Raw genomic sequence first — 70,860 nt, forward strand, 5'->3', positions numbered from 1 at the left:
TAAGTATTCCTTGTGAGTCTGGCACAATACACCTGTAAACTTATCTGGTCCTGGATTGGGCGGGGGGGGGGGGGGGGGGGAAGGGATGTCCTTGCATACCATTTCAATTTCATTAATACTTAATGGTCTATTCAAGTTCTTTACTTCTTCCTATTCCATTTTTGTCATTTTATATTTTTCTAGGAATAAAGTTTTACCTAGATTTTCCAATTATTTCTATCTAGTTCCTAATAGGTTTCTGGCTTGACTACCTAGTACCTTCATGGACAGGGGAGCACTGAAGGAGCATCATGTCTGCCATTTGGGACCAGAGGGAGATTGGCTACCTTTGCACTTCCAGCAAAGCAATGGCTATGTGTAATTTTTTGTTGCTTTGGATATTTGTGATTGTATATGAATGTGTGCACTTTTATAAATGTGTGTGTTTATACATGATGTTCTAATGTGTTTCTATTTATATGAAAATAAACTAAAAGAGAACAATTTTTCAAAGGGAAATTAGCTGGATGATCCTCTGTGTAGCTATTTTTCTGTCTATATGTGTCCCTGAGCTGTAAGAGGGTAATTCCCTGGGTCTCTCAGTGTCTCTGTGTATGTCTGCCTCTCCACCAGTGTTGATTCATTCTGTGTGTTTTTCCATGTCTCGGAGTATCTGCAACTATAAGGGTTCATGATTCTGTGTGTATCTTTATGTCTCTGCACCCGTCTGTGTTTCTAAGGGTGGGGAGAATTCTGTATGCATCTCTGTGTTTCACTGTAGAAATATATGCATGGAGTGCACATGCTACGTGGCAAGTTCAGACTCTCCAAGTCTGGAAGAAACATTACAACAGGAAATGCTCTGGATTCCAGCTTCCGGATGGAATTTCACTCAGAAAAATACCCCTTCCTGGTCCTCCCAATAACGGCAGCATTCTTTGTCTTTTTTCAAGAGGCTGAGTTGAAGGGGTTTATGCTAACCTTGACCTCAGAGGCCTTGTCTTTCAGGAGGACTTGGCAGAGCCATGAAATTCCACACCCTGCCACTTGCCTCCTGCCAGACCTACTTCTTCCTCCTAAACCCTTTTATAGCTCCACATTATCTACCAGACCAATTCTGATCCAAATTGTCCAGAGAGGCCCGGGGAAGACACAGGGAGATGAGGACAAAGAAACAGAATAAGATTTTTAAAAGTAAATAGATAAATAAAGATTAGATTTTGGAAGAGATGAACAGATACAGAAATGATAACAGGAGATAAAGACAAAGAGACAGAGACAAAGAAACAGGGCCTGAAAGCTGGGAGCAAATACTCAGAAATGGGGATAAATAAATGATGATGGGGACAGACAGATATACAGAGAGATGGAGTGGGAAGGGTGGAGAAAGAGGGACTGACAGGAATGAGGCATGAATGTAGGGAGAGAGAGAGAGAGAGACATGAGGTCAGAGAGGCAGCTATATAAAAGAGGAGGACAGATGGGGTGCCTGGGTGGCTCAGTCGGTTGAGCGTCTGACTTCAGCTCAGGTCATGATCTCACAGCTTGTGAGTTCAAGTCCCCCGTCGGGCTCTGTGCTGACCACTCAGAGCCTGGAGCCTGCTTTGGATTCTGTGTCTCCCTCTCTCTCTGCCCCTAAGCCACTTGCATTCTGTCTCTGTCTTTCTCAAAAATAAATAAACATTAAAAAAAATTGTTTTAAGATGAGGACAGAGAGGGACACAGAGATGATAACAGCCAGGTATATAGGAAGAGGGTGACTGGATGAGATAAACGAAGATAGAAACAGATAGTGTTAAAGATGAGGAGACAGGCTGATGATGTAGAAGCTGAAATTTTTGATCATTTGTTATGTCTGAAGCATGGCCCTTTGAACTGTACATGTGTTAGTTCATTTAATGCTCACAGTAATGCTGTGCATGTACTGTTATCAACCCTATTTTGCAGATGAGGACACTGAGGCACAGCAAGTCAGCAGTACAACTAAGATTTGAATTCAAACAATCTAGCACCAGTGACTGTACTCTTGGCTACTCTATCAGTGACAAAGAGAGACAGAGGAACGGGGAGCTGGGGACAAGATAGCAAACAGAGGAAACCCATGTAGGGACTGAGAGATGAAGATGAGAGACAGGCACATGAGGAGAGTAACCCAATAAGAGAGATGCTAAGAGAGAGAAAAGGAAAAGATTAGGAGAGAATAAAATAGGGAAACAAGGGCAAAAAGACCAACAAAGAGAGATAGAAACAAAGGGTATAAATGTTGCAGGGAAAAAATGGAACGGAAAAGTGAGAATAGAGAAAGATAGGTTGGGAAGAGAGACAGATGAGTGCAGCAATATAAACAGAATGATGAGGACTGGGAAACATCCAGAGAGAAGTAGGGACAGAGCAGTGGAGACAGAAAGGCAGACAGTAAAGAGGCCAAGGAGCCAAAGGAAACTGAAAGAGAAATAGAAAAGACAGACATTCTGGAACACACAGAAATTCAGAAACAGATGATGTATGGCAATGTGGTAGTATATGTATGAGGACAGAGACTCAGACCAAGATGAATTAGATAGGAACAGGATGGAAACAAGGCAACCCCCAACATACACAATATAGAGAGAGTGGAGCAAGGAGAGGAGAGAGATGGAGTGAGACTAGGTGAGACAGGAAAAAGAAACCACCAGAGAGATGTAACCAGAAAAACAAGAGAAAGCAAAATGTAGACAGAGATGGGGGTGGGGGTGTCTGAGAGGTGGTTAACAGTGATGGTGAACTTGAGGAGGGGGAGACAGTAAAAAATAAGAAAGACAAAGACAAAATAAACTCATCTTGATCCAACAACTTGCAAGTCTCTTGGATATATCAGGGCTGGCACTGGGCTGTGTGGTGCTAACTAGACTATGAGCTTAAGAAGGCAAGGCCTTGGCCTTCATTATTCACTACTGTATCCTTTATCTACAATATATTCCCAATCATGTGGAGGACTACTCTTTGTTAAATATTAGGTCCTGGGAACTGTGTATGCATTGCATGGATTTTGCCATTGAATCTTTACAACTCTGATGTGGTAGGTATTATTATCATCATTCCCAGTTTACAGATGGAGAAACTGAGACTCAGAGTGATGAGTAACTTGCCCAAGGTCACACAGAGGAACTAGGAGTGAAGCCCCAGCCTGTACCAATGGCAAAAGTATTTCTTGAACCAAGGATTAAGGTGAATCTTTTCCTGACCATGAACTTGAGGTGCAAACAAATTCTAGTCTGTCTGGCTCCAAGGTCTACACATTTGACCACTATGCCACACTGCTTCAGTGAAGACTTACTGACACTGATGGAAGCCTGCTGAGCCAAGGTTAGCATGTCCGACTCCTTACCCTCTCGAGCTCCCTCCATCCGGTGAAAAAGGTTGGCCTGGCTAGCTCAGAGAGACTGGAAAAAAGTCCTATGAGTGGCACTAATAAACTGTGGCAGGCCCCAGTCTGAGATAATCAGAGAATGCTTCCTGGAGGATGGGGGTAGTTCAAAGAGGCCAGAGGCAGATTTATACAGAAGTCAGTAAAGGTTCAGGATCCCTTATTTGCACAGGTCCCTTCTAAGGCTCTGTTTAACCATGAGTGAAAAATCAAAGAGTAATGAGGATTTGTTACTTTGCAAGAAAATTGAAATGCCCTAACATCTTACAGCTTATATATGAAAGAAACTAAACAGAAGGTTTCCCAAACTTGACAAGTCCTAAAAATGTACATTATTGTGAAGCTGAAACTTTTCTAAAACACAAATTTCTATCAACCATGCTATTAAGAAAGCCTAATATTTTTATTATTTCTGTAAGAAATGACCCTACCTCATGCTTCAGTGACAAAATAGAAGCCATCACACATCAGGAATGGTTACTGGGCCCTCATCTTCTCACCACCGAATCTCTAAACCTCCCATTAACTGTGTTCAGCTCTGTCTCATTCCTACCAGTTATAATGAGGGGCCTGAAGACCCTCCTCTTCTTGGAGGCTCAGTGCCCCAGATCCCAATTCCTCCTTTCTCTTTCTTTTCTGCATCTTTGTCCTCTCCCCCTCTACTGGATCATTCCCAGCAACAAAAGAGCACAGTCTAGTATCTCCCATCTTTAAAAAAATCATGCTTTCAGGGCGCCGGGGGGGCCCGGTTGTTTAAGCATCCAACTCTGGATTAAGCTCAGGTCATGATCTCATGGCTCATGGGTTCGAGCCCCACATCAGGCTCTGCTTGGGTTTCTCTCTCTCCCTCTCTCTCTGCCCTTCCCCTGCTTGTGTGCTCTCTCTCTCTCTCTGTCTGTCTTTCTCTCTCTCTCTTTCAAAATAAACTGATAAACTTAAAAAAATAATTCTTTAACCCTCTTTCTACCATCATCTTATCTCTCTGGTCTCTATTCCCCTTCACAGCCAAGCTTCTCAGTGGAATTGCCTACACACCCAGGTCCACTTCAATAGGGGTGAGAAAGGTGTTCTGTTCCCTCAGATTTCATGGAGGGTCCTGTAATAATTTACACTCTCAACAGCACTCTACACAATTATTCCTGTTTGTTAAATGAATTTTATTTATTTTTCATGATACACTTTATATACTTTAGAATATACATATATGAACTGTTTGAATAAATAATAAATATCTGTGTACCCATTACCTAGCTTCAAAACCAGATCATTTACAAATGACAAAAACCCCTGGGTAACACTCCCCAGTCACATCTCTTTCCCCTCCCTGAGGTAACCACTGTGCTGAATTTTCATTTTTCATTCTTTGTTTTTCTGTGTAGTTTTATAACATATGACTGTATCCAAATACTGTGTAACTTTTCATGTTTTTCCACTTTATATAAACATATTCTCCTATAACTTTTTTGAATCAGCATTAGGTTTTCTGAGTTTCATCATGTTGATACATGTAGCTAGAGTTCATTCATTTTTTCTTTATACTATTACATCATATAAATATGTCTGAATTTATTCACCCATACTCTTGTTTACATTTCTTGCTGTTAGAAACAGTCTTCAGTGGGGCACCTGGGTGGCTCAGTCGGTTGAGCGTCCGACTTCGGCTCAAGTCATGATCTCGTGGTCTGTGAGTTTGAACACTGTGTCGGGCCCTGTGCAGACAGCTTGGAGCCTGGAGCCTGCTTCGGATTCTGTGTCTCCCTCTCTCTCTGACTCTCCCCTGATCATGCTCTGTCTCTCTCACTCTCAAAAATGAATAAATGTTAAAAAAATTTTTTTAAAAAAGAAACGGTCTTCGGTGAATATTCTTGTAGTGTCTCCCAGTACACATGTACAAGGATTTCTCTAGGGGAGCAATCCTCAAACTTCTTTTTTTAACTTAGAACTTCCTTTATATTCTTAAAAATCACTGTAAGACCCCCAAAGAGTTTTCATAAATGTGGGTTATATCAATTGATACTTGTTGCATTAGAAATTAAAACTGCAAAAGCTTAAGTACTTACTTTTAAAATAACAATAATTACATCATATTTAAATAAATATTTTATGAAAAATAAGTGTTTTCCAAAACAAAGAATAATTCAGTGAGAAGAGTGGCATTGTTTTAAATTTTTGTAAATCTCTTTACTGTATTGCTTAATAGAAGGCAGCTGGATTCTCATATCTGCTTCTGTGTTCAATCTGTTTGATATCTAGAAAACTCCATTCTACATTCTTGAGAGAATGGGGATAAAAGAAGCAAATAACACCTTACTAGTATTATTGTTTTGGCTCCCTGCCCCCCACTTCTGCCCCCAGGATAATCCAGACCACACTGTGAGAACCACTGCTCTAGGATATGTACCTTAAAAGGCTGGATCATAGAATATGTGCATCATTCAGCTTTACTAGAAAATGTCCAACTTTTTCTAGAGTAGTTGTATCAATTTACACTCCTACCAATGGTGTATCCATTCCCTCTTCATTCATTCTGGTGTTCACCCCTACCACTGCACCAAAACTACTATCAAGGTCACTACCAGTATCCATGTTGCCATATCCAATGGGCCCTTTTCAATCCTTATCTCAGTTGACTTCTCAGTACTCTTTTTAAAAATCTCCAACACAACCTTAGTTATGTCCCTATCTCTTTTACCTCTTTCTCAGTATCTTTGCCACCTCCTGCTCCTTCACCCAATTTGTATCATTGGAGTTCCTTGGAGCTCAGTCAAGGATCCTCTTCCTTTCTCTTTGCTCTGTTTCAGACTGACCTCTTCTTTCATGACTTTTAATGCCATCTCTATACTCACAACCCTCATTTACATCTGAAACCCAGACCTCTTCCCTGGGATGTATATACCATTACCTGCTTTAACTTCTCCACTTGATTCTCTTAAGGAAGTATAGAACTGAACCCTTGATCTTCCCTCTGAAAACCTGTTCTTTCTGTCTTCTTCATCACAGTGAATGACCTAGCCCACGTCAGATACCTAGGATGCATCTTTGATGCCTCCCTCTCCCTCCCATCCCAAGCCACCACACCAACCCCTTTCAGTTCTAAATATCTCTCAAATCTGTCTACATCTCTCCATCTCCACAGCCACCACTTTAGTCTACTTACCATTATCTCTGACTGCAGTACGCTTCTAATCTTGCCCTCTTGCAATCCAATCCACAGAAGCCAAAGCACTTTTTTAAAAATTATACCATGTCAATCCCAAATTAAAAACCTTTCAATGTAGTGTATTTCAGCATTTGGGAGATGTGAATTATCTACAAAAGAGATACTATTTTATCATGATCCATTTAATATGACACAAACTGAAACAAAAATTTCATGAAACAAACTTACCCTCCTACACAATTCTATCATACATTGATATTTTCTATTCTTTTCTCAAATTGATTTCAGTACCTTCTGCAATTTGACATACATTTAAAAGTACTGCTTCAATGCCTTTCCACTGCTCATAGAATAAGATCCTTTCTCCTTCCCATGTCCTATAAAGCCCTACATAATTTGGCTCCTGCCTACTTCTTTGACTACATATCCCACGCCTCTTACTCTCAGCTCACTATGCTCCAGCCACACTGGCCTTCCTGCAATTCCTAAGTATACTATTTCCCCTTCTGCCTAGGGCCTTCCCACTTGCTCTGTCCTCTGTGTGAAACACTTTTGCCTCCACTCATCATCTGCTAACTCCCACCCCTTCACAGCTCAGCTTAAATATCAGGTCTTGCCTGACCCCTCAGACTAAATTGTCCCCACCCATTTTTCTCCTTCCTATCACCCTGTTCTATTTCTTTATATAAGCTTATCACAATTTGTAATTATGTGTGTGTTTATGTGTTATAATTATGTGTTTGTTTACCTCCTGTCCTTTCCAGCACCAGACCATAAACTCATGGCCTTGTTCATGTCTGTCTCATTCACTACTGCATAACTAGTGCCTCACAAGGTGCCTGGCCCATGGTGTATGCTCCAAAAGATATTCATCAAATAAGCAGAGATCTGAAGAACAAATGAAGTGGAATTGGGGAAATGTGGAGAGTTTCACACAGAGGCAACAGCATATGCAAAGACTCAGAGGCTAGAGACACTAAGGAATGGTCTAAGACTTTTAAACTTAGACCCAAGAATGAAGTCTGAGAGGCTGGCAGTGGCCAAACAAATCAAGGGCCCAGCTTAATCTTCCCTGTTGAAGAAGGTAGGTTTCCTTTTGAGCCACTGGGGACTCATCAAAGGGTTCTAAGCATGAGAGTGATATGAGTTGATTTACTTTTTCAAGAGATCATACTGCCTACAGTGTAGAGAAGGGATTCCAGGGAACAAAACTGAAACAGGGAGACTGTGACAGTATTTCAGGTTAGATGTGGTGCTGGCTGACACTAGGTCGTATCAGGAGAAGTGAAGAGACTACATAAATAAATTTGGGAGACATTCGGGAGGTAAAAATGACAAGATCTGGTGATTGCATGGGGGTGGAGGAGAGAGAAGAGTCAGGGGTGTAACTCAGACTTCTGCTTTGACTGGGGTCATTCACAAAAGTGATGTACAAAGAAGGACAAACAGGTTGGGAGGAGGATGACTTGGTGATGAAAAGGTTTTAGGTATTTCTGGAGTAGTCAGGTAGAGCTGTCTAATAACCAGTTGAATGCATGGGTCAGGAGAACTCTCTGGACCTCAAGAGGTGTCACTTTGGGAGTCATCAGCAAAGAGATGATAATTGAAGCCATGGGGAGTGAATGTAATAATTGAAGAAAATAACACAGATAGAGAAGACAAGACAGCTCAGGCCAAATCCCTAAGGAACACCAACATTTAAGGTTGGACAAAGAGGAGCCTGGAAAATAAAGGAATTTAACCAAGGCAGTAGGAGAAAAATGAGAGTGTGGTATCATGGAAGTGGCTTAAGGAGGAGGGAGTGATCACAAGTGCCAAATACTAAGAAGAAGTCAAGTAGGATAGCCTTTGAAAAAATTCTATTAGATTTTGTGACATGGGCTGTGGCAGACTTTGATGAGAGCAGTATTAGGCAAGTAGTGGAGGCAGATTGGAGTGGGTTGAAAGATAAGTGGGAAGTGGGAAAGCTGAGACAGTTAAGTGTAGGCAACTCTTCTGAGAAGTTTATAGAGAGGAGAAGAGAGGGTGGTGGTTGGAGAGGGAGAACTTTCAGTAATTGTTTACTTGTTTACTTGTTTTCAGATGGAAGAGACCTGATGATGAAGATGATGAAGATGATGAAGGGAAGGAGCACGGACTCTGTAGGTTTGGTAGCAAGAAGTCAAGAACTTCCTTTCAGTGATCTCTGTTTATTCTGTAAAGTAGGAGGTGGAGGTCATCTGCTAAGGCTTAGGAGCAGATAGAGAAGTTGGTGGTTTGAGGAGAAGAGAGGTTTGAAAGGGCTGCTGTGGAGGTGGAAGAGAGAGTAGCCTCGGAACACAGTAGGGTTGTGGGTCAGTACTGAGGGCGTGGTAGAAGCTGAAGACCATGAATTTATAGTGGCACAAATCTGTGAGCCTGAATACTTTTCTCCAGTAGTGTTTAGCGGCCTTTGCACAGGCATGGAAAAGGCGGACAGTTGGGCTGATCCAAGGTTGGGATGTTGCCAAGAGGATGCAATAATCCTGAGAACTGAAGCTATTGGCGGGAGAGTGGTGAAGTAAAGGACCATAAGGTCTAGTCTGAGCGGAGAGAAGTGTATCAAAGACAAGTCCTCTATGAGCCAAGCACTAGGGAGACTCTGGAACCTGTGGAAAGGTTTCTGGAAAAGAGATTGAAGGATGAGCAGAGAGAGGATGACCTGAGAGAGGGACAGAAAGGCAGATTTGGGGCTTGAGCTCAGAGACTTGCCTGTGTGGGACTGAAGGTTGGGGTACAGGGAATGAAGGCTGAGGGAAATTTTTAAGGGGGAGGAGGGCCTTTGAGGGCGGTCACCGAGAGAAGTGAGGCGGGTCGGAGTGAGGGGGCGTGCCCAAGCGCAAATCCCGGGCGAGGGGGCGGGGCCCGGGTAACTGGGTCCCAGCGCCACTGTGGCTGCGGCTGCCTCAGCCACGGCTCCCGCCTCCCCACCCCCCTTCTCCGGCTCCTTCCTGCCGACCGCCGCGGAGACCTAGGCCGAAGCTGTTACCCTGCCCCCGCGGCTGAAGCTTCGTCCGGAGGGATTGGCTGAGGGCGAGCCCCGCAGCCTAAGCGCGCGACGCACACGCGCGCCCCCCGCCACCGCTGTCCTCTCCTCCCTCCCTCCCCTGTCCTGCCCTCCCTTCCCTTCCCCTCCGCCCCCCAGCCTCCGCTGCGGCGGGAGGAAGAACCCTTTCCGACCAGTCAGAAGAGCCCAGATCGATTCCCATTCGGGGAGAAAGAGACCCCGCACTCTAAACAGACTGACCGCTCGCCCCGGGGCCACGGAAGTGGTTCGCCTCTTACAAGAGAGCCCGCGCCGAGCGCAGCCCACCGACCCTCACCCAGCCGCAGCCGCATAGACAAGCGCTCCTCAGCGGGCCCCCGGCCTCGCCGAGCCCAATCCCCGCGCGGGGCCCGGGCCGGAGATGCCTGGCACGGCAGCAGCGGTGGCTGCTGCTGCTGCTGGTACTGCCACTGCTGCCAAGGCTGCTGGCCCGGGCCGGGGCCGGGGGCTTAAGTCTCCGCAGTGGGGCTGAGCCCGCAGCCCCGCCCCCCGAGCCTGAGGCCGCCGCTTCGCCGGGCGCCCGGCCTCCTCCGCCTGCGCCTCCGCCCCAGGAGCTGGAGCCAAGCGGGGAGCCCGGGCCCCGCGCCCAGGCCCGGACCATGCATGGCCACCGAGCCCTGGGGGGTGCCGGGCCTTCGGAGCCCGAACATCCAACCACGAACCTCCCCGGCGCCGCTCCTCTGGTCACTGCCGACACGGACCCTGGAGCCTCTGAGCCCGGACTGCCCGTGCTTAGGGGCTCAGGCTCGGCTCTCGGCGGCCCCCTGGATCCCCAGTTTGCCGGACCATCGGACGCCAGCCTGGGCGCTGTTCCAGGCCCCCGGGTCTTACCCTGCGGCCCCAGTCCACAGCACCACAGGGCCCTACGCTTCTCCTACCACCTGGAGGGTTCACAGCCCCGGCCTGGTGAGTGATCGAGAGAGCATGGGAGCCCGGGCCACGGGCCTGGTACTGGAAGAGGGTTCTTGTTCTCGGGCCCTCTAAGCCCCACCTCGGGGCTGACCCGCTCACCCTGGCCCTTCGAGTCTTCTCAACCCCCACCCCCTTCCCTCGCTCCTCTTCCGTCCAGTCCTTTCAACCTCTGCCCGCGGTCTTCTCTCTCTGTCCCCTTGCCCCCTCAACCCTTCCCACCCCCTTATCTTCTATCCGCTGAGACTAATGGGAGAGGGAGCACTCCCAAGAAAAACGGGCAGGATTGCAAGGGAGTAAGGGGAATTTGGTTGGGGGGAACAGTGTTTGGGGGAATAGGAGAGGAGTCTCCCATTTGCCAAGCGCTTATATTGTGCCAAGCACTGGGCTGGGTGCTTTACATGGATTCTCATTTCATCTTCAGGAGCCTCCTGTGAAGTAGGTATCATTTTGTAGGGTAGGAAACTGAAGCCCAGAGAAGTTGAGTAACTTGCCCAAGGTCCCACAGCTAGTATGGAGCCAGGATTCAAAACCAGATATATTTGAGTACAAAGTCTGTGGTCTTTCTCTTTCCCCAAACTGAGGTTGGAGACCATGAAAGTAAATGCCAAGCCTTCTGCTTATGTGATTTTCTTCTGTACTGTTCAGCAGCTCAGCAGCTCTGGAGTATGAGTGGAAAAAAAAAAGAGGGATGGTGGATTGATCCAAGGTTGGGGTTTTGCCAAGGTGTGTGTGGCGGGAGGACAAGGGAAGGAGGGAGTAGAAGGTGCTGATGAGAGAGATAGGTGAAAGAGGTGGGCCTTGGGGGTCAACCTGGAGGGGAGGGCTGGAAGGGCTGCTAGGTAAGGAGACAGCAGAAGGGGTGGGAGCAGAAGCCAGTTGTAGCAGAGCTGTAGAGCTGCAGGGCTTCAAGGATGGTTGTGAAGAGAAACCAGGATGCTTGAACTTGGATTTGCAGAGGTGGAGCAGCTCTAGGTGAGGCTGGGGCCATAGGCTGTTGCCTGGAGAGGCCTCTGAACTGCACAGACCTGAGTGTCCAAGGAGTCCAGCATGGCTTCCCCCATCTGGGGACATCCCCATGTGGACCTGAGCCCAGGAGCCACAGAGAAAGAGCAGTGTTATTTCTAGTCTGCCTTCCACTGGGCAACACTGACAGAGCTGCTGAGCCTCTGGGACCCCCCAGGGCTCATATCCCAGGCTCCATAGGTCTCTGGGACTATGGCCCAGCACAGTTAGCAGTAGTGAAGCATAAAGCACTGGAAAGACATGCCCCTTACTGTGTTGTGACCTTGGGCTAGTTATGGAACCTCTGAGAGTTTCCAGGGGCTTCCTCTTCGTGGGCTGGAGATATCCAACTGATAAGAGGCCTTTAACACCCTGCCCTGCATGTTGCTCCTGCTGGCTTTCCAAATACCCCTTGACAGATGCTGTATGGAGCAGGCTACTCACCCACTTTACTGTAGCACCTCCTTTCAGATCTCGAAACATGCCAGAAGGACTCCCACCTCAGGGTCTTTGCATCTTCTTTTCCCTCTGCCTGGCAGCTCTTCCCCCTGCTCTCCATCTGGCTTGTTCCTCATCTTTCAGGTCTCAGCTCAGATGTCACCTCCTCCGAGAGACTTTCCCTGACCACTTTGTGTGTGTGTGGGGGGGGGAACACTTGTGAGTCTCCATCACAGTTGCCTGTGTGCTTCCATCCTTGCACTTAGTACAGTCTGAAATTATCTTATTGTGTCTACTTGTTTATTGCCCATCTTCCTCCACTAGAATGTGAGTTCTGTGAGGGCAAGGGGATTGTATCTGTTTTGTTCACTGTTGTATCCCCAGTGACTAGTGCAGTGCCTAACACACAGTAGGTGCTTAATAAATCCTTGTTGAACAAATGCCTGAACAGACATGAAGGGAGCGTATAATAAGCCCTCAGTAACTATAGGCTTAGAGAAGGACAACTGAATTCCTGCCCTCTAGATGCTCTTGGTCTGGGAGTAAGTAGCTGGGCAGTGTCTAGACCCTTGGTCAATAACCTCTGATTGATACATGGTGGTGATTCTGAGTTGCCTTCCCACTCCACCAATCCTTACTAATTACCAATCACAATACCCATCCTGAACTATTCCCCTCCTGCCCAAAAGAGCAAAAAAGTTTCCAGGATCCTTTTTCCCAATGAACTCCCTGCCTGTGTAGGTGTCTTTTTATATACTACATGATAAAAAGTGTCAGGGAAAGACCTGACTTCCCATCCAACCATTCCTAGCTGACTCACTGTGTGACACTGAGTGAGTTCCCTTATCTGAGCCTCAATTTCCTCATCTAGAGAATGCCATGGGGAGTCTATGAGATACTGATGAGAAGCTTGCAGAATAAAATAAAATTTAAAAAAAGAGAGAAAAACCTTCTGAAGAGGAGGCGGAGGAATTACTCAGGCCCTGGCAAAGCAGGCGCTGGGTCATGTGATTCACAGCAGCATGGGGTGTGAGAGGCCCGCCTCCCCCACTGCCCAGCCTGCCCAGGGGTAGGCACAAGTGACTTGCTTCTCTCTCTACAGGACTCGCCTATAATTGGCCCAAGAAGCGCAGGGTTGGTGGTTGCAGTGTGTGTGTGTGTGTGTGTGTGTGTGTGTGTGTGTGTGAGAGAGAGAGAGAGAGAGAGAGAGAGAGAGAGAGAGAGAAAGGAAGGAAAGAAAGAAAGAAAGAAAGAAAGAAAGAAAGAAAAAGAAAGAAAGAGAGTCCTCTCAATTAAAGGGTTGAAACATTTTAGACATGTTAAGATTTCTGTGTGCCTGCTGACTTCCTCCCTCAGACTGCTGAGGCCTTTATTGAATCACTATCCTTAGGGGCCAGTGGACCATCGGGGGAGGGTGGTGCTTTTTAAAATAATACAACTGACTCTTGAACAATGTGGGGGTTAGGGGCACCAAGCCCCATACCCCTACTTGCACAGCCAAACATCTATGTATAACTTTTGACTCCCCAAAAACATAACTATTAATAGCCTACTTTTGACCAGAATCCTTACCAATAACATAAACAGTCAATTCCCACATCTTTTTGTATATGTATTACTGTATGCTTAAAGTAAGCTAGAGGAAATAAAATGTTATTAAAATCATAAAGAAGAGGAAATACATTTATGGGACTGTATTGTATTTATAAAAAAAAAATCCATATGTAAGTGAACCTGTGCAGTTCATACCGTGCTGTTCAAGGGTCAACTATAGTCACATCTTATCCATGTGAAAAACCTTCAATTACTTCAAAGTGCTTTCTCTTTTAGTTACCCTGATTCTTGGTAGGGAAAGGGGCGATCGTTTTTATACCCATTTTCCAGGTTGATAAAACCTAAGGCCTAATTGGGTTACTGAGATAACCCAGTGAGATACCAGAGAGGGTTTTGAGAGAGTTTCCAGCTGTAGGTGTGCTCATAGAGATTTGGGGGAAACCCTACCCTATTCTAGGTTTGAAGCCTGGAATATCCTTCCAGATGCAATGTGGGGAGTAGCTTGGGGCCTGTGTCTCAGTCAAAACAGTTGCACCTGATATAAGAGTCTTTTCATGGGTAGTAAAGAACTAAGCCAATTGAGAGGGGCAGCAAGAAGGCTGGCTTCTTCTAATTTGGAGTCTAGGGCATCATCAGAGACTCCAAGAGTTAGAATTGGAGCTGGAAAGGGCCCTAGACACCATCTGGTTCTGGGTTTCCCAAACTGGGTGAAAATCAGAATCCCTTATTGACTTTGAAAAAATAACTGATTCCCAGACTCCACCTCAGAGCCCCAGAATCTTGGGGTTGCAATCCAGGAATCTATTTAAAACTCCCCAGGTGATTCTGATGCACAGTCTAGAGTGGGAACTGATTTTTAGTAGAGTTAGTAGAGGCTCAGAGAGGCAGTTTACTCATGGTCCTACAGTGAGTCAGCCTGATTAAGGCCTGGAGAATGCATTGGCCTCCCCTACTAAGGCCCTCTCCTCAGGACCCTATATGGGCCTACCTCCCTCTTTCCCAACCCCAAAGGAAGGCACGGGATCTAAGCTAAAGGGAGTGAGTCAGCCCCTCACTCACATACACACAAATACCGGCTGCCTCAGTTTACCATCTATGCTTAGCTCTCATGAATTGCTGCCATCTGGCACTTCAAGCTGGAAAGCAGTTGCAGTTTTGGGACTCTAGGCAGAGGAAACAGGCATCAGAAGTACCCATCACAGGGCCTGGCCCAAAGGAAGAGCTCTAGGGAGTGTCAGCAAGGTTTGTAGAGCTAAGAGGAACATGAAGTGCAGTTAAGGTAAGAATTTCAGTAGGAGCAAAGGCACTGAGACATGGGGCATCCTGGGAACTGGGACTGGTGTTGAGAGGAGTAAGGGATATGCCTGGGAAAGGGACTTTATCCTAGGGCAAAGGGGAACCATTGAAGGGTTTATTAAGCAGAGGAATGATGTGCTCAGATGTAGGTGTTTGAGAGATCCCCATAGCTACTTGTGGAGAGTGGATGGTAGGGGCACAAGAATGGGAGCAGAGATGATACGCAGTCATCCCAGTTACAGGCAATTATAGTTTGGTTTAGAGTGGTGGCAGGTAAAAACAATAAGATCAGAGAGATATTTAGGTGCTAACATGAACAGACCTTGGTGGTGGCTTGGATGTAGAGGCCAAGGAAGAAGGAAAAATCCAGGATGAGTTTGTGTGTTCTTGTCTGAAACCAACTACAGTGGCCCAATGGGTGGTGGGGAGGCCATCTACATGCAAGAGAAGGAGCAGGTTTGATGGAAGATACTGAGTTTGAAAGGCTTTGGGGGACATCCAGGTGGAAGTGGCCAGCAGACATTTGGATGGAGGGTTGGAAAGCTCAGAAGAGAGAGGTCTGGGCAATATATATTTGGGAATTCCCACCACCAATGCATACCATGGATCACAAAGCAGCTCATGGGGAAAAGTGTGTGGGGTTCTGGGGCCAATCCCATCCCTGAAGACATAGATAGTGATCCACTATCTATGATCCACACCCAGTTGGATCATTCATTACCTGACCAAATGTTGCCTTAGAAATGCCTTGGGGAGGGGGAGCAGTTTTTAAAGCACATTTGCATAAAGCTGAGGCCCATTTCACATATATTTGCTGTTGCAAAGAACTCAGGGAATACTCCTTAAAAGCAAATGAAACATTCGTAAAGTAAATTCTTGTGGCTCCCTCCATGTTCTCCATTTTGAAGGCATCCTGTGAGGCCATAGAAGGAGGTCGCTTATGGAAACAAGAGGGGGCTCATGACAGGAGGGGTGGTGGGCTCTGCTGGGGATTTTTGAAGAGCAGCAGTTTAGGATTCCAGGGGAATGTCTGGGAAAAGACCCAGATTTGGTTCAGTCAGCTGAGGCCTTCCCAACAAACACAACAAAATATAAAGACTCTGGATAGCTGGGAAAAGGACTTCCCTGACTGGACTAAAAGAATTGCAGTTCCCAGGTTGCAGATGGTTGGCACGCCTTTCCTTGGCCCTTTCAGGTGCCTCTGTCCCTGTGGGAGGGTTCGGCTGGAGCTACCTGCTTCCTCAAGGGAGAGTGGCAGCTGTGTCCCAGACAGATTCCAACCAGGACTTTGTGGGGGCCAGTTAGCTAAATGCCTTAGGCAGATGTGGAGCTGGCCAGATCCTGGCTGGGTGGGGCTAGGACCTGTCTGGAATGAGGGCAGGAAGCACTGTCTGCCATTGGCCAGCCATGCAGAGTTATGTTTCCCCCTCTGGAGAATGCAGATATCGTTGGAACAGTGAGTCCAGCCTCTCTGGGCTCTAATACCCAGTTCCTTGGGCCTGGAAGGCATCACATCTCCAAAAGGTGCCTCAAAACACACACACAACTGGAGACAAGGATGCAGGGCAGTAGCTGAAGGAGTCTCAGCTCTCCTGGCTCTGCCATTAGTTCACTGTGCTCGTAGGCTTCCTTACCCCTCCCAGGGCCTTAGTTTCCCCATTTATAACACTGGGACCTGGTCATCACATTTGTCTGGCAAATAATATGGCATCAATAAATACGTTGGTAATAAATACTTGGCAGATAAGGTAAAGTAAAAGGGGTGGAAGAATGGCATTTCTTTATTCAACAAATGTCTATTGAGGACCTACTACGTGCTTGGCCCTGTGCAAGGTGCTTGGTGTACAATAAGACAGGCACAATCCTTGTGCTCATAGAGCTTCTTTCTAGCAGGGAAGATCTACATAACAAGTAATTCCAAGCACAGATGCAGCTGAACATATAAGGAGGGGGGTAAGCAGGGAAAAGAGGGCACTTGAGTTGAGACTCCAAGGATAAATAGGAGTCCAGAGGTAGGGCAAAGCGGAAAAGCCGGAAAAGCCGTTCAGGCCATGGGAACAGCATGTGCCAAAGCCCCAGGCGGAAGAGAGCACTTTCGAGGAACAGACAAGAGGCCATTGTGGCTGGAGGGTGGGGGTAGGGAAGTGTTCTTGAGCTGGGCCTTACTTGTCCCCAAGCTCTGGAGGTTGGAGTTCATCTGGGAGGCAAAGGGAACCCTTCACAAGGCTGCAGGAATTGAAGAAGACTGTTTTCATAAGATGGTTGTGGTGTGGAGAATACCTTGTAGAGAGGGTGGAGGGAAACCAGTTAGGAAGGTAGAGAGTGGGAAAAAGCTTATGGACTCTAAAGCTAAGAAAGTTGAGTCTGCTAAGGCTTAGGGTCTGCCTGCTTTTGTGAGTTAAGGGAAAGAGACCAGGAGAAAGCCTAGCCTCTGGCTTGGTGAACTTTGTGGATGGATGTAACACTGTTGGGATGGGGAAGGCAGGAGGAAGAACCACTAGGGCCTGGGTGTGGCTTGGGATGATCTGAATCTGAGGAGCCTGAAGACAGGAGATGGGGCATCGAGGTGGCAGTACCTAGCAGGCAACAGCTGTGCCCACCTGGGCCTGAGAGTTAAGGTCAGGAGGGTGAGGGGCATAGGTGTGTGGCTGAGGCCCAGAGGGAATGGAAGGCTTTTTCCGGTGCTGGCAGCTGTTAGCCCTCTGTGGCGCTTTCCTGTAGCCCATGCATGGAAAGGGTTAAGTCACAGAGGGAAGGCGGTGGGAAAGGCGGGACTGGCAGGGCTGGCCCCTGGGAGCTGCAGCTGGCAAAGAAGCCCTTCTTTTTGGGCCTGTTAGGTGCGAAGCAGCTGCCCACACCACTACCTTTGCCTTCACCTTCACCTTCCCTGCTCACCCCCTTCCCCAGCTCCTTCCCAGTTTCCCTAGGCGGGGCCTCCCTGACTAATGCATTCCAGGTGTTGACACAGCCCTAGGGGCGGCAGGAAGTGGGGCAGGGAAGGTTTAGGTCTTTCTTACTGTGTGCATCGCCTAGGGGCTCCAGGCTCCAGGCCTTACTGACTGCTCTGTTCTCTGGAGAATTCCTTCAGGGATCTCTGTTTGGGTCCTGAATCCCTGGTACAGTCAGGCAGTGGTGAGAGCCCCCCAGACGCAGCTCTGCCACTTCCTAGTTTTGTGTGACCTTGGGTGAGTCACTTCACCTCTCTGTGCCTCAATTTTCTCATCTGTAAAATGGGGTTATTATGCCCACCTCTGAGTGTTGTCATAAGAATTAAACGCCACAGGTAAAGAAAACCCGCAGGTCTCAGCATGACACATTATAGCCATGTTCAACAAATGGCCCTGGCCCTGGCCCACCCTTTTTGTTTCTGCCCCCTTGCCTCTCTGAGCCTGCATCCCTCACTGTCTCTGTCTCCCTTCTGACTTGCCTTGGTTTTACAGTTTCCCTCTCTAGCTGTCCAGCTCTCTGTAGTTTTCCTGTCTTGCTCTTCCTTGTCTTTGTCCCAGTGTCTCTTTCTGTCTCTCTCTCTGCCTTTTTCTCTCATAATCTTTCTGTGTTACTAACTCTCAAATTTGAGCAGGCTTCTGGTGAGAGGGGAAGGGAAATGGGTGGATGTTGGGTCCCTGGGGTCACACACAGCAGGGGTCAGAGGGGCCATTCCCTAGTGGCTCTGTCCTCACAGGAAGGGAAATCCAGCCAGCGTGGCAGCCCCAGAGCTGGGTAATTACTGCCCCCAGTGCTCCCAGCTGCAGCTCCACTCCCTTCCCTTCCTGTCCTCTGAAGTCCCCAGCCCCCCCTGGGGGTGGAGCAACCATCCCCATCCTTCTCTGGCCTCAGGTCCAGAGACACTGGGAGAAGGCCAGGCCCTTACAGCAATCCAGCAACTGCAAGAGGGATGGGCTGCCTGTGCTCCCATGTGGCTGTGTGTTGTGTGTTGTGTGTGTGTGTGTGCGTGCATGCCATGCATGCATGCCCATGTGCCTGGCTGCCTGGCTGTCTTTATCCCCAAGGGTCTGTTTTGTGTATATCTTAATGTTCTTATTTCTATATGTCTATGTATACGTTTGAGTGTGTCTGTATATATCTGTGTGTCTATGTGTGTCTTTGGGTCTGTATTTGTTGTATGTTCCTATTTACTTGCTTGTGTGTCACCTTGTTTCTGTCAGCCCCTGGGAGTTTCTAGATGTTTCTGCATGTGAGTTTCTGTTTGTAGATCTCGTCTGTGTGTGTGTGTGTGTGTGTGTGTGTGTGTGTGTTTCTGTGCCAATGTCTGTCTCTGTATGGCCCCTATGAGTCTATATCTTGGTTGTGGTTGTGGTTGGTATGTGTCTGGCAGTGGAGAGGGGTGGTGACTACTAGTCTTTTGGCCTTTCCTGCCGCTTGCTCCTGTTCCGGAATGTTTTTACAAACCCAGGACTGTTCATTGTGCCCTCAAACATACTCTTCACCTCCCTACCCCTAGTATTCACACCATTGGTCACTTTTCTTCCCTTGCCTGTAGGACTGTGCCCATTTCACCTAAAACCTACACCCCTTTCTGGATGGTTGAACTTGAAAACCACCTCCTTTAGAAAGTCATCCCCACTCATCCCTCCAAATGTGATTTCTTTCCCAATTCAGCAAACAATGGCTGAGGATGTGCTCTGTGACTCTGGACGCAGACATGCTTGGGATCCAGTCCCAGTTCTCACTGTGTATCCTCAGACAAGTTATTTTGCTTCTCTGCATCTCAGTTTTTATGCCTATAAAATGGAGCTAATAGTACACAGGGTTGTTAGAAGGATCCCTTACAGGAAAGCATCAACACAATGCCTGGCCCAGAGTAGGTGCTTAACAAACACTTGAATCCCCATACTTTATATCTTCCACTAAAAAGTGAATACCTTGAGTTCCAGAGAGTTCTGAAAGTTCTTGCAATCCCCTGCTCTCTTCCCCAGGCACCTTGCACAGGGCAAAGTGTGAACTGGACCAGGCAGAACAAAAGGCAGAATCCAGTTCAGGGAACTGCCAACAAGTATTGCATGAGCTAGCTCCCTGAGCCTGGTCAGGCCCAGAAGAGTTTGGGCCCTAGCAGAGGGTGTAATAAGGGACCTCCAAGGCTGCCACCCAAGAGCCAGAGCATGTCAGATAGGGCAGGAGATAAATAGCAGAGGTGTAAGGGGCCTTAAGGACCATCTACTTCAGATAGCAGAAAGTGGTGCCCCACAAGTTGAATTTGACTTACAAATTTTGCTTGGCCTACTCACTGTTTTCAAAACTAGGGGGTTTCACATAAAAGTTTAGATTTCTGGTTCTCTTGAAATATTGGAAGATCTGAAAGTACAGGGCCCTGTTACTGCAAAGTGACAATTAGATAGAAGGGAGGAACTACTGTCCCTACTTCAGGGGATGCATGTGCTCTCCAGTTTACTCCAGTCCTTATCATTCCATAATGTCTTATACTGTTCTTTTTTACAGAAAGGCGTTCACTTTCCATGAGGGTCCACACTTTACAGAAACATCCTTCACTTTACAGAAGGGGCCTCACTTTATAAGAGACTTCCTCCATGTTACAGAAGAGTCTTCTGTTTGGCAAAGAGTCCTTCATTTACAGACAGGTCATCCATTTTACAAAAAGGTCTATAGAACTCTCCTCGCATTTTAGAATGTCCCTCCATTTTGAAGAAGTCTCCTCCACTATGGAGAAGTTGCTTACCTTTACAGAAGGGGCATTCTTTGTATCAAAGAGACCTCCCTTTTATAGAAAGTTTCTCTATTTTGCAGGAAGAAAACTCCTTATTTGCCAGAATGGCTCCCACTTTCCAAAAGTGCCTTCACTCTGCAGAAGGTGCCTCTGTTTTTCTGCAGAGTCCTTATGTTCAGAAGACCAGTTCACTTCAGGAAAGGAACCTTCAGAACTACCCACAGGGTTCTTGTAGATAGCTCCCAGTGCCCTTCTCACACTTGACAGAACTTTGTGTTTGAACTTTCACGGAGATCATCTGCCAGACCAAGCAAGGCCTGGGTCAGTCTGGCCAAAAAGGTGTAGGGCAGCTGGACCAGACCTCACATTCAAGGCCAAGGTGGAAGGAAATGGGGCAGCTATGCCTTTATCCCCTGCTTTTTTCTCAAAGTGAGGGACTCCCCCTTCCCCACCAACAGAGCTGGCATTCCAAAAGGCACTTTCTTACTTGCTGTTGTTCTTTCTTCTCCACTCCCTCTGGTCTCTTTCTCCACCCCACCCCACCCCACCCTACCCCACCCCACTGCCAGGAATTCCAACTGTCCCTGGGGCCTACCTCTTAGCCTGGAGAGGCTGAGATCTGGGGGCTGTAGGGAGAAGCATGCAGTAAAGGTCAGGAGGCCTGAGTGCTGGGGCCAGCTTCTGTCCACTCTAGCATCTCACCAGGTCCTCAAAATGAGGAACACACACATATTCTCCCCCATTTTGCAGATGGGGAAATTGGGGTCCAGAGCTGTAAAGCAACTACCCAGGTCACCATGGAGTTAATAGCTGAGGTCCAGTCTGAGGCCCTATTAGCTGACTTGAGATTGAGCCAAGGCTACAGCTAGGAGGTGGGAAAGGGGGTGTTGCTGTCCAGGGAGGGGGCATGCTAGCAGCGGAAATTACCAGAAAGAGGTGAGGGAGAAGCAGGGTCATTCCAGTGGAAGTGGGCAAATGGAGGAGCTCTTATCTTCAAACAGCTAGAGTAGACCTGTTCTGCCAGGAGCCCCAAAGCATGTGCTCAGGGCACCTGCCAAGTAGGGGCATGTAGCAACCAAAAACAATTTTTGGAATGATTTTTATTTCTTTTTTCTTTTCTTTTTTTTTTTTTTTAGCAAACAAAATTGTTTATTTAATTCAATATCTTTTTAATGCCAGCATATATGTTTTACATTATAAGTGCTTTACTTTATTTATTTATTTATTTATTTATTTATTTATTTATTTATTTTTAAATTTTATTTATTTTTAATTCACATCCAAATTAGTTAGCACATAGTGCAACAATGATTTCAGGAGTAGATTCCTTAACCAATTTAGCCTCTTACCGATTTAGCCCATTCCCCCTTACACACCCCCTCCAATAACCCTCTGTTTGTTCTCCATATTTATGAGTCTCTTATACTTTGTCCCCCCTCCCTGTTTTTATATTATTTTTGTTCCCTTTCCTTATCTTCATCTGTTTTGTCTCTTATAGTCTTCATATGGGTGAAGTCATATGATAGTTGTCTTTCTCTGACTAATTTCACTTAGCATAATACCCTCCAGTTCCATGCACGTAGTTGCAAATGGCAAGATTTCATTCTTTTTGATTGCTGAGTAATACTCCATTGTGTATATGTACCACATCTTCTTTATCCATTCATCCATCAATGGACATTTGGGCTCTTTCCATACTTTGGCTATTGTTGATAGCGCTACTATAAACATTGGGGTGCATGTGTCCCTTTGAAGCAGCATACCTGTATCCCTTAGATAAATGCCTAGTAGTGCAATTGCTGGGTTGTAGGGTAGTTCTATTTTTAATTTTTTGAGGAACCTCCATACTGTTTTCCAGAGTGTCTGCACCAGCTTGCATTCCCACCAAAAATGATTTTGTTATTTCGATGACAATAAATTGTCATGGAAAAATTCAAAACTCTATTATACCTCTTAACACTTATTTTACAGTTTTGTATGATTTGTATTTTCAATTGAATTTGAATTGAATTTGAATTGGGGGATGGGGTATCATTGTCTTTTCTTTGCCATGCCACCTCTCCTAGGAATCCTGCCCTGATCTGAGGAGCTGTCAAGGAGAGCGGGGCTGGATTCTGTGTCCATCTCTGGCTGGGTTTGCTCATGTTTCTTGGTGTATCAATAGCTTTGTGTTGGGTTGCAGCCTGTGGCCTGTGGTTTTATGTATCTGTGTGCATAGTTTTGTGTCTTTGTGGATGTGCAGTTCTGTTGGCTTTCAAGTTTAACTCACATTGCTGTGTGAGTGGGGCAATATGCTCTTTCCCTCTTTGTTTCATGGACTCCCCCAAACCAGGGGCTGTGATTACTATCCAATTATCCAGATAAGTAAACTAGGTTCAGATAGATAGAGAGGCTTGCCCATGGTCATGCAACTAGTAAGTGGGGATGTTGGGATTTAACCAAGGTCTGTCTATATGACTTCTAAACCAGCTCTTCCTAATTAAGGTGCCACAACACCTCCACCCACACAGTCTAGTCAGTGCACGCTGTCATGCCACCCCTCTTTGGAATAGTCACATACCATGGGTTTTAAATGATTGACCTTGTTTTTTAATAAATAAAACCAGATTCAAGGTTATCCCAGAAATAATGTCGCTGTCATGAGCATTCATTCCCTGCCTATTGCAGGGAAATTGGGTAGAGCCCACAACTTGCCTGAGGCTTAAATGGACAAGAGACTAGGGGGCCCTGGTTGCCAGGTGCCACCTCAGAGGCCTTGCTCTGCCTCATTCACTCTAAGCCTTCCTTGACTAAGGTTGCTAAAATTTGCTCAAATAAAGTATGGGTAGATTTGAATTTCAGATATACAACAAATAAGTTTTTAGTATAGCATAATAAATTTTTAGTATGAGTATTCATGAGACATGCTTATACTAAGAAATTATTCATTGTTCATCTGAAATTCAAATTTAACTGGGCATTGTGTATTTTATCTGGTCGCCCTGTCCCTGGCCTCTCCCTCCCCTGAGCTTCCCCAGTCCTAACATGCTGACCCCCCTTGTACTTCCTAAGCTCTACCTTAGCTTTTCCTGAATGAGACTCTCTTGTCTTTGAGACTGGGAGCTCCCTGAGGGTTAAGATCAAGATTACCTTTTGGCCTGCTGAGGGCCTGTTGGGACTGCACACCCCCACAGCAGAGCTGGGACAGTGCCCTGAACTCCTGGGGTACCCAGGGTGTGCTTCTGATCAGTGACAAGAGATGCCAGAATGGCAGCAATGATTGTGTGTGAGCACAATGCACCAAGCACATTGCATGTGGACATGTGAACAACTCTGCAGCTCTCAGTAGGTGCTCAAGGGCTGTGCATTGTCAATGTGTCTACTGGGTACATTTTCACAAAGTATTGTAAGGTTTGGTGGTATGACTTTCTGCAGGGGGTAGGGTGGGGAGGCTTTGTGGCCTCTGCTCTAATGGGCACTCAGGACTCTGGTAAACCCAGTGGTAGAGGAGGCAGTCCTGGTGGAGGACTTTGTCAGATGTGTAGGTGTAAGTGTGTGTGTGTGTGAGAGAGAGAGACAATGCTGTGGATTGTCAACTATAAAAAATGGGCTGGAGAAAACCAATGCAGGATCTAGCCAGGTAGGGATGGGATGGGGCAGTGGGAAGGGCTTTGGTATCCAGGAAAGGAGAAGGCATCCCTTGGGAGCTCCCCAGGGGCAGAGATGGGATTTTTCACATCCCTCAGCACTGCATCTACTTGGGCTCAGAGCAGAGCTCAGAAATATTCAGGGAACTGAACTAAGCCTAGAGAAGCCAGAGAGTTCAATAGGGTTGTGAGGTGCCATGGAGGCCTAGCTGAGAAGTTCCTATTTTCCCCATGGGCAGTGGGAAGTCACAGAAGGTTCTTGTGCAGGTAAGTGGCATGACCTGAGCTGGAGGTCCATCTACCCACCTGGAGGGAGCAAGATGGGACAAGGGGACCATTGAGGGAAAACATAGGAGGAGACAGGGAAATGTAGGCAGAGGGACAGGAATGAGGAGCACTGAAATGGGAGAGGGAGGGATTTTGAACCTTCTTCCTTCAGTGGAGCTTCAGCTGGTTCTTGGCCGGGCCTTGGCTCCTGAACTGGAACCCCACTGTCATCTCCCTACAGGTGGGAGATATTGTGCTCACTAGCCACACTGCAGCTCACAACTTCCTGAAGCACTGGGGTACACCCCTGCCCCTCCTACTTCCCCTCTTTTCCAGCTTCCCTTGGAGAGCAAGATTAAGAAAGGAGTCCAACTCAGGACCAGTCTGCTGAAACTCTGCCATTGACTTGCTATGTGACCTTGGACAAGTCGTTGCCCATCTCTCTGCCTTCATCTATTTAGAAACTGAGCTCACAGTCCCTGTCTCTCTCTCCTAGGAATCCAGAGTGTCCCAGAATATTTGAATTTTATCCAGCCTCCCATTCTGCAGGGCTGCTTACAAGGAGGCAGAAAGAAAGGAGAGGCAGGTCCATTGGTGGGCTCCCAGGTGAGGTGGATGAGAAGGGATTAGAGAATGGGCCAGAGCACGGCCACAAAGAATGGTATAGTTACCCTACCACCAGGACAAGCAGTGGAGCAAAGAGAGAGAAGCCCAGCCAGAGGGCCCCCAGCTGCTCTGTACAGACTGGGTAGGGAGAGCTCACCTATGGAGGCCTGCCTGCTTTGAGGTGTGGAGACAGGGCTAGGTGGAGCCCTGAGGAGGCAAACAAGGGGCACCTGAAACCCTGGAACCTATGTGTGTCTTTGAGGGGGGATTTCTCTGCACAATGGGGTGCCTGGCTTTGCTTGCTAGATCTCTGGCCCTTTCAGCTACCCTGTCTCTCACTTTCTCTGGCCATTTGTCTCTCGAACTGTGTTTCCTCATGTGCTGTCCTCCAAGTGATTCATCCTCTTCAACCCCACGCCCAGGGGGGTTGGCAGGGCAGGACCAGGCCAGGATGTGCTGAACAGGGCAGGGTACACTGCCCAGCTGAGCTGAGAGAAGCACCTCCTCCCTCCCAGTCAGGGCCCTGCCTGTTCAAGTGAGAAAGGAAGTTAGGACACTGCACCCAAGGCAAGGTACTGGGTGGAAGAGTGGGGCTTGGCCAGGGGCCTGGGGCACCATGTTCCTTCAGGATTGTGAGGTGACAATGGCTGGAGTTCCCTGGGGCCTACCTTGCTAGCCTATGGCCAGAGTAGGGCCCAGGGCCCAGGGAAGCTGCTGGAACACTATAGTTTGGGCTATTCCTTCCCTCCAGGACTGGGATACCCAAAATTCCTGTGGCTCCTTTTGCCCATGTGACCCTGTAGGTTGTCTCTGAATGTTATAGCTGTATGTTTTTGCAACAGGGGGTACGTGTAACACCATGACCACTTAGACCAGTAGGCAAATTTCAGGTGTTTATATATGCCTGAGCCCCTAAGACTCAAGGACACCATGGACATGTTTGTTTCATGAGTATGACATAGTAAATTAGGGCACATGTCTGTGATTGTGTATCTGTGTTTCTGGGTACATGGTGCTGTGTGACTTTATGATGTTATCCCATTGTGTGAGGCAGTATCTAACATGGTATAATAACCCTGCATGGCTATAGTCTTGATGACTGTGTGAACCATTTGCAGGTGTGTGAACCTGTGACACCATATTATGGCATGTGTCACACTCTGTGGCCCTGCAATTGTGAGACACAGTATAAATTACACTGTATATCTTTGTGACTCAGTGTAACCATATTTGAGGAGTATATATGATGGTAAGTGGTTGGGCAATTATTGTATGAAACTGTATAAAATGAGAGGCTTGCCACTGTGTGATTCTCTTTGTGACTGTGCATGACTGTGTTTGCTGGGTGTACATGATACTGTGGGGCTGTGAGGTTGTGACTGTGGGTCTTTGTGACTGTGTGTGACCAGGCTTTCAGACCCAACAGTTGTATGAAACAGTCTAAATAACACCGTGTGTCTCTGTAATTGAGTAGACCCTTTTGTGACTGGTGATTTGTGAGACTATATAACACAGGATAAGAGACCCTGTGGCTGTGAGAGGCTATGTCGCTGTGGCACAGCAAAACCAACACTGTGTGTGGGTGGGAGCTCTTGACTGCCACTCACTCTCTTGTCCTCACACCTGTTTGCCGGCACCCTTCCCTACACTGTGGCCTTTCATGGCTTTCTCTGTCCACGGGATGGTCACCTGGCTCCTCAGCCTGCCACAAGGGCTTGCCCTCTATGCTCTGCCCAGCCCCCCACTCCACCCCCACACTGAATTCTCTTTCATATGAGACCCTCTATAACTCCCTGACTAGCCAGGCCCACCTGAGCCCCATACTCCTTCCCTTGGGACATGTCATCCTGGATGGTCCTTCATTGTCTCCCAGATGGAATCTTCTCTCCCAAAAGTAACCATCATCTTCCCTAGGGCCAAAGACAGAGGTGGATTTAGGGAGTCCACAGTGAAGGAAGAGGGAAAGTACAAAAAAGACCTCCCTTTTTCTGAATTTGTTGCCCACTGTTTTAAAGCTGTTCCTGTGACCTGAATGCTGGGTTCTGTGTGTGTGGTTGTGCATGTGTGTGGAAGCAGAGGAGGGTAGTACAGATTAGTGAGAGGCTGGGATTTTAAGAAGCAAAACTTTTGCTCATGAAATACAATTTTGTCATAGCATGCTCAGATGTATAAAATTGTAGACAAGGAAATCCAGATATTCTTAGGACCTTAAGAAAAAGGGTGAAGAACAGTTTAGCTTAGCATACCTACTGTGGCTATATAAACAAGGGCTGAAAACACATACACAAATTGTAGGGTGCTCGTACCCACCCCTAGCCTGGTTAAACTCCCTAGTAATAATGCCTGCTAACATACAAGGAATCAATGTATGGATCACAAAGAACTCTTGTCTATTGATGAAAACAGCCAGCCACAGCCCTGGGCCTGGATCCCCATCTGAGGGCTATGGTAAGGGCTTCCCAGAAAGACAGTGTGCCCAGGAAAGGGGCTCAGGGAAACCCAATACCCCAATACCTGCTAAGACATACAAGTCCCCGGCTCCTTTGGGATAACATCAATCGCTTCACACCCAGGTTCTCCTTTTCTGCAGGGCTGCACCAAGGAAACCGTATCCTGGTTAAAAGTTTGTCCCTTGACCCTGGGCAGAGCCTTGAACCTCATCCAGAAGGTCCCCAGCGGCTTCGCTCAGACCCTGGCCCCCCTACTGAAACCCCCACCCAGCGTCCCTCACCACTGAAGCGGACACCAGGCCCAAAGCCGCAAGGTAAGTGGTTCCAGAGAGGGGCAGAGAAATGGCCCAGGGGAGGAGATAATGGAAGGGAAAGGTTGGCCAGTGTCAGAGGAGAAGGCTTGTTAGAAGGATAGGAAGCATCATGGTCTAGGAGCCAAGGGCTGTAGCCTGGGGCTAATGTATACATACTGGCATCTTGCCTCAGGCCTGCTCTGTACCTACCTTGGGCAAAGGTGCAGACTAGGAGTTTGTGGAGGGCCTTGTGGCCTATGACAGCCACCTCCAAACTCAGCTCATTGGGATCTCCCCTCTCTCTTTTCCCTGTCAATTTCTCCAGTCCCCCCAAAGCCCAGCTACCTGCAGATGCCCCGGATGCCCCCCCCACCTGAGCCCATTCCCCCTCCACCATCACGCCCTCTGCCTGCAGACCCCCGAGTGGCAAAGGGCCTGGCCCCCAGGGTGGAGGCCAGTCCAAGTTCTGCAGCGGTATCCTCACTGATTGAAAAATTTGAAAGGTGAGTCTGATCCCTGGAGGACCCTGTGGGGGTGAGGGTGGGCCTGGGACAAGAAGGACAGCTTTAAGACAGGACTCTCAGCCAAGCTCATACCCTGCCTCCATGTGTGTCCACCACCCACCTCAGAGAGCCTGTGATTGTCGCCTCGGATAGGCCAGCCCCTGGCCCCAGCCCAGGTCCCACAGAGCCAGCCATGTTGCCACAGCCACTCCCACAGCCACCAGTGCCCCAGCTTCCTGAGAGCGAGGCCTCCCGCTGCCTGTTCCTGCTGGCTCCTGGGCCCCGGGATGGCGAGAAGGTGCCCAACCGGGACAGCGGCATTGACAGCATCAGCTCACCATCCAACAGTGAGGAGACCTGCTTCGTCAGTGATGACGGGCCCCCGAGCCATAGCCTGTGTCCTGGGCCCTCTGCCCTAGCCAGTGTCCCTGTTGCTTTGGCTGACCCCCACCGACCCGGCTCCCAGGAGGTTGATAGTGACCTGGAAGAGGAGGACGACGAGGAGGAGGATGAGAAGGACAGAGAAATCCCAGTGCCCCCAATGGAGAGACAGGAGTCTGTGGAGGTACTGACCCATGCTCACCGAATGGCAGGACTGTGTGGAAAAACCAGGAGCCTGGCTTTTACACTTGGTTCTTCCCCAGCTCATTATTTCTCAAAACAGCATTGTTTCCACTTAGAATGTTTGGCTTCCCTGGTTTCCTGGTACTAAATATCAGTAGCAAACCCATATTTCACCCCCCACTCCTTCACTGTAACTACCAACATGACCATGCACAGTTCCAAATGACTACCAAGAAAATTGTTCTACCTTTATCAGAGAACTACTAGCTGGACCTCAGTTTTTCCATCTTGAAAATGAGCATCCTGGTTGGGGATCCTTAAAGTCCTGTTCCAGCTGGAAAATCCTAAGACTCAGTAGCTATGTGACATTGGGCAAATCTCCACTCCCCTACCACAAGCCTCAGTTTCCTTATTTGTAAAATGGAAAGTCTCTCATATCCAGAGACTTCCTGGAAGCTGGCCTCCAGAGGGGCACAAGAGCTAGAGCCCCTCCTGTCCAAACGACCTGGGGCTGTGGCAATGAAGGCTCTTGGCAACAGGAAATTGTTTCTGTGCCCCCGCAGCCTAAGGCTGCTTTCAGAGGCATCCTTGCCCTTAAGTTAGGTTGTAGCCAGAACAACTTCTTCACCAGAAGCCAGCCCAAATGTAGGGCCTGAGGCCAGGGACTCAGCAAATATGTGTCCAATGAATTGGAAACTGGGCCAACAGGCAATGAGTTTTATACGTTCTGGTATTTTCATGTTTTCTTCACATTCCAGGGACTCAGCAAGCCTTTGCTGACAGTGAACTGAGTGAGTGAATAAATAACATGTATAGACTACTTAATTTGTGGTCTTCTATGTTTTACTTATATTAAATCATTAAATTATCTCAATTGCAAATGAACTTAAGTCCTATTACTATCAGTGTATGTAGATGAGAAGACTTAGATACTGAGCAGTTACACAACTTATGCAAGCTAATGAATGACAGAGGTAGGATCTGAACCCAGGAAGTCTGACTTCCTGGCCCACATAATTAACCACTGCACTATTCTAAATGGATAAAGAGAGCAGATGACTGGGTGCATGAGTGGCCGAGTGAGAGAGTGCATATCACCAGAATTGAGGAGTGGCCTTTATGGTACACTGGGGAGTCAGGGATGAAGTTGGGAGGTTATGGGTCTAGAGATGCAGGTTGGGATTATCCCAGGGTAGCACTGGGCTTAGAGTAGCATTTGAGCTCTTCAGAGAATTCTGAGGGTGAAGGTTAGGGCACAGGATGATAAATGAGTGGTTGCCTCTTCTCCTTTCCAGTTGACCGTGCAGCAGAAGGTGTTCCACATTGCCAATGAGCTCCTGCAAACTGAGAAGGCCTACGTTTCCAGGCTCCATCTCCTGGATCAGGTGAATGGCCCCTCAGGGATCCCAGGGCCCCAGGACCTGTTAGGTGGGTACCAAGGAGGAAGTAATAGGGCCTGAGCTCAACCCTACCATTACCAATCTAGAGTTGGTAAGACCCCTTTCTGACCTTGACCCCCACCCTGTCTCTGAAGTCGATTTTTATTATGACTCCAAGCTTAATCTTTTTACCAACCCTCATTGCTAACTTTGGGTGGGTACATCAGCCCTGACTGCAACTCTGACCTAGATCCTGAATTTACCCCAGCTGTAAACCAGACCCTGAACTTCATTCTAATTCTGGCCGTATTCCTGACCCCAAATCCACTAGTATCCCTAAGGGTAGGAACTTTTGCTTGCTTTACTCACTATGTTATCCCAGCCACTACAACAGTACCTGGCACACAGTAGGCATTCACAAATATATGTTAAATGAATGGATCTGACCCTGAACCTAAGTCTTGACTCTGCTCCTGACTTCTCATTGTCCCAGTGCCTACTTCCAGGTCCTAACCTTGACAACCGGAAATCCAACCCCACATATAAGCCTAGCTCCATTCCCTCTCTCCTCAGTCTCAAAACCAATGCAGATCCCAAAGCTCCACAGAGCTTCCCACAAACACTGCCCTCACCTACAAGCTGCCCCTTCCCCAGCCAAGCCTCAGGCCCAGCTGGTCTGAACACTCCTGCCTGCCCCACAGGTGTTCTGTGCCCGGCTACTGGAAGAAGCTCGGAACCGCAGTTCCTTCCCTGCTGATGTTGTCCATGGCATCTTCTCTAACATCTGCTCCATCTATTGCTTCCACCAGCAGTTCCTGCTGCCTGAGCTAGAGAAGCGCATGGAGGAATGGTGAGGGGCCCCAGATCTAGGCTGTCTGCCTTCCTTTCCTCCTGCCTGTCCTCTCCTCTTACCGCCTTTCACAAAGAGAATAAGACCAAAGTTCTTCCCTCTATGCCCTCCCAATCTAATATGAAACACAGACCAGGACTCAGAAAATTGTAACAGCACAGCCCTTAAGAGTATGAGGTTAGGAGCCACATTGCCTGGGTTCAAATTCCAGCTCTGCCACTTGCTAGCTCTGTGATATTAAGCAAGTTTCTTAAATTATTGTGGTTCAGTTTCCTCATCTATGTAATGAGGATAATAATAGCCTAACTTATAGGGTTGTTTTAAGGATTTAAATGAGTTGACACGTGTCGAGAACTTAGAACAGAATCCTGTATATAATAAGCGCTCAACATGAGCTGTTGTTTTTTTATCAGACCTAAGATAGAGCTGGGAATGGGAGGCTGTATGAATCCAGACAAATGGACCAAACCTAGTCTGGGGTTAGAGAAGGATTCAAGGAAGAGGTGATTCCTGAGCTGAGTCCTGAGAAAGAAGGGCAGAGTTTATAGGCAGTCTCCCAGCCACCAGGCTCTCCTCTTTCAATCCATCCTTTAGAGTCTACCTGCCATAATGGTCTTCCTGAACAATCAGAGCATGTTACTTCCTTTTAAAAATCATCTCCATGTTCCCCACACCCACAGGATAAAGTGTGTCCCCCTCACCAGACTGTACCATGGAGGGCTGGAAGGAAGCCAGTTCCTACATCTCCCCAACTGACTTTTACCCTTGAGGGATAGACCAGACCTGGTTCTTGTGTGTTCCCCAGGAGACTGTGACCAGTGAGGGCTAAGACCAGGTCCCTCAGCAGACTGTGACTCCTGAAGAGTATGACTAGGCCTGTTCACTTTGCCTCACTTATCAGATAGTGACCCTGTCAGGGCTTGGCTAAGTATGAGTCATTTGTGTTTTCAGAATCACCCAGCATAAGGCTGGGCACAGAATCAATAATAAGTGTATGAAGTGACCCTTGCAGTGAGGTCCAGGCAGGTATTCCAGAATATATTATTCCTGGTACTTGCAAAGGGCAGAGTTGAGGTAGGTGGTAGCCCTGGCCATTGTCTCAGGTCAAGCTGAGACTTTTGGCCTAACTGGCTTATAACATAAGCAGCAATTCCAGAGGAGCAGACTGGCTAAGAAGTAGATTTCCAGGAATGAGATGACAGTAGCTTGCCTGTGGCTAGAGAGACCTAGAACCCTGAGAGAATTCTGGGGAACAAGGATCAGCAGGACCATGTCAGCCCCTGCTTCCACCCCAGGGACCGCTACCCGCGCATCGGAGACATCCTACAGAAGCTGGCACCCTTCCTCAAGATGTATGGCGAGTATGTGAAGAACTTTGACCGGGCTGTGGAGCTGGTCAACACCTGGACAGAGCGCTCCACCCAGTTTAAAGTAATCATCCACGAGGTACAGGTAAGCAGTGAAGCTGGATAGGGCAGACTGGGGAGGAAAGGTCTGCAGGGACCCAGTGAGAGGTCTATTGCCAGGCCTGAGTCCCTCTGCTTCTGCCTGTCACAGAAGGAGGAAGCCTGTGGCAACCTGACATTGCAGCACCACATGCTGGAACCTGTGCAGCGCATTCCCCGCTATGAGCTGCTTCTCAAGGACTATCTGTTAAAGCTGCCCCATGGCTCCCCGGACAGCAAGGACGCCCAAAGTGAGTGCACACATCTGGGCCCTGCCCCCCACCCCATCCCCCAAAACTTAACTCACAGGGTCAGCCTTCCATTGCCACATAATTGAGATCCCAGAACAGGTTCTCCAAACTGAAAGGCCCACATGAGGCTCTGGAGTAAGGCTCTGGAGGATGAACCTCCAGGTCAAGATCTTTCCCTAAGTACCCAGACAGAACATTCAGGAGTCCCCCAGTCTAAAGTCCCCAACTGGAGCCCCAAAGTTTGAAAAGCATGCCCAGAATGATCCCCTAGAGAAAGCCATCTGTTTTCTAGGCCAAGACCCCAAGGCTGACCCCTAGACTCATGCTGAAATGAAGTTGTGCCAAGTCCAAAATGAAACTGAGTCTCAATCCCCACGGACTGAGCTGGCCAGGAGCCCAGACTGATCCCTCAAGCCAAGTCCTCTTTACTGAATCTCCACAGCTGAGCTCCCCACAAAGAGATTTGTCTCAGTAAGCCCCTGACTTTCCATCCTCTACATTTAGAGCTCCACTCTGTCACCAGCCACTACCTAGAATGAACCTCCCAAAAGAACCTCCCAAGTCTGATCAGAGCCCTACAGAATCACCTCTTCAGAACTGAGCACCCCAGACTGAACCCTGTATTTTCTACCTCCAAGATTTGGATCTCTAGGCTGAGATGCTCCCTCTTCAGACTGAGTCCTCACACACTGAACTACTAGAAAAGTATTTCATTCTGATTCCTCCAGTATGAGGCCCACCCCCCCAGGGTCATACCTCTAAGAGTGATCCCCAGAATCTCCCCAACTTTCTCTCCCCAGACTATTATTTCCTTTCTTTCCTTCATTAATGTAGCAGCTACTTACTGAACACCTTGGTTCTGTGCATGTCATGGGCACAGGGGATACAGAAGTGAACAAGACAGACAGCAAATAGACAATAAACATAAGTGACAAATAAACAAGAGGACATTAGAAGGTGCTACATGTAATTCAGAGATTAAGAGGGTGATATGATAGGGACTTTGGGGCTTACTTTAGATTGGGTGGCTTCTCTGAATAGAAGATATTTGAGTCATACCTGAATGACAAGAAGAAGGGAGCCATGTGTGGATTGTAGAGGAGCATATTCCAGGCAGAAGCAACAGCAGGTGCCGAGTTCCTAGGGGCAAGAGGGCAGTAGCTTGCATATGTCTGGACAAGCAAGAGGGCCAGTGTGACCTGAGCATGACAAGTGAGGGTAGAATGGTAGAAGTAGGGTTGGAGACTTTACAGGCCAGGATAAGGAGGTGGATTTTATTCTGAGTGTGGTGATTAGCCATGAGAAGATTTTGATCAGGATCACTTGGGAAGGAAGAGAGGGAGCTGAGAGACCAACAGAAAGCCTTTGTAATAATCTAAGTGAGAAAAGTGCTTGGATGAGGATAGTAACAGTGAAAGCAGTGAGAAATGGTTGGATTCAGGATGTTATATTTGGAAGCAGGACCAAAAGAACTAGGGTGTAATGAGTGTGAGGCTTGGGAGAAAGAGTCAAAAATTACTTGCAGATTTTTGGTTAGTGGTGATGGTTCTCGAGATGAGCTTAAGAGGTCGATTTTGGGCATGTTCAAAGTGAGCTGCCAGTTAGGCAGTTAGATGAGTCTCAAATCCCAGGAAGAGAGATTTGGATGTCACTGGCTCATAGACAGTGTGAGGTTGGCCACAATCACCAAGAGAGTGAATGTAAATGGTGAAGAAATGGGGGCCAAGGACAAAGCTGAGGGAGGTGGAATCAGCAAAGGACTTAAGAAGGAGCAACCCTAAAGGTAGGAGTAAAGTTAGGAAAGTGTGGGGTCCTGGAAACCCCAAGAGTCAGAAGCAGACAGTTTTGTCCACTGCTGTGTCTGCTTCCCAAACTGAGCCCCCTCCATCCCACCAGACAGGACATTTTGCTACCAAGCCTGGACCTCTAGAAAGAGCTAGAACCCTAGGAAGTTTGACAGCCAAATGCTACAAACATCTGCAGACTAAGTGCCTCAATCCTCTCCCCAAATGAGAGCCCCCATGAAGTGCCAGGAATGGGATACATAACCTGAACCTCTAGAAAAAGCCTTCTAGACTGATTCCCTGGGAGTAGTTCCATGGACTGACATCTCTAACCTGAGCTCTCAGGCTGAATCCAGTATGAGGTCCCAGTTATATAACCCCACCCTGGTTTCCCCAAACTAAGTTCTGGGCCTCCAGAGTGTTCTCCCCACCTTAAGCTCTGAGAGCGAGTTCCCAGTCAGAGCTCTCAACCTGAGATCCCACAGGGAGATTCCCCCTGTGGGAAGAACTTCCCAGTCTGATCTTCATGGGCCACCATTCTATAAACAGGTATTGCCAAACTTAGCACCCTATATTAATCCCCTATTTACTGTCCCTCAGACTGAGACACCCTATATTTATCCCCAATTTACTGTCCCTCTGTCCTGAGCCCAAAAGACGGAGTCTTTTGTCAGAGACTGATCCATGCCACAGACTAAGACCACCAAGCCCTCAGACTGGATTTCTACAGTTCCCCAGTGTGAACTCCAGAGGGAACCCCAAGCTTAATAGCTGCCCAGTCTCAGCTCTAAACAGAGACTCCAGATTGTGTTCTCCCTAACCCAAATCCCCAGACTGAAGACCCCTATTTTCTATCCCCTTCACTGAGCCCTTAGATTAATGCTAGATTTTCCCCAAAATTATGTGACCCATGCTCCAAGTCTGATATTCCCCAGTCTCAATTCCCAGACTGACTCCTCCCAGACAGCCCCCCATTTTCTACATCCCAGCCTTGGATTCACAGATTGAGATTCCCAGGCTGAGTCCTTCAGAATGAAGTCTCCAGACTGGGCCCCCTACTGAGACCCAAGAAGGACCCCTCACTGGCACACTGAGTCTCCACACTTTATAACCTTCCAGGGGGATCCCCAGAAGAAGCCTCCTGTCTCATTTCTCCACTCAGAGCCCATGAATTCTACAGAATCACATATCCACATTGAGCTTCCAGGACTGAGTTCTGAGACTCTATTTCCACACTGGATCCCTAGCATGACGTTTCCAAACTGAAATTCCCCAAATGAGCTCCCTGGACTGAACCCCCAAATGAGTTGCCAGTGTAATCTTCCTAAACTGGGCACCAGATAGACCTCTTTTTACCAACTATGTGTCTCTCGGCAAGCTGCTCAGTCTCAATTTTCTCATGTGTAGAAAGAGGATGATAATGATACCTCCCTCATAGAGTTGTTTTGAGGATAAATGAGATAATCCAGGTAAAGCTCTTAGCACAGTGCCTAGCACATGGCAAAGGCTCAATAAATGTTAGCAGTTTTTATTACTGAATGCCCTGGCTGATGCCTTCCTTACTGAATGCCCATAAAGTCAGCCCCAGATCGAGTTCACCTAACTTAGGTTCCTGTTTTGGACCAATTTCAACCCTATATGAGCCCCCAGAATGAACCTCAGCTTGAGCTTGCCCAACTGAGCTCCCCAAACTGAGCTCAAAGATGAATCCCCACACACACTGAAAGAACTTCCCAGTCCAGTTTTCTGCAGCCACTCAAAATGAAAATCTCTGAAAGCCAGTCTAAGATCTGCTCACTAAGCTACCTGGGCCAAGATCTTAAGCTAACCTCCTAACTTTTTACCCCTCAGACTAAAATCCCCAGGTAGAGCCCCAGAAAGTGCCTCAAGGTCTAAGCCCCAATGAATCATATCTCTGGTTCCCTAGACTGACTCCCCCACTTTCTGCTTCCCAGACTGAACTCTGGAACCTGGACCCTAGACTGGGTTTCTCAAACCAGGCCAACTGAAACTGCTGGCCTGGGCTGCCTACCCTGAGCCCAAGGCTGAACTCCAAACCCAGACTGCCAAAGCCCCACCATAGCTTCCAGACCAAGCCCCTACACTGAGCTCCCCAAACTGCACTCCCTAGACTTGGACCCCCCAAATGAAATCCTAGACTGACATCCCCACACTGAGCCCCCAGACAGAGCCTACACACACTGGACCCCTGGAAATGTCAGTTTGGACTCCATATAAGACATCTCCAGACTGAGTTCCTGATACCAAAGCCTCTAGTCTTAACCCAATGGCCTGCGCAGGTCTAAGCTTGTATGCCCACAGCTTGCCAGAGTCTTATTCTCCCTTCCCTGGGTACCTCCTACTTCTTCCACCCGACATGCTCCCTGCCCTGGGGTGGGGGAGATGCAGAATGTGTGGGAGAAAGGGCAGATGGCAGAGCAGCTCCAGCTCTGATGTCAACTCAGCTGCTTCCCAGGTAGACAACCTAAGGCCACCACCTCTTCTCTCTGTTTCTTCATTTTGGACAAACAGGGCACAATCACACCTATCTTACAGAGTTGTTGTGGGGATTGAAAGGAGCTAATTTATGCAAAGCATCTGTTGGGAAGGCCTGGAGAGAGTGGAAGGACTGGCCCCATCCTTAGAAGCTCCTAGTCTACTAAGGGATGAAGATTTGTAAATGCATTATGAATATGCAGTGTGACTAGTAGGACAGAAGGGAGCAAAGAGGAATGTGGGAACCCAGACAGGGTCCCATCCCAGCCTGGGAACTCAGAGCGGGTTTACTGGAGGAGGCAAGCTGAATCCAGAAGACTGAGTGGCAAGACAGGACATGTTTAAGGAGGTGCAAGTGGAGAAAGTTGGAGAGGTCAGCAGAAGTCAGATCTCCAGGGCTTTCAATGCCAGGCTAAATGGCTGGGTCTTCACCCTGCAAATATAGAGGAGCCATTGACAGATTTAAGCAGAAGAGTGACAGCAAGCTGTATGTCAAAAAGACCCTCTGGCAGCCAGGGTGGAAGAGGGGTTGGAGATGAGAGACTCCTGAAAGGCCTGACAAGGGCTACAGATCTTGAGCACCAAGACTTGGTCATGGAGGGAGAGCTTCCTAGAAAACCAAGACTTGGTTTGCCTCTTCAGATGCACGTGTACTCCTCCATCACAGGTATATTTTAGTGGGAAAATCCAGCACCATACAGACAAGAGTGGAGTGCAGTACAGCTATAGCAGGCCCTCAAGCACTAGTAGGATTCGTTACTGTATGGGGATGTGTAGGGACTTACTCCAAGTTTTTTTTTTCCTGATGATTCCTGGTCACTGTAGGAAATATGGAAATTATAGGAAAGACAAAAGAGGTAGGGAAAAAGATCACCTGTGATAAAAGCCCCCAGGGAATAAGCATGATGAACATTTTGAAATATATTCTTCCTGGTATTTTTTATACACATATATTTTGCAAAATCAAGATCACATAGTATATACAAGTTGTTATCCTTTTCTTAAAATATCCTGAGCATTTGACAAATTATAAGCATTATTTGTAAAGGTTGTTTAGTATTCCACTATATGAATGCACATTAATTTATTTAACTGAACCCCTACAGTTGGACATTTTTCTTTCTGGTTGACACTGTTGTAAAAATCACTGCAATGAAAGTGTATTTGTACATAGAACATGTATTTTTTATTGAATTTTTATTTTAATTCTAGTATAGTTAACATACAGTGTTATATTAATTTCAGGTGTACAATATAGTGATGCAGCAATTTTATACATCACTAAGTACTCATCAAAACAAGTGTACTCCTTAATCCCGATTACCTATATAACCCATCCCTCACCCTGAAGTAACCATCAGTTTGTTCTATATCATTAGAAGTCTGTTTCTTGATTTGTCTCTCTCTTATTTTTTCCCTCTGCTTATTTGTTTTGTTACTTAAATTCCACATATGAGTGAAATCATAGGATATTTGTCTTTCTCTGATTCACTTATTTCATTTAGTATTACACCCTCTACCTCCATCTATGTCATTGCAAATGGCAAGATTTCATTCTTTTTTATGGATGAATAATATTCCATTATATATAAATACTACATCTTTATCCATTCATTTATTATTGGACACTTAGGCCACCTTCATAATTTCGCTATTGTAAATAATGCTGCTATAAACATTGGCATGCATGTATCCCTTTGAATTGGTGTTTTTTATTTTTTGGGTAAGCACCTAGTAGTGCACTTACTGGATCATAGGGTAGTTCTATTTTTAACTTTTTGAGGAACCTCCATATTGTTTTCCACAATAGCTGCACCAGTTTGCATTTCCACCAACAGTGCACAAGGGTTATTTTTTCCCACCTCCTCACCAATTTCTTGTGTTTTGATTTTAGTCATTCTGGAAAAGTGTGAGGTGGTATCTCATTGTGGTTTTAATTTGCATTTCCTTGATGATCAGTGATTTGAGCATCTTTTCATATGTTTATTGGCCATCTTTATGTCTTCTTTGGAGAAATGTCTGTTCATGTCTTCTGCCCATTTTTGAATTAGATCATTTGGTTTTGAGGTATTGAGTTGTATCAGTTCTTTATATATTTTAGATACTAACCCTTTTACAAAGATGTAATTTGCAAATATCTTCTTTCATTCAGTAAATTGTATTTTCGTTTTGTTGATTGTTTCCTTTGCTGTGTAGAAGCTTTTTGTTTTGATGTAGTCCCAATAGTTTATTTTTGTTTTTGTTTCCCTTCCCTCAGGAGACATATCTAGTAAGAAGTTGCTATGGCCAATGTCAGAGAAATTACTTCCTATGCTCTCTTCCAGGATTTTTACGGTTTCAGGTCTCCCATTAAGTCTTTACTCCATTTTGAACTTATTCTTGTGTATGGTGTAAGAAAATTGTCCAGTTTCATTCTTTTTCATGTGGCTGTTCAGTTTTCCCAACACCATTTGTTGAAGAGACTGTCTTTTTTCCGATTGCATATTCTTTCCTACTTTGGTCAAAGATTAACTGACCATTTAATTGTGGATTTATTTTGGGTTTTCTATTCTGTTCCATTGATCTATGTGTCTATTTTTGTGCCAGTACCATATTGTTTTGATTACTACAGGTTGGTCATATAATTTGAAGTCTGGAATTGTGATACCTCCATTTTGTTTTTCTTTTTCAAGATTGCTTTAGCTATTTGGGGTCTTTTGTGGTGCCATACATATTTAGAATTGTTTGTTCTAACTCTGTGAGAAATGCTGGTGGTATTTTGATAGGGATTGCATTAAATGTACAGATTGCTTTGGGTAGTATAGCCATTTAAACAATATTTGTTCTTCCAATTCATGAGCATGGAATGTCTTTCCATTTATTTGTGTTGTGTTCACTTTCTTTCATCAGTGTATAAAATACTATAAAAGTTTTCAGAGTACAGGTCTTTCACTTCTTTGGTTAAGTTTATTCTTAGGTACTTTATTTATTATTTTTGGTGCAATTGTAAATGGAATTGTTTTCTTAATTTCTCTTTCTGCTTCTTCATTATTAGTATATAGAAATGCAACAGATTTCTATACATTGATTTTGTATCCTGTGGCTTTATTGATTTGTCAGTTCTAGTACTTTTTTGGTGGAGTCTTTAGCATTTTCTAGATGTAGTATCATGTTATCTGCAAATGGTGAAAAGTTTATTGCTTCCTTACCAATTTGGATGCCTTTTATTTCTTTCTGTTGTATGATTGGTGTGGCTAGGACTTCCAGTACTATGTTGAGTAGAAGTGAAGAGAGTGGGCATCCTTGTCTTGTTCCTGACCTTAGGGGAAACACTCTCAGTTTTTCCTTATGGAGTATGATGTTTGCTGTGGGTTTTTCACAGCTGGTCTTCATTATGTTGAGTAATGTTCCCTCTAAACCTACTTTGTTGAGGGTTTTTATCAAGAATGAATATTGGGGGCACCTGGGTGGCTCAGTCAATTAAACGTCTAATCTCGGCTCAGGGCATGATCTCACGGTTTGTGAGTTCGAGCCCCACGTTGGGCTCTGTGCTGACAGCCCAGAGCCTGGTGCCTGCTTCAGATTCTGTATCTCCCTCTCTCTTCCCCTCCGCCACTCGAGCGTGCACACCCTCTCTCAAAAATAAACATTAAATTTTTTTTAAAAGAATGGATGTTGTACTTTGTCAAATGTTTTTCTTCTGCATCTATTGAAGTGATCAGATGTTTTTTGTCCTGTTTCCTGTTACTGTAATGTACCACGTTGATTGATTTGCGAATATTGATCCACCCTTGCATCCCAGGAATAAATCCACTTGACTGTGGTGAATGATTCTTTTAACGTATTTTTTTATTAATTTTGCTAGTATTTTGTTGAGGAGTTTTGCATCTATGTTCAACAGAGACATTGGCCTGTAGTTCTGTTTTTTTGTGGTGTCTTTATCTGGTTTTGGTACCAGGGTAATGCTGGCCTCATAGAATGAATTTGTAAGTTTTCCTTCCTCTTCAATTTTTTTGGAATAGTTTAAGAATAGATATTAGCTCTTCTTTAAATGTTTGGTAGAATTCGCCTATGAAGCCATTCTGGTCCTGCACTTTTGTTTGTTGGGAGCTTTTTGATTACCAATTCAATTTCCTTGCTAATAATCAGTCTGTTCATATCTTCTATATCTTCCCCCTTCATTTTTGGTAAGTTATACGTTTCTGGGAATTTATCCATTTCTTCTAGGTTGTCCAAATTGTTGACATATAGTTTTTCATTATATTCTCTTATAATTGTTTTTATTTCTGTGGTGTTGGTTGTTATTTCTCCTCTCTCATTTGTGATTTTGTTTATTTGAGTCCTTTCCCCCTTCTTTTTGAGGAGTCTGGCTAGGGGTTTATCAGTTTTGTTGATTAGAATGTGTATTTTCTTGGTAGAGATTCCTATAATCTGAATTATTGAGACAAAGAGTAGGCTCATCACTTTCTTTCTTTATATGACTTTTTCCTGGTTATAAAAGTAATACATGTTCTTTGTCAAAAATATGGAAAAACAGAAAAATCTAAAGAACACAATAAAACCACCCATAGTCCCACCATCCAGAGACAATTTGTTTAACATGGATATGTTTCTTTCCAGTTACATATGTAATTATTATTGTTGTTATTTTTAATGGCAAAAATAATCCTGTTAAGCTTTCATTTTATTCACTGCCAGTTATTCCATGCACTGTGATTCTGCTATTGTGGCATTTTCTGATTTTAAGTGATGTTGCTATAGACCTCTTTGAGGCTGGTGCTTTCTGGGATGGGAAGGATGTGGTCAGGCCAGGAGGAGGTGTTCAGGGAGCAAAGAAACCCCCAAGAGCCTCTTCTCTGCTAGTCTCCCATTTGACCTCCCACTCTGCCCACAGAATCTCTGGAGCTGATAGCCACAGCAGCAGAGCACTCTAACGCTGCCATCCGCAAAATGGTGAGTGGTCCTTCTAGCCCCTGTCCTTCCTTGGCCACCCACCTGTGGTGTCTCTGTCTGGGGGACTTGTGACTTCTGGACATGTAAGGGAAGGCCAGCACTCCAACCGTGCCTTTTGCTTACTGTCTCCTGCCAGGAGCGAATGCACAAGCTGCTGAAGGTATATGAGCTGCTAGGGGGTGAGGAAGACATTGTCAGCCCCACCAAAGAGCTCATAAAAGAAGGCCATATCCTTAAGCTGTCAGCAAAGAATGGGACCACTCAAGACCGATACCTCATATTAGTAAGTGCCAGGTGTGGGCTTGCACACATTGACTTGGTACTCACTCAAGTCTGTACCTCCTGGAGCCATTCTGTCCTCTATTTTTCATTGTATCTTCACTTTTTACAGGTGATGTAACTAAGACTTACAAGTGACTAGCCCAAGGTCACCCAACTAGGAAGTGACTCCCATGCCTAGGCTCTTTCCTTGTGACCCTTGTGCCCAATCTGGGCTGTGCTTTCTCCATCTATTGCCTTGAGTCCCCAGCAATAAAGCTCCAGGAGTCCTATAAGGGTAGGGAGCTGGGCCACACCTCTCCTGGGTCCTCCACACTTACATCCCAAAACTTTTCCTTCCTAGTTCAACGACCGCCTCCTTTACTGCGTGCCCAGGCTGCGGCTCCTTGGCCAGAAGTTTAGCGTGCGGGCACGCATTGATGTAGATGGCATGGAGGTGAGCACCAGGAGGTGGGAGATGGTGACCTGGAGTGGGGCCTTGGTGCTGGGAGGAATAAAGTCATTCTGACTTTGACCCTGAGTCTTTGTGTGCGTGTGTGCAGAGGGTAAGGGCCCTGTGGAGCTTAGTACTCACAAAGCCTCTTTCTCCCTCCATTCAGCTAAAGGAAAGCTCCAACCTCAATCTGCCTCGGACCTTCCTGGTGTCAGGAAAGCAGCGCTCCCTGGAGCTCCAGGCTAGGTACTTGCCCTTACCTATACCTTCCCTCCAGCCCCCTCTTTCCCTTCAGATATGAAGCAATCTACCCTAATGCCAGGCTACCCACCTCCCAACTCCAACCAAGGAAGAGACTATTTCAGAGGAAGGATGGGCACCTTTCCCCAAAGATGCAGGCTTGCTCTTCTGGTGGGTTTTGTTAGAGGAGAGGGAACAATGAGATATTAATCCAAATAGGAATAATAACAACACAGTTTATTATAGATTCAGATATTTAAGAGAAATAACAACCAAATGCAATGCTTGGTCCATGGTAGGAGCCTAATTTGAGAAAAATCCTAAAAGACATTTGCAAGACAATAGGGAAAATCTAAATGTAAACTGAACAATAGCTGTTGAGTAATTATTACTTTTTCAGGTGTGATAATGGTATAGTGGTTATATAGGAGAATGGCCTTGATTTTTGGTGATGCATGCTGAGGATTTAGTATCATGATATCTATAATTTATTTTTATATGATTTATCAACCCCAAATACATACATATATGTATATACACACATATACACATACATATATAACTATATGTAAATATATATATATGAAGTAAATATAGCAGATTTTCTAAATTTGCATTTATATAGTAGGCATACATTTAGTGAACTTGTGCTATCCTGTCTTTTTTGTATGCTTGAAATTTTCTAAAATAAAACTTTTTAAAATAACATTTAAAAATAATGGCCAGCCATTTAACAAAGGGGATTTCATATCCATCCTCTACTTGATTATAATAATAGCTCACATTTAGTGAAGACTTGCTCTTATGCTATGCAGTGTTTTAATTTTAACTTAGACAATTTATGTTTAAATTGACTAGCTGAATCCTTAAAACAACCCTTGAAGTAGCTACTGTTGCCATCAACCCCATTTCACAGATGAGCAAACCCAGGCACAGAAGAGTTATGTACCTTTCCCAAGATCTCATAGCTACAAAGGAACAGAGCTGGAAATAGAGTGAGTTCATGCTGTCTTCTGAGGGCCCAAGTGATAGACTATCGAGGTCAAGGTCAGGGCCAGAGAATGGATGCATATGGATAGAAGACCTGTTTCTGACAGGCTGCAAGGAAGTGAGAAATGAGAGTCAGAACCCTCATTGCTGGGACTGCATGGAGTCAGGAAAGAGAGATGAATATGGCTAGAGGGCATCCTCCTAGAAGATGAGACATGGGTGTTGGCTTTGAAGCTCTGGGAGACTGAGAGAGCATCCAGAAGCCTGAGGCCAGGAAGCTGGCCAATCATTGGTAGGAACTAAGCCAATCATTGGTACAACCAGCAGTGGGCTCAGCATAGCCTGAGTGACAAGCCACATGACTCAGACATGTCTTCTGCTGGGAGGTTGGGAGGGAGGTTGCTGCAGAGATGCTGGGGCCAGAAAGGAGCACTAAGCAGTGTAGGGTTTCCTAGGTGGCAAAAGACAGGCATGGAGGGTTTGCTTTGTAATTGCTTGTACTACCCCTAAAGAATTTTTTTTTTTTTAATGAGGGACGCTTGGATGGCTCAGTCAGTTAAACGTCTCTTGGTTTTAGCTGAGGTCATGAACTCAGTTTCGTGAGTTCGATCCCCACATTGGGCTCTGTGCTGGCAGTGAGAGAGCATCCAGAAGCCTGAGGCCAGGAAGCTGGCCAATCATTGGTAGGAACTAAGCCAATCATTGGTACAACCAGCAGTGGGCTCAGCATAGCCTGAGTGACAAGCCACATGACTCAGACATGTCTTCTGCTGGGAGGTTGGGAGGGAGGTTGCTGCAGAGATGCTGGGGCCAGAAAGGAGCACTAAGCAGTGTAGGGTTTCCTAGGTGGCAAAAGACAGGCATGGAGGGTTTGCTTTGTAATTGCTTGTACTACCCCTAAAGAATTTTTTTTTTTTTTAATGAGGGACGCTTGGATGGCTCAGTCAGTTAAACGTCTCTTGGTTTTAGCTGAGGTCATGAACTCAGTTTCGTGAGTTCGATCCCCACATTGGGCTCTGTGCTGGCAGTGTGGAGCCTGCTTGGGATTCTCTCTCTGCCCCTCCCCAGCTTGCATTCTCTATCTCTCTCAAAATAAAAAAATGAACTTAAAAAAATTTTTAATGAAAATTTCAAATATCCAGAAAAGTAGAAATACAACAAACACCCATATGCCTAGCATTTAGACAACTGGTGCTCAACCATGAAAACACAGGAATCAGCTGGGGAGCTTTTAAAAAATACTGATGCCTGAGGGGTGGTTTGCTGACTTAATAAAGCATGTGACTCTTGATCTTGGGGTTATAGATTTGACCCTCACATTGGATGTAGAGATTACTTAAAAATAACATCTTAAAAAAAATACTGATGTCTGACACCCACCCTCAAGTCTGATTTAATTTGTCTGGGGTGTAGCCCCTGAACATGAGAAGTTTTAAAAGCTCCCTTGATGGTTTAATGAGTGCACCTGGGTTTGGAACCACTGACTTAAGAGTCAACAACTATTGACATTTTGCCATATAAATCCTTTGCTGAACCATTTTAAAGTAAATTACTGACATGATATACTTCACCACTGGCCTTTCCTCTATTTCCATGTATGTGTATGTGTACACACAGAAACACACAATGCTTTCTTTCTATATTTTATTATGAAAATATTCCAAAATACAGAAAAGTTTAAAGAATTATACAGTGAACAACTGTAAACCCACCATATAGATTCTACAAGTGTTAACACTGTGCTACATATATTTTTTTTTTTTTCAACGTTTTTTTATTTATTTGTGGGACAGAGAGAGACAGAGCATGAACGGGGGAGGGACAGAGAGAGAGGGAGACACAGAATTGGAAACAGGCTCCAGGCTCTGAGCCATCAGCCCAGAGCCTGACGCGGGGCTCGAACTCACGGACCGTGAGATCGTGACCTGGCTGAAGTCGGACGCTTAACCGACTGCGCCACCCAGGCGCCCCTGTGCTACATATATTTTATCATTAATCTATCCTCTTTATTTTTAATTTTTTAAGCTTTATTTATTTTTGAGAGAGAGAGACAGAGTATGAACGGGGGAGGAACAGAGAGAGAGAGACACACACACAGAATCCGAAGCAGGCTCCAGGCTCTGAGCTGTCAGCACAGAGCCTGACACGGGGCTCGAACCCATGAACTGCAAGATCATGACCTGAGCCAAAGTCAGATGCTTAACCCACTGAGCCACCCAGGCGCCCCACTAATCTATCCTGTTATCCATCCACCAATCCATCTGATTTTTTTTACATGCATTTCAAATGAAGTTACAGACATCACTACACCTCACCCCTGAAGACTTTGGTGTGCATATTATTTTTTTTAATGTTTATTTTTGAGAGAGAGATAGAGCATGAGCGGGTGGGGAGGAAGGGTTGCAGAGAGAGGGAGAGACAGAATCCAAAGCAGGGTCCAGGCTCTGAGCTATCAGCACAGAGCCCTACATGGGGCTCGAACTCACGAACTGTGAGATCATGACCTGAACTGAAGTTGGACACTTAACTGACTGAGCCACCCAGGCCCGCCTGGCATGCATATTATTAACTAGAGTTCAGTATTTGTTTAATGTCCTTTCCTTCTCTTGAGGACAGATTTTCATACAGTGAAATGCACAGGTCTTAAATGCATGCCATCAGTGTGTTGTAACAAATGTAAACACTCATGTCATGTTTTTAAATAAACATGGAATGCTATGTGTATTTTATATATGTTGTTTTCACTGAACATATTATAAACAGCTTTCTACACCACTTATGTTGTCTGACAGTAATGATGTACCATCATTTATTTTATCTGATCCCCTGTTGTTGGACACTTAGGCTGCTTCCAATTTCTCACAATAAATAGCATTGCAATGGACATTCTTGTAGCTAAATATTAACTCATATCCTTAATTTTTCATGAAGTGGTTTTAAAGATGTAGCCAGACTTTCATATTAGAAAAGTACTTTTGATGTCTGGAGTGTACATGTGGAAGGGGATTAGAAGACACCAGGCAGGACACAGCCAAGAAACCAGGTCCTATGCCTAGTGAGCAGTTTATGGGACTGCACCACAGCAGCAGCCTTGGAGACTATAGGACAGACAGGAAAAGTAGGAATGGAAGGTGAAAGAAAGGGGTAACTCACACTGATTGAGGACCAAGGATTGTGCTGGGCACTTTACATGTCACCTCAGTTACTGCTGAGAACCCAGACTGATAATTATCTCCACATAAAATGGAAAAGAAAATGGATTAAAGAAAAACAACTTGCCTTCCTTTCTCACACTTGTCATTCCAGCAACAGGGAGCTATTTATGCTTTCTTATATGTTCCATACTGTTACACACACCTCACCCTTAATCCTCTACCTGAGGCCCAGCACCTCCTTGAAGAAACCTTCCTTAACAGCCCCCACCCAAATTGCAGGCTGGGGCAGGTCTCTTCTTCTGGGCTTCTCAGCCCTATTTTCACTCTGTCACAGTACTGATCCCCCTGTACCGTCCCTATCTCCCCTCCTAGACCATGAGCTCCTTGAGGGTATGGTCCTCTCTAAGCCCCAGGTTCCTAGCACAGAGTCTGGAAAGTATTAGTAACTGTTGAACAAATAAACTCAGGCTACATGACTCGCCTAAGGTCACACAAAAAGTTAAGGACCAGAGGTTCAAACCCAGGTCTGCCTGATTCCAAAATAACTTGCTTGTTACCACTCCAGTTGGTTTTGGTTGGCCTGCCTAACCCAGCATTTTTCTTTTCTCCCCCCAAGGACTGAGGAGGAGAAGAAAGACTGGGTCCAGGTAACATCCAAGAAAGCTTTGTGGTAGGGGGCTGGAGGAATATTAATAGGTCTCCTTGGGGTTGGTGGATTCTCCCCTAAAACTCATGTCAGACCAGAATGGGCCTAGACACCTGCTTTCCAACAAATTTTACCATCCCAGTTTTACAGATAGGCAAACTGAAATCCAAAGGTTAAATGTAAACTCACAAATTCTTCCTTTAGAAGGCTGGCTCCACTGAGGGTATAACCCCAAGGAGTTAAGCCCTGTAAAATCTTAAGCCAAGACAGTGGCCGGGAAGACCTTCTGAGGTTTCTCAACCACTGATCGCCTCCCCCATTTCATAAATATAAGAACAGAAACTTGGATTTGGGTTGAGGCTTGCTCAAGATCACGTGCCTAGCAAGGGGTAGAGGTAGACCTAGAAGCCAACTTTTCTGATTCCAGGCTGTCATAGGAAGGTGAGGGTGGAAATGCGTGGGTTGTGAGGTGACCTGACCTCTTATTTTTTACAACCTCCTTCACAGGCCATCAACTCTACTCTTTTGAAGCATGAACAGACGCTGGAGACCTTCAAACTGTTGAACTCAACAAACAGGGAAGATGAAGACACACCCCCTAACTCTCCAGTAAGAGTCCCCACCCGTTCCCCTGCACTGGGACCCCTTCCAGGCCTCCAAGTTCCCACTTTATCTTGAAATGATCCTCGCCCCTTCCCAGAGAGTAAAGACCAGAGAGGCAGTACATGACCTCGGAAGTACAATCTTCTGTTGGTATGGCCACAGAGAAATCGATGGGAAAACCTAGGCCCAGAAAGTAAAAATGACTTGGCTTCAGTAACACAGTGAGGTAGGGGCAAAGCAAGGATTCATAGGCAGGTCTTCTGAATGTATCTGCTGCCTCCAATGATGCTCCAAGCCTTGGGGCAGTGGGCAGGGGCTGGCTGGACTGGGCTGGGGAGTAGTCGTCTCTGACCTGGGACCTGGCCCTCTCTCCAGAACGTGGATCTTGGGAAGCGGGCACCTACACCCATCCGGGAAAAGGAAGTCACCATGTGCATGCGCTGCCAGGAGCCCTTCAATTCCATCACCAAACGCAGGCACCACTGCAAGGCCTGCGGGCATGTGAGTTTTGGCAGACAGGGGTAGAGCTAGGGAGGGGACAGGCTGACAGTCCAAAGGCCCACTTCTGAGTGGGTTACCTTCCAAGTTAGGGGAGGCCATGAGTCCACTGTGGGAGTTGGTACACTGAAGGGAAAGACCTGCGGGAACCAGGCTGTTTTTGCCCACTTGCCACCCCAGGTGGTTTGTGGGAAGTGCTCCGAGTTCCGGGCCCGTCTCATCTATGACAACAACCGCTCCAACCGTGTGTGCACTGACTGCTATGTGGCCTTGCATGGGGTTCCTGGGAGCAGCCCAGCCTGCAGCCAGCATACACCCCAGCGCCGGAGGTCCATCCTGGAGGTAAGAGCCAGGTCCCTGACTAACACCCCCACACTGGACCACATGGGCTCCAGTCACCCACCCAGTGTGACTGATGCCTGGGCATCTCTGAAATGCCAGGGTGCCTTGTGCATCCACTAAGCAAGTGACACAGGCTTGGAGTAAAATGAGTGCAAGAATGAGTGAAAAACTAATTTTTATTTAAGTGCTTTAAATATTTAATCCTCACAGCAACCAATCTATCCATGCTATTACTGTCCCTGTGTTGCAAATGAGGAAACCAAGGCCCAGGGAGTTATTTGCCCAAGTTACACAGCCAGTGAGTGGCAGAGCTAGGATGGTTTTTCAATGAACAAATTACCTTTTCTTATTATAAAGTAGAATATGTGCACTGAAGAAAATTAGACAATATAAACAAAATAATAAAAACACCATATTCCTTCTACCCACTGGATTACCATTGTTAATAGTTATGCTGTAGCATGCACATACACACATTTTTGGTTTTGTTTTTTAACCAAATTGAGGTATTTAACACTTAAAGAATGCTTACTCTATGCTAGGCACTATTCCAAGCACTTTGCATTAACTCACTTAATCCTTACAACATGCCTATATGCTCTCCTTCCAAGTCGATACATTTTCATCTAGAGCTGGGATCCTGAGCCAGACTGCCTTACCCAGCTCCCCAGTCCCCTTCACCACAATGCTAAGTTGCCTCTTGTTAAATGTGAGGAATGAATGTATGATGAACGATGAAAAAAAAAGGTGAGGTGAAAATGCGTAAATTACTTGAGAAATAAATGAACCGATGGAAGAAGGAATGCCTGACTGGCATTTAGGTGCCCCTGCTGAGAGTTGTACACCCCTCCCTCCCTCCCTCCCACCAACTGTTAAGAGGCAGCAGCCATGGTGGGAGTTCAGCAGACAAGGCCTGGCTTTCCATCTCGATTCTAACTCACTGGGGGTGGGGGGCACTGGGCAAAACACTCCTGCCATCTGAGCTTCAGCTTTATCAGTCCCTATGCTGAGGGGGTGTCAAAGCCATGAGGAGCCAGTCCAGGCCTTCTATCAACACTGATGTCCCCCATGTCTCTGGCCACAGAAACAGGCCTCAGTGGCTGCGGAGAACAGCGTCATCTGCAGCTTCCTACACTACATGGAGAAAGGTGGGAAAGGCTGGCACAAGGCATGGTTCGTGGTCCCTGAGAACGAACCCTTGGTGCTGTACATCTATGGAGCCCCTCAGGTGTGCATCCTATTCCTTCAGGTCCTTTCAGCCACCTGGCAAAACCAGGATGCTTCTCTTCCCCTTCAGTCCTTGACCTCTCCTTGGCCTTGGGGGATTGGGTGAGCCTAAGGGAAAATCAGAACCCCTACCCTTGTGAGAAAAAGACCAACTAGAGACAAGGAGCGATTGTGGGCCAACATGTGTAGGGAAAAGTGGGGTGAGTGGCGAGGCTAGCTTCCTAGAGGAAGTCAGAGTGGAGGCTAAACACTTCTAGGTCCAGTTTGGAATGGGGAAGAACATGCAGATGGAGGCAATAGTCTAGATGAAGGCCTGCAAACATTATCTGGTATATGCTAAAGAGACTAGCCCAACTGGTTTTGGTTGTGGGAGGAAACAGGTATTTGATCCAGCCTGCATGCTAGCCTCAGTTGACATTTTTCTGTTGCTGTCATTGGAGCCATGGAAGGTTCCTGAGCAGGGGAAGGAAAAGAGGGGTTCAGCAGATACAAAACTAGTGAGAAGCCCAGCCCCAAGGCGATCTCAGCTCTGTCCTGTTCCCTAGGATGTGAAAGCCCAGCGCAGCTTGCCCCTCATTGGCTTTGAGGTGGGGCCTCCTGAGGCAGGGGAGCGGCCTGACCGAAGGCATGTCTTCAAGATCACCCAGAGCCACCTGAGCTGGTACTTCAGCCCTGAGACAGAGGAGCTGCAGCGGCGCTGGATGGCAGTGCTTGGTCGGGCAGGCCGTGGGGACACGTTCTGCCCAGGGCCCACACTGTCTGAGGACAAGGAGATGGAGGAGGCACCGGTGGCAGCTTCAGGAGCCACTGCTGAACCCTCTGAAGCTCCCCAGACCCGAGACAAGACCTAGAGGGTTTGGGGGGAACTGGGGCCCCTCCCCCACACTCTAACTGCCCATGTCCAGTTGGGGGCCCCAGGGCCCTCCCTCCCAGCTCAGTCAATACTTGAACTCCCATCATGGGCACTTTCAATCCCCAGTGCTGGGTCTTGGGTTTTTTAATTCTTTTCACAAAACATGGGCTTTTAAAAATAATTCCTACAGTGATGTTAATTTTTTTTAAATCCCTGTCCCCAGGGAGGGTGGGAGCTGTTGCTAGACCCCCTTGAATTAGGCCGTTTTTCCCTCATCCCCTCAACACCCTACAGATCCTGCCTCCACCCAATTCCCCCCAAAGCACTGGAGGCAGGAGATCTGGATTCAAGTGCCAGCTCTGCCACTGACCCCATGGCCCTGGCCCACCTGTGCCCCCTCAGCTAGTATCTTCACACATATGTTACATGGGGTGGTGACAAGACCCCTCCTGCCTTTCCCATGGCTTACAGCTTCTACCCAGCCCCAAGGCTACCCAGTATTTTATCGTCCAGACCCATGGCAGGGCCACAGGGCAGGACAGGGGAATGGGGGGAGAACAATGGATACTCTTTGTTTTGTTTTTTTAAAAAAATACAGTTTATTTCGGGCTTACGGAAACTTTCAGAGTGCTGCTGTGCTCCATTTGTCCAACTGTTTGTTCAAAGTAACAGGCTGCTAGGGTGGGCCCAGAAACCTCTCCCTTGCTGAGCTTTGAGGCCCAGCTCCTACAAGGCTGATTCCAAGGCTATTCACAGGTCAAGCCACAGATTAAACAATAAGGTACTATTTATTGAGGTTTTAAGCCTCATCTCTGGACTTGGATAAGAGTATGGAAAGAGGCTGGAGGAGACAGAAAACAAAGCCAAGGTCCCCCAAACTCACCACCTACCCCAAATCTTAGACTTCCTGAAGGAACCCAGGGCTGGAGGCTGGGCTGCAGGAAGGGAGTGTTTCTGGGAGGTTCCAATTTCTGGGCAGGGGTACAGAACTGTTCTGTGTATGGGGGTGGGGAACAGAGGGAAAAGAGGGAGAAGTACCATAGCTATTTTCGTTCATGTCTTCACTTCTCATCTCGCTTCTGGTCTGCACGTTTATCTCACCACTCCTGACCCAGCAGGAGTACTGGTCCTCTCCTTCACAAATCCACCTGGCTATTGTCAACCAGTATTTAGTTTCTCCTCCAGTAACGCCCACACCCACTCATCCCTCCCTCTTCGTACTGACTGTACCCAAGAATGTGCTAGCAAACCAGGCTTCATCGTGCAGCCAGTAACTTAAGGCCCAAGGGAGTGTGATGAACCAGGTCCCACTACCTCAAGAGCAAGGACCCTAAAGCTCTTCTTCCACTAGAGGAAACTGGACAGGGGAACTGGGAGAGGGTGGAGATGGGGCAACCAGTCCAGAAGTCCACAACCCTCCCCCAAACCCCTACAAACAAGTGTCAAAACAACTAGCAAGCAAGGGCCCAAACCATTTCCAGCCCTACTCATTTCTTTCTCCGGACAATGGTCCAGCCATCCTCCACTATATCCTCTTCTTTAATAGTCTGGGAGTCTGGACCAGAGGATTCAGGCTGGAGGCAAACCCCATCTGTAGCTGCCCCATCATTCATAGCTGTGACCTGGAGGAGAAATATAGGAGAGAGCTAAATACACCTCCTGGCTGTGGCCACTGGAGACCCAGGCTCTCCCAGCTTTGCCAGGATTGGCTGTGTGACCTTAGGAAAGTTCCCTGGCCTCTCTGGATAATACAATCCCACCCCCATCATTTTCCTGTGAAACTGATTTCCCAGAAAACTAAAGACATCATATCTCCCAACCCAAAGGGCACCCCCTTCACCTCCATCTCCTCCACGCTGTCCGCATCATCTTCATCCGTCTCTCTGGCTGTTGTAACTGCAGTGGCTCTGACCTTGCACTTTCTTTGGGTGATGTGGGAGGCCATCTCCTTCAGAGCAGCACCATCACCCCTCTGGAAGTGGTGGAACATGGTCCGTAGCTGCTGGCTCACCTACCAAGAAAACATTCAATCAGCTTGGATTTTTAAAGAACCTACAATACAACCAGCCCGTGTTTGCAACAAGAGTAGGGAGGGGTTTGGAATTTTCCAGGAAAAAACAGGGCATTCTTCCCCCAAGAGTTCACTAATGAAGGAACCATATATGAAGGGCTCAGATAAGGGCCTGAATAATGGAAGGAAGGCTTTCTAGCAAGGAAGATACCAGAACTGGGTTTGAAAGATGGGAGAGGTAAAAGGGAAGTCCATCCCAGCAGGAATTGATGGGCAGTAATGCAGGGGTGGAAATATACCTGGCCTGACTTGCCCTTGGGATGGGGGTGAAGAACAGACCTGGATGAGAATGATGTATGGAGAGAAATAAAAGAGAAGGGGCAGTGTTTGGAAAGACCTGAAAGACTAGACTTTTTCCTTTAGGCAAAAGGGAGTCACAGAAGGTTCTTCTTCAGGACTCCAGAAAGTATTGGTTAGAGCCAAGAGTCTTGGCCTAAAAACAGGGAGAAGAAAGACCAGGCAGGGAAATGGCAGTTGTGTCCATGATATGCTCACCTGGGGCAGACTCCCATCCTCCACAACCGTATCAAATTCGTTCGTCATGAGCTCCCCGAGGAAGTCTTCCACCTCATCTAGCTCCAAGTCAGCTGAGTAGGAAAGGAAAGACCAGCCAACTGAATCAATCACTCCTGCCCACTACTATTCAATACCTACTTCTTAGGTCCATATCTGATTGGTGGGTAAAGGTCCAAACAGTGAGACTTTTATTCACTGAAGTGCTCTGTACTCCAAGTTTTAACATAATTTAAAACAAACAACCACCAGAGGCGCCTGGGTGGCTCGGTTGGTCCAACTTCGGCTCAGGTCATGATATCATGGTCTGTGAGTTTGAGCCCCTCGTTGGGCTCTGTGCTGACAGCTCAGAGCCTGGAGCCTGCTTTGGATTCTGTGTCTCCCTCTCCCTCTGCTCCTCCCCTGCTCATGCTCTATCTCTCTCTGTCTCTTAAAAATAAACGCTAAAAAAAATTTAAAAACAAACACTAAATATAAATACCTAATTTCCAAACTCCTGCGTCCTACCAAACAGCATCCCAACCACACTGACCCTCTTTCATCTGACCTATTTTAACAGGCCTCCTCTCTGTGATCTTAAGCAAGTTACTTGTCTCCGTACCTCTGTCTTCTCATCTACAAAGTGGGGCAAATAGTGGCCTTCTTAGAGGTTTGTTATGAGGAGTCACCTAAATAATGCCTAGCATATAGGAGACCGATAATACATGTTAATTTCCATCACTCAAGGGCTGAAGTTTTCAAAATATAGAGAGCCTTCACAACTGTGGTTCCACTGACAGTGAGGGCCACAGACCAACGGGATAGTAAGAGGAAATGGATGTTAAGTACTTCCAATGATGAACTCATCACAGCCTTCACATCAACATCCTATTGTGTGATTTTGGCTAATCCCTCCCTTCTAGGCTTCAGTTACCTTTGGGGCCCATGCTCTTCTTTTTCAGAATTAGAGGACTATTCAAGAGTCTTCCACAAAGCTCCTCACTCTCTCTTTCCTCTGGCAGAGTTCATTCACTCTCTTGACTTTTCCTACCACTCTAATCTAATATCCCCGAAAGCTTTCTCTCTACTTGTTTCACAGATGCCTCAGGCCCTCCATATCCAAAGCCAGACTCATCACCTTACCCTCCAAACCTACTTCTCATCCTCCAGGGTTCCTCTATTCCATGAAAGGCACCTAATCCACCCAGCGACTCAAACCAGAAACCTGCCTCCTTTTCTCTCCCTCTCCACACCTAAACAATCTCCAAGGCACTAATCCACCCCTTCTTTTCCATTACTATTGCCCCTGCCCTGGCTCAGACCTCATCATTTTCTAGACAGAAATAACCTTCTCATCAGTCTTTCCCTCTCCAGTCCATGCTCCACACTGATTATTTTCTGAACTTTCCAGCCAACAAATCCTATTACTCACCTTAGAAACTTCCCATGAATTTTTTATCACCTACTTCAGTGTTTCATATCCTGCTTCTGAGAAGTGACTGTCCTGCTGGTTTTTAAAGAAAGCTACCCATAGAAAGCTAATGGGGAAACAAGGTAAACAAGCTTTTTTTTTTTGTGGTTCTTATCTTTATCCAAGCCTTTATTATGTTAATGATTATTGTAACTCCTAAAGAGGAGCTGAAGAAAAGAGCTTTTCTCACATAATTTGACTGGAAAAGCTTTTTCTTCACTGAACATCTAATGGAACTATTCTTCCATAGCATGCATTCTGGCAAACACTGGCCTAACACACAAAACCAAAGGAATGTAGGGTCTTCCACGTCTTATCCTTTCCCTGGGGCCTCCCCACCCCCTTGCTTCATTCTCTACCACTCCTCCCCTTCTTATACCCACAAGTGCACACACACTCTTACTCTAATACTGAGCTCCCTGCCACTTCCCAAATACAACATATAATCTTCTCATACCACAGACTTATTTGTGTGTTGCTCTTTGCCTCCCCCACCTAGTTAACTCCGATTCATCCCTTTAAGACTCAGCCCAATCACTACCTCCCCTAACAATCTCCAAAAGAAGCCTCCTCCTCAGTCTCATGCTACCCAAGCACCCTGAGCTCCTCTTTATTAGAACATCACCCTGTGTATAAATGCCTGTTTACTTAAATGGATCCATTACTAGATGGTAAACTTTCTTGAGAGGACTCTGCCTGATGTCATCTCCAAGATGAAAAACCTGAATAAAGAATTTTGTAAAAATCCTAATGTGCAAAAGGCCCTCTACAGAGTCCCTTATTTTTACATGACCTCCAATTCAAGACCCATCAAAGGTAGATCTTTGCTGTCCAAATAACCAAATATACTTACTGAGCACTTAAAATGTGGCTAGGCCAAGTTGAGGTGTGCTAAAAGTGTAAAATACCTACCAGATTTTGAAAACTTAATACTAAAAGGGGATGTAAAATACCTCATTAATAATGTTTTATACTGATGACACGTTGAAATATTTCGGATATATAGAATTCAGTAACATTAACTTCATCTGCTTTTCACTTTGTTACAGTGGCTGCCGGAAAATCTTAAATGACATGTGATTCACACTGTATTTTTATTGGATAGCGTTGGGGTGGATACTTTTATACCCATTTTAGGAATTAGTAAACTGAATCTCAAGTAAAACAACTTGTCCAGAGTGATACCACGGGTCAACGGCACAGCCCGTAAGGCATCTCAACTCAAGATTCTGTCTCCAAAGCCTGTATTCAATCCACCTCGACCTTTGGGACCATCCCACAACTGTTCCAGAGGAAGTGATGAGGCCTCTCCAGGACCCGCCTCCTCCTCCCCACGCCCCTCACAAACAGGTCGCAGCGGCTCACATTCACTCACCGTTGCGGAGGAAGTACTCCTCCACTGCACCCCCCAGCCACTCGGCCTTCTCCTGGCTGTGCACGCCCCCGAAGCCATTCTCCACGGCGATCTGCAAACACAGGCCCAAGACCACTATGTCAACCTGGAAGCCGGCCTGGGGTGGCGTAGGGTGGCCGCTTATGCGGCCCAGTGGAGCCTCAGGCGCACTGTCCAGCCAACTCTTGTTCTGCCCCAGACCCTAAACTTTATCCCAGCCAGGGCCCCACTCACCTGCAAGGCCGGCCAGGCCTCCAGCGCCGCGCGGACGCCAGCCCCAAAGAGTGCTCGAGAATCTTCCCCCGCTCCGGCCATCATCAGGCTTCAGACCACGTGATACCCAGAAGGCCCAATCGCTGCGCAGTAGGGCCCAGGCCGAAGGAGCTGAAAGCCGAGTCGGAGAACGCAGATTTGCCTTTCGCTGACCTGGCAGCAAGACCAGAGCAATAGAAAAGGCTTTCAGAACAATGGATGACACGACTGCAGTTACTCATATGTAAAAAATCATAGGAAGCCAGGAGTGGAGGACGAGAAGGGCCATGGGTTCTTGAAAGACGTGGGGAACTTTTTAAAGATACGGATTCCAGGCCTTGGTACAGAGGAATCAACCTCAGAGAGCATAGCCTTGAAATCTGTGTAAAACAAAACAAAACAAAACAAAACAAAACAAAACAAAACACCACTCAACAACAGCAGAATATGCATTTTTCAGAAGTGCACATGGAACATTCTCGAGGACACACCATATGCTAAGTCATAAAGCAGGCCTCAATAGACTTAAAAGGATTGAAATCATGCAAAGTTTGTCCTCCCACCACAATGGAGAGAAATTAGAAATAAATAACGAAGAAATTTGTGAAATTCACAAATAGGTGGAGATTAATACACTTCTAAGTAACAAATGGGTCAAAGAAAAAAATTATGAGGGAAATTAGAAAACATCTTGAAATGAATGAAAACAAGAACACAGCACACCAAAATTTATGAAATGCAGCTAAAGCAATGCTTAAAGGGAATTTTATAGCTATAGACACCAATATTATAAAAGAAGGATCCAGGGGCCTGGGTGACTCAGTCAGTTAAGCAAGCAGCTCTTGATTTTGATTCAGGTCATGATCTCATGGTTCATGAGTTCAAGAGCCCCACATCAGGCTCTGCACTGAAAGCATGGAGACTGCTTGGGATTCTCTCTCTCCCTCCCTCTCTCTCCCCCTCCCCTGTGCTCACTTTCTCTCTCTCTCTCTCTCTCTCTCTCTCTCTCTCTCTCTCAAAATTAATAAGTAAACTTTAAAAAAAGATCTCAATAGGGCACCTGGGTGGCTCAGTTGGTTAAGTGTCCAACTCCTGATTTCAGCTGAGATAATGATCTACAGTTAGTGGGATCCAGCCCCACATCGGGCTCTGTGCTGCTGGCACGGAGACTGCTTGAGATTCTCTCTGTCTCCCCCTCTGGCTGCCCATCCCCTGCTCATGCCCTCTCTCTCTCTCTCTCTCAAAATAAATAAATAAAACTTAAAAAAAATTCAAATTAATAACCTAACTTTTCATCTTAGGAAACTGGAAAAAGAAGTAATCCCAAAGCAAGCAGAAGGAAGGAAATAACAAAGACTGGACAGAAGACACATGGAATCGAAAATAGAAAAACAATAGAGAAAATCAGTGAAACAAAAGTCAGTCATTTGAAAAGTTCAACAAAATTGACAAATGTTTAGGTAGATTGACTAAAGAGAGACAGCTGACAGCTGACAGCTGACAGCTTGGAGCCTGGAGCCTGCTTTGGATTCTGTGTCTCCCTCTCTCTCTGCTCCTCCTCCACTTGCACTCTGTCTCTCTCTGTCTCTCAAAAATAAATAAACATCTAAAAGTTTTTTAAAAGAAGAGGAAATTAGGGCATAGAGGAAGACAAAGATGCACAGAGAGATGACTATGTGAACACAGAAGGTAGATATCTGCAAGCCAAAGACAAAGGCCTCAGAAGAAACCAAATATGCTGACATCTTGAACTAGAATTTTGAGAAAATAAATTTTTGTTGTTAAAGCCACCAGTCTCTGGTATTTCATTATGGCAACCCTAGCAAACTAATACAGTTGCACAATGCTGTAAATATACTAAAAAGCCATTGAATTTTACACTTTAAATGGGTGAAACTTATGATATATAAATAATATCTCAATAAAGCTGTTTTTAGAGAAGTAGTATAGGGGCACCTGGGTGGCTCAATCAGTTGAGCATCCAATTCTTGGTTTCAGCTCATGTCATGCTCTCACAGTTTCGTGAGTTCGAGCCCCACATCAGGCTCTGCGCTGACAGCGTGGAGCCTTCTTGGGATTCTCTCTCTCTCCCTCTCTCCCTCTCTCTCTGCCCTCCTCCACTCACACTATCTCTGTTTCTCTCAAAATAAATAAACTTAAAAAAAGAAAGTAGTATAGATGATTCCCTCTCACAGCAAGGGTTGCAAACTTTGGACTAGACCATGCAGACAAACAGCAATGACACACTTCTGTGCCTGGCCCTGTGCTGACTGCTACTGAGTCATGGGGTTTGATCAGATGCCTAAGGAGTTTACAGTCTGTCGTGCAAGATTGACCAAGGACCCCAGATAATGATCAGTACTCTGGGTTAATCTAGGTTTTGAAGGGCCTATAGCAGATAGAATTTCACAAACTCTTTAAGAGAAATAGTACAAATTAGGTATGAAAGCATTGCTTTGTATTATAAAAGAAACCACAAATTTTACAAATTACAATATTTTTTAGAGAGATGAGGGAGGAGAGAGAGAGAGAGAAAGAGAGAGAGAATCCCAAGCAGGCTCCACACTCCCACAACCCTGGGATCATGACCTGAGCCAAAATCAAGAGCTGGATGCTCAACTGATTGAGTCATCCAGGTGCCCCCAAATCGCGAAAAAAAACTTTAAAACTGGCAAATACCATAAACATTCTCAAATCCAAAAAGATAAAAAAAGTTTAATAATTGTCTGATTCACCTCTACACTAATTGTCTTTCACTACAGGCTCCTTTATATCCTCTTCTAAATAAATATGAGTTATTTTATAATAACATTTTCTAGAGAAAAAAGAAAAAATTCAGTTGAATTCAATGTCATTCAGTTGATGAAAAAAATTTGTTATTAGTAGTTTGGAAAAGTTTCAACTTCACAACTTATTAGTAATGTAAATTTTCAGATTGTTGTCAGATAGAAACCTCTATCTAGTTTGTTTTACATGTGAGCTGTAAAATTTCAGGATATTTTAACTGTTCTTGTGTAGTGATAAATCTTCAAATCTCCTCAAATTGACAATGCTCAATAACCAGAGACTCAGAAGTGACCTGTCGAAGTATGGGATGCTGAGGCTTAAGTTTTGTTAGTTTTATGATAAATCTATGTCTGTAATGTTAGAGAAGGGAGCACAGAGGCTCATGAGAGTCCAGCAGAGGGGGCCCCTGACCCAGCCTCGGGGATCAAGCTGTCAGAGATGATGCTTGAGCTAATTCCTTAGAGTTTAAATTGAATTTTGTCGGGTGGTGGGGTATTTGTGTGCATGAGATTGTGGAATGTGTTACCAAAGGAGGAGGAGGAGGAAGAAGAAAAAGAAGAAGAAGAAGAAGAAGAAGAAGAAGAAGAGGAAGAAGAGGAAGAAAGAGGAGGAGGAGGAGGGGGAGGAGGAGAAGAAGAAGGAGACTTTCATGCTGAGGAAAGAATGTATATACAAAGACACAGAGGCAGGAAACAACATGGTGTGTAATGATAACCACGAGCATTCCCAAACTGGTAACTTCAGGAGGTGAAAGCTCCTATGGAGCTACAGAAACTCATTCCAACAGACTCAACAACTTAAACTGAGTTCAAAGAAGCCCAAATGAAGATACTGAGATTAAGCACCTCTGCATGGGTTTCCAGGGTCTAAGGCCTCAACTGTACATGGAGAGAGTAGTTAAGATTCTGGTCACCACTTCCTGTGTGTTGTGGGTTTTTTTCCCACACCACCAAGCAATTCTCTGACATCAGCTGTGTGTCCTCCAATTCAACTCACTTCTTATACTACCTACCTGGAAATACCCTCTGATCCCACAGGTTAAGGGTTCAGTCTTACAAAACTGTCCCCCACCATGTCCTATGCCAATCACAAGTCCAGATTGTCACCAGTACTTCTGACCAAATGGCTTTATACAGGAGGGTACAACCCCCTCCTCAGGTTCAATTACTTTGCTAGAGCAGCTCACAGAACTCAGAGGAACATTTTACTTACTAGATTATCAGTTTAGGGACACCTGGCTGTCTCAGTCCAAAGAGCATGCAACTCTTGATCTCGGGGTCATGAGTTGAGCCCCACGTTGGGTGTAAAGATTACTTAAAAGTAAATAAATAAATAACCTTTACAAAAAGTTTAGATTTGGGCACCTGGGTGGCTCAGTCGGTTAAAGGTCCAATTTCAGCTCAGGTCATGGTCCCACAGTTCGTGAGTTTGAGCCCCACATCAGGTGAGCTCAAGCCCCACTTCAAGTGAACGCGAGCCCCACTTCAAGATTCTCTCTCCCTCTCTCTCCTTCTCTCTCTGCACCTCGTGGAATTCTCTATCTCTCTCTGCCCCTTGTTCACTCACGCACACTCAATCTCTCTCTTTCTCTCTCTCAAAAATAATAAAATAGGGGCGCCTGGAGGGCTCAGTCAGTTGAGCATCCAACTTCAGCTCAGGTCATGATCTCACTGTTTGTGAGTTCCAGCCCCACATTGGGCTCTGTGCTGACATCTCAGACCCTGGAGCCTGCTTTGGATTCTGTGTCTCCCGATCTCTCTGCCCCTCCCCCGCTCTCTGCTCTCCCAAAAATAAATAAATATTTTTAAAAATAATAATAATAAAATAAAATAATAAAATAAAATAATTTTTTAAGTTTAGATTATCAGTTTGTTATAAAAGGATATAATTCAGGAACAGCCAGATGGAAGAGTTGCATAGTGCAAGGTGTGTGGGAAGGAGCAAGGAGCTTCTATGCTCTCTGTGAATCTCCATGTGATCATCAACCCAGAAGCTCTCCAACAGGGTTTTTAATGGAGGCTTCATTACATAAGCATGGTTGATTAGATCATTGGAAATTGGTGATTTTTTTGTTGTTTAATTTTTATTTCATAATCATAAACTTAACTCTGCAATCCAGCTAGACTTGGAGGGGAGTAAGGTGAATATGGAACCCATAGAGCTACAGTAAGAGCACAAAGATTATAGGATATTTCGAGCAGATGGGCGTGAAAGTGTGCTCTCCTGAGCTATAAAAGGAATGGTTTGGTAGTTAAGATAAAACACAGGTCAAATTTATTAGATTTGTCCACAGTCAGCAATGGTGATCTTCTTGCTGGTCTTGCCATTCCTGGACCCCAAGTGCTCCATGGCTCTAGAATATTCATGCCCTCTTTCACCTTGCCAAAGACCACATGCTTGCCATCCAGCCAGTCAGTCTTGGCCATGCAGATGAAAACTAGGAACCGTTCATGTTGGGTCCAACATTTGCCACGGACAAGGTGCCAGGACCCGTATGATTCAGGATGAAATTCTCATCATCAAATTTCTCCCCATAAATAGACTTGCCACCAGTGTCATTATGGTGTGTGAAGTTGCTACCATGGCACATAAATCCTGGAATAATCCTGTAAAAGCAGGAAGCTTTATAACCAAATATTTTCTCCCCAGTGCTCAGAGCATGAAAGTTTTCTGCTGTCTTTGGAACTTTGTCTACAAAGAGCTCCCATCTGTTAAAACAGCTTTATGTCACATCTTGGTTTCCAGGTCCCTTACCCTGAAGGAGACAGGGCCCAAGGGCGCACCATCCATGACAATGTCAAAGAACATGGTGGGGTTGACAATGGATGGGTGGTGTGGGTATCTCTGGGGAAGCAGCAGCATCTGCAATACCATTGGTGATTGAACACAACCTCTAGCCCCTCTCCCCTCCCAGGAGGTCGAGGGGTGGATTGAAAGTCAGAAACTTCCAATCACAGGTTTGGCTCTACAGACAACTAGCCCCCATCCTTTGTTACCTAGGGGCTTTCCAAAAGTCACCTCACTAACATAGCAAAAGATACCTTTTACCATTCTAATCATTTAGAAAATTACAAAGATTTTAGGAGTTCTGTGCCAGGAACAGGGTCAAGGACCAAATATATATTTCTTATAAAAAATGACAATATCACAATAGGTCTTCTAGAAATCCCCACATTTGGAACCCCAGTCTGGAGTCCAAAAAACAAGACCTCTAAATGAACCCTGAGATTTAGCCTTGAGACTGAAGTCCAAAATTGAGTATAAGTGACAGATCACTTTTTCTGTGCCTGGAGCCCATCTGACAATCTGGTGAAGTCAATATATCCCTTCCCAGATTAATGTTTTTAAATGCATAAAATAAAATCTAGGATTATAAAGGAAACCAATTATATTAAAATATAGTTATCAAAACATTACAAAAACTAATTGTAATATACATATTTCTTTATTAATACATTAAATGCTATCCTCTACTAGCAGGTTAGCAGATTGAATGACTACTGTGATTTCAAATTAATGATGATTGTAAACAATATTTTAAGAGATCTGCTATGAAAAATATCTGTCTATTGATGACAAAGTCGCAGGTACTGCTAATACCACTGTGCTTGGGTGCCTACATTTATTATTTTTTTAATTTAAATTCAAATAGTTAACATCCAGTGTAGTATTGGTTTCAGGAGTAGAACCCAGTGATTCATCGCTTACATATAACCTCAGTGCTCATACTAACAAGTGTCCTCCTTAATCCCAACATCCCCCCAGCAACCTTCCATTTGTCCTCTGTATTTAAGATTCTCTTATGGTTTGCCTCTCTCTCTGTTTTTCTTATTTTTCCTTCCTTTCCCCTATGTTCATCTGTTGTGTTTCTTTTTTTTTTTTTAATTTTTTAATGTTTATTTATTTTTGAGACAGAGAGAGACAGAGCATGAACGGGGGAGGGTCACAGAGAGAAGGAGACACAGAATCTGAAACAGGCTCCAGGCTCTGAGCTGTCAGCACAGAGCCCGACGCGGGGCTCGAACCCACGGACCGTGAGATCATGACCTGAGCCGAAGTCGGACGCTTAACCGACTGAGCCACCCAGGCACCCCTGTTGTGTTTCTTAAATTCCACATATGAGTGAAATCATATGATATTTGTCTTTCTCTGACTTATTTCGCTTAGCATAACACACTCTAGTTCCATCCACACTGCTGCAAATGGCAAGATTTCATTCCTTTTGATTGCTGAGTAATATTACATTGTGTATGTATGTATATGTATGCATATATATATATATATATATATATATATATATATATATTGCATTTTCTTTGTCCATTCATCAGTTGATGGACATTTGGGCTCTTTCCCAATAATTTGACTATTTTCGATAGTGCTGCTGTGAACAATGGGGTGAATGTGCCCTTTTGAATCGGCATTTTTGCATCTTTTGGATAAATACCTAGTAGTGCAATTCCAGGGTCATAGGATAGTTCTAGTTTTAATTTTGTGAGGAAGCTCCATACTGTTTTCCAGAGTGGCTGCACCAGTATGCATTCCACCAACAGTGCAAAAGGGTTCCCCTTTCTCTGCATTCTTGACAACATCTGCTGTTTCCTGAGCTGTTAATTTTAGCCATTCTGGCAGACTCATGAAAAGATGCTCAACATCACTCATCATCAGAGAAATACAAATCAAAACACAGTAAGATACTACCTTACATTTATTATTGAAATAAATGCCTAATTTCATTGGAAGTTACTGAAAATAAGATGTATTTTTTCACATCTAAATACACACTCAATGGCCAAAATGAACAAATCAGGAGACTATAGGTACTGGAGAGGATGTGGAGAAACGGGAACCCTCTTGCACTGTTGGTGGGAATGCAAATTGGTGCAGCCGCTTTGGAAAGCAGTGTGGAGGTTCCTCAGAAAATTAAAAATAGACCTACCCTATGACCCAGCAATAGCACTGCTAGGAATTTACCCAAGGGATACAGGAGTACTGATGCATAGGGGCACTTGTACCCCAATGTTTATAGCAGCACTCTCAACAATAGCCAAATTATGGAAAGAGCCTAAATGTCCATCAACTGATGAATGGATAAAGAAATTGTGGTTTATATACACAATGGAATACTACGTGGCAATGAGAAAGAATGAAATATGGCCTTTTGTAGCAACGTGGATGGAACTGGAGAGTGTGATGCTAAGTGAAATAAGCCATACAGAGAAAGACAGATACCATATGGTTTCACTCTTATGTGGATCCTGAGAAACTTAACAGGAACCCATGGAGGAGGGGAAGGAAAAAAAAAAAGAGGTTAGAGTGGGAGAGAGCCAAAGCATAAGAGACTGTTAAAAACTGAGAACAAACTGAGGGTTGATGGGGGGTGGGAGGGAGGGGAGGGTAAGTGATGGGTATTGAGGAGGGCACCTTTTGGGATGAACACTGGGTGTTGTATGGAAACCAATTTGACAATAAATTTCATATATTGAAAAAAATAAAAAATAAAAAAAAAAGAGAGGGGAAGTTCCTTGGGACTGTTTTTACATGAGAGAAATAAAGGCTTCTATCTTGTTTAAACCATCGTTATTTGTTGGTTTTCTGTTACATGCAATCACATCTGATGTCAGCTGAGCCCTCTTGGTTAGGCTGAATTCTGATCTACAATGACTCAGAACTCTAAGCCCAAATCCTGATGCATATCCAACAGTGAGTGATCCAAACAGAGCTCCCGACTGACCAGTACAGTGAGACTGATCCCCAGTACTAACCTAGCAGTTCCTTAGCCCTTAGACAGGCAACCATAAGGTAGGTGGTCCAGTTTCTAGACCAAACCCCCAAAATGATGTCTCCAGAACAAATATCCTGCCTGAGCTCCCTGAAGAATTTTCCCAGATTGTGTACAAGAGATAGTTTGCAGAACAAAGTTTCAGATCCCCATACTGGGGCCACACTCTGAGCCCCCCGCCAAATGAAACTCCTTACCAACCTCAGAATGAACCACTGGATTGAATAGTAGCCTGTTACATCCAGAGTGAGCCCCTTCACTGCGCCTCGTAGACAGAATTCCCTAATTGTAGCCTCCAAACTGAGTTCACCAGAGTAGAATTCCCAGATAAATCTCCCTGAAGCTGATCTGCTAAACTGAGATCCCAAGATTGAGACCCTCGGGCTAAGACTCCAGAATCACTTCCAATGATGGCCCTAGGTGGTCCACTCAAGTTGTTCAGATTGAACCCAAATATAGGCCTTCAGAGTGAGTGCCTAGGGTAGGCTGCATTTGATTCCACAGATTGAAATAGATCAAGCTCCTGTACTAAACCTGAGATAACCAGTGACAACGTTGAAACTTAGCTGAGTCTTGTGTTCCTGGAAAGTAGCCATGGTTAAAAAATCCCCCACACTTTTGTGTTCTGAGAAAGGGCTAATTACCAAGGTTTTCCCTGCTCCCACATATTCTGCGATAAGACTCATCTCCAGTGGGTGCCTGGGTGGCTCAGTCGCTAAGCATCTGGCTTCAGCTCAGGTCTTGATCTCACAGTTGGTGAGTTTGAGCCCCACATCAGGTGAGCACAAGCACCACTTCAGGTGAGCCCTGCTTCTCTCTTTCTCTCTCTCTCTCTCTCTCTCTCTCTCTCTCTCTCTCTCTGCCCCTCACTCACTTGTGCCCTCTTTCTCTCAAAACAAACAAACCTCAGCTCCCCCTTTCCTCAATGACTCAAAGGCCTGTCCTTATTCTTCCTCATTACCTCATAAGACTCCTAAACTATCCACCCTTGTCCACTTGCCTCCATATCCATAATCTCAGTCTCCCTTCCTCTCCTTTAAGACATTTTCCATTAGTGTACAGTCTTTCTATTGCAATAACCTAATTGTGCAGTGTATTTTGTCTTTCATGCTAATCTCAGTCCTCACATTGAAGTACATTGCACTTAAGTCCTTAGGGAAACTGCCTCATTCATCCATTCATTCATTCACCAAATATTCATTGAGTGCTGAATATGTGCCATGCACTGCACTAAGCCCCGAGCTAACAAGACAAAGGCGCTCTGCTCTCACAGAGCTTACATTTGAGTAGGATAACAGGGGAAGGAGAAACAGTTTTCAATACAGTGGTCAGGAAAAACACTTCTGAGGATGTAACTTTTTGTTTTGAGAGAGGGAGAGGGTGCAAGTGAGCGAGGGGCGGGGGGTGGGAGGGTAGAAAGAGAGAAGTGGGGCTCACCCAAAGCAGGGCTCAAGCTCACCTGATGCAGGGCTCAAGCTCACCGGATGTAGGACTCCAACTCTTAAACCATGAGGTTACGACCTGAGCCAAAGTCAGATGCTTAACAACTGAGCCACCCAGGCATCCTGAGGATGTAACATTTAAATTATAAGGAGGAGATAGAAGGCCAGAAGAAGACAGTGCCAAAAAAAGAGGGAAGGATAATGGAACTTAGTATGAGAGGAAAAGAGGTACAGGAGGTAAAGTGTGTGATACTAGCAAGGGCCTTGTTAACCCATGGCAAGAAGTTTAACTTTTATTTGAAACACAATGGACAATTTTCCACGCAGGAGGATGAAATGATATGATTTACTTTTTTTGGAAGACTACTCTGACTACTGTGTGGAGAATGAATTATAGAGGCAGAAGTAGAAGCAGAGAGACCACAAGGAAGCTATTATGATAGTTCAGACAAGAGACAATGGTGGTTTGGTGTAGGTTAGTGATAGTGGAGACAGATGTGGACAAATTCAAGACAAGTTTTAGAGATAAAACCAATAGTACTCCATAAGTACTATTGAGCATGGAGGAGGTGAGGGAAAGGCATGATTCACAGTTTTCTAATTTATTTATTTCTTTTTTAAGTAGGCTTTGTGTCCAGCATGGGGCCCAATACGGGGCTTGAACTCATGACCCTGAGGTCAAGTCCTGAGCTGAGAATAAGAGTGGGACATTCAACCAACTGAGCAACCTAGGCACCCCTCTATTTTCTAATTTAGTAACTGGTAGTTGTACTGAGATAAGGGAAGGTGGTGGGTGGAACAGACTTGGGGGAAATATCAAGATTTATGTTTTAGACATGTTAATTTGAGGTGTCTAGTAGATATTCAAGTGGGGATAGCAAGGAGGCAATGGGTCTACAATCCTAGAATGTCAACATTTAGAAGCCAGCAAAGAAGGATGAGAAGAAATAAACATGTTTCAAGAAAGAAGAACTGGTTGACCATGTCAGATGCTACTGAGAGGACAATTAGGATGAGCAAAGACAAGTACTCATCTGTTGGATTTGATAACATGAAGACTTTGGTGGCTTTGACCAGAGCAGGTTTCATGGAGTGCTACCAAACTAGACTGGAGTTAGTTGAAAAGTGAATGGAACATGAAGTGGGGACAGCAATGTGTAACCCATGTCTTGAGAAATTTTGCTGTCAAAGGAAGAGAGAAATAGGCAGTAGCAGGAGGCACTCATGGAATTCAAGGGGGACTCTTAAAGATGGTAGATAGCAGAGCATATGCATGTGCTGATGGGAATGGCCTCAAAGAGGAGAAACCGGTGATACAGGAGAGATGGGAGTAACTGAAGAAGTAAAGACCTTGAGTAGGTGAGAGAAGTGTAAAGCAGATGTGGAGGGATTGGTCTTTTATAAGAAGAGGAATAGTTCCTCCGAGTGACAAGTCTGAAGAAAAAGATGTTGGGTACAGAGAGGATTATAGATCTAGTGGTGAGATAAGGGAATTTCCATTTGAATGCATTTAAATTTATTCTTGAGAGAGAGAGAGAGAGTGTGGGTGCATACACTCAAGCATAGGTGGGGCAGAGAGAGAGATTCCCAAGCAGGTTCTGCACAGTGAAACCCGATGGAGGGCTTGAACTCAAACTGTGAGATCATGACCTGGGTTGATATCAAGAGTTGGACTATCCAGGCACCCCAAATGCAGCTATCTTCTTTAAAAAAAACAAACATTTTTTAACGTTTATTTACTTTTGAGAGAGAGAGAGAGAGAGACAGCACAAGCAGGGGAGGGGCAGAGAGAGAGAGAGACACACACAGAAACCAAAGCAAGCTCCAGGCTCTGAGCTGTCAGCACAGAGCCCCATGCGGGGTTCCAACTTACGGACTGCAGGATCATGACCTGAGTCGAAGTCGGACTCTTAAACGACTGAGCCACCCAGGCGCCCCGATCCTTCTTTTTTTTTTTTTAACATTTATTTATTTTTGAGAGAGAGAGAGACAGAGTGTGAGTGCGGGAGGGGCAGAGAGAGAGGGAGACATAGAATCTGAAGCAGGCTCCAGGCTCTGAGCTGTCAGCACAGAACCTGATGCAGGGCTTGAACTCATGAATTGTGAGATCGTGACCTGAGCCAAGCTGGATGCTTCACCAATTGAGCTACCCAGGGGCACCTCAAATAGTTAAATTTTAAAATAAAAAGCAAAATGGGATAATTTCCTGAGGTTTTAATTGTGAGGACTCTGAACCATTTCCCCAAACCCAGACTCAGGCACATGACCTTGCACTTAACCGACTGAGCCACCCAGGCTCCCCGTAGCTATCTTCTTAATGGAGGGTGATGTGAAGCTAACAGCTGAAGGTGAGGAGACTGGGACATGGGAGGTTTGGGAGGAGCTGAGAAGGTATGAAATAGTAATCTCTGAGAATGGAGAAGTGAGCATAGCAAGATTGCTATGCTATCAATGCCCATTTGAGGTCTGAAATCAATGACAGACTGAAATCAAGTGACGTGTGTTTTTTGGTTTTCTCTAATAACATTCAGCTGCTCAGATACAGATTAGGTGGGGCATTTTGACTAACCTGAATTGTGTTTGGCCAAGTCAGTATAAATATGGGAGGGAGGGGCTGTATGAGTTTTCTATGCTACAGAACAAATCACCACAAAGTCAAAGGCTTAAAACAAAATGCATTTATTATCTCACAATTTCTATGTATCAGAAATCTGGGAACAAATTAGCTGGGTCTTCTCCTTTAGGGTTTCATCAGGCTGCAATACAGATGTCAACTAGATATGCAGTCTCATCAGAGGCTTGACTAGGGAAAATATCTGCTTCCAGGCCACCTCAGGCTATTGGAAGAATTTATCTTCTTGAAGCTGTAAGACTGAGGTTCTCATTTTCTTGCTAGCTTTCAGGCAGGTATAGTTCTCAGCTGCTAGAAGCCAAGTTCCTTGCCACATGATCCTCCTTATAGGCCCTTTCACAACAAGGCAGCTTACTTCTTCAAAGCTAATAAGATCTAATTCTAATCTGGTCAGATGCAGTCTTATGGGAGTGACATCCCATCACTTTTGTCGTATTCTATTGGCTAGAAGCAAGTCACGGATTCTGCTTACACTCAAAGAGAGGAAATTACACAGGGCATGAAAACCAGGTAGTGGGGATTACTGGGAGTTGCTTTAGGGTCTGTTGGCCATAAGGGCTAAAAGAGTAAGGCTGTTTGCAAGGGAGTGATAATAATGATGGATAATTAACTCTAAACTGAGTGTATAAGTTTTCTATTGCTACATAACAAATTACCACAAACTTTGCAACTTAAAACAACACAATTATTATGTCACAGTTTCCATGTGTGAGAAGTCTAGGCATAGCTTATCTGGGTTCTCTCTGTTCAGGGTCTCACAGGCTGCAATCAAGACGTTGGCCAGGTCTCATATGAAGCCACATATTATTTCATATTCTCTTCCAATCGTACGTAGTTGTTGGCAGAACTCAGTTCTTTGTGGTTATAGAAGCGAGGTCCTCAGATCCTAGGGTCTTCCCCAAGTTCCCTGCCATATGGCCTTCTCCATAGGCAGTTCACAACATAGCAGCTTGCCTCTTCAAGGCCAGCAACTAGCAAGATGAAGCTAGATAGATAGATAGATAGAGATATCTCCCATCACCTTTGCCATAATCTATTGGTTAGAAGTAAGTCATGAGTTCTGCTCATACTCCAGGGAAGGAGATTATATAAGGCATAATACCAGGAGGTAGAGATCATGGGGAAGAATGCTTATGTGGGATAGGTATGAAATTAAATCAGCTAGAGGACCAAGAAATTATGATTAGAGGGTGGTATGTTTGAACTTGAGATTTGGGAAGAAGGTTCCATTTTTGTTGAGGATAGGGGCTAGGCTATGACCATGAAAGTGGGAGGCCGAGGTGGCTGGAGAAGAAGGTTGGAAATGAGGAGGTCAGAGAAGTGATTGGTCAG

The 70,860-nt window shown here is 45.7% G+C and overlaps 2 protein-coding genes and 1 pseudogene across 3 annotated transcripts; 1 reads left to right on the forward strand and 2 right to left on the reverse strand.

The window, feature by feature from the left end:
- The first annotated feature begins 9,418 nt into the window (after positions 1–9,418).
- On the forward strand, positions 9,419–51,825 carry FGD1 (FYVE, RhoGEF and PH domain containing 1). Of its 2 annotated transcripts, XM_081793375.1 has the most exons (18): positions 9,421–10,515; positions 27,584–27,757; positions 28,062–28,239; positions 28,366–28,804; positions 30,099–30,188; positions 30,884–31,032; positions 32,328–32,484; positions 32,590–32,728; positions 41,882–41,940; positions 42,077–42,223; positions 42,563–42,655; positions 42,819–42,898; positions 47,654–47,684; positions 48,191–48,292; positions 48,662–48,787; positions 48,965–49,126; positions 50,211–50,354; positions 50,899–51,825. In XM_081793375.1, exons 1-18 carry the CDS (start codon positions 10,209–10,211, stop codon positions 51,202–51,204), a joined length of 2,883 nt encoding a protein of 960 aa, XP_081649501.1. In that variant the 5' UTR covers positions 9,421–10,208; the 3' UTR covers positions 51,205–51,825. The 2 variants fall into 2 exon arrangements, with proteins under 2 accessions (XP_081649502.1, XP_081649501.1); XM_081793376.1 differs by lacking the exon at positions 50,211–50,354 and having other exon boundaries at positions 9,419–10,515.
- Positions 51,777–56,984, reverse strand: TSR2 (TSR2 ribosome maturation factor). Its single transcript, XM_081793377.1, has 5 exons — positions 56,868–56,984; positions 56,616–56,706; positions 53,773–53,864; positions 53,047–53,217; positions 51,777–52,828 (listed from the first exon to the last, which is right to left on the reverse strand). Exons 1-5 carry the CDS (start codon positions 56,949–56,951, stop codon positions 52,694–52,696), a joined length of 573 nt encoding a protein of 190 aa, XP_081649503.1. The 5' UTR covers positions 56,952–56,984; the 3' UTR covers positions 51,777–52,693.
- Positions 56,985–61,949: 4,965 nt separating this feature from the next.
- LOC145713843 (peptidyl-prolyl cis-trans isomerase A-like) lies at positions 61,950–62,480 on the reverse strand (annotated as a pseudogene).
- Positions 62,481–70,860: the final 8,380 nt, after the last annotated feature.

This window comes from Panthera onca, chromosome X (assembly GCF_046562875.1).
Source record: "Panthera onca isolate mPanOnc1 chromosome X, mPanOnc1 haplotype 2, whole genome shotgun sequence".
Classification (NCBI taxonomy): domain Eukaryota; kingdom Metazoa; phylum Chordata; class Mammalia; order Carnivora; family Felidae; genus Panthera; species Panthera onca.

Bases quoted from the DNA above. Each gene is read 5' to 3' on its own strand.
- FGD1 (XM_081793375.1), top strand. From the start codon at position 10,209: ATGCATGGCCACCGAGCCCTGGGGGGTGCCGGGCCTTCGGAGCCCGAA. The intron at 42,899-47,653 runs GTACTTGCCCTT...TCTCCCCCCAAG, and splicing joins TCCCTGGAGCTCCAGGCTAG to GACTGAGGAGGAGAAGAAAG. The intron at 48,788-48,964 runs GTGAGTTTTGGC...TTGCCACCCCAG, and splicing joins ACTGCAAGGCCTGCGGGCAT to GTGGTTTGTGGGAAGTGCTC.
- TSR2 (XM_081793377.1), bottom strand. From the start codon at position 56,951: ATGATGGCCGGAGCGGGGGAAGATTCTCGAGCACTCTTTGGGGCTGGC. The intron at 56,707-56,867 runs GTGAGTGGGGCC...CTGTGTTTGCAG, and splicing joins AGGCCTGGCCGGCCTTGCAG to ATCGCCGTGGAGAATGGCTT. The intron at 52,829-53,046 runs GTGAAGGGGGTG...TTTCTCCTCCAG, and splicing joins ACAGCGTGGAGGAGATGGAG to GTCACAGCTATGAATGATGG.